The sequence below is a fragment of the Vitis vinifera genome, chromosome 10, assembly GCF_030704535.1.
Source record: "Vitis vinifera cultivar Pinot Noir 40024 chromosome 10, ASM3070453v1".
In the NCBI taxonomy this organism is placed as follows: Eukaryota; Viridiplantae; Streptophyta; class Magnoliopsida; order Vitales; family Vitaceae; genus Vitis; species Vitis vinifera.
This window is the reverse complement of record NC_081814.1, coordinates 170,440-242,528: the sequence shown is the minus strand read 5'-3', so window position 1 is coordinate 242,528 and position 72,089 is coordinate 170,440. Positions and strand designations below refer to the sequence as shown.

Sequence of the window (72,089 nt, the reverse complement as noted above, 5' to 3'; positions counted from 1 at the left end):
CACCTCCGGTGAAGCCCGTGCCGCCAAAGCCGCCGGCAAGACGATACCTTACCAGGTCAGGCGGTCGGCCATTGAAGAAGAAACCCAGGGTGGAGAGCTCAGAACCCATCGATTTGACTGAGCAATCCCTGAGCAATCCCCAAAGCCAGCACCGGTTCAATCTTCGGTAGCCTCGCCAATTCCCTCACCAGTTGTAACTCCAATTCCATCGCCGGTACCATCTCCGGCACCCCAAGAAAAATCTTAGGAGCCCCAAGCGCCACTTCCCGAGCCCCAAATTCAAGCGGAAACACCTCTGGAAGAAGTGATTAGGAGGCCAATGCTACCTCAGCCCCCAATCGAAGGAAACTTGGATTGTCGAACTCGGGCATTCCATTCTGAGCTTTGCTTCGACTTGGCAGCATTCAGAGTGAGGCCAGAGCTTGCCCAATCATTCCAGCTGCTGAGGAGATATCATATGGAGCAACTGCTAGCTCCAAGAGACTTTTTCTATCCTCGGATAGCCACGGATTTCTACCAGTCCATGACAACCAAAGAGGTCAGAAATCCAACCTTGATTCATTTCACAATTGATGGGAGATATGGTATTTTGGGAGCAAGACATATTGCTGAAGCCCTGCAAATTCCTTTTGAGCCAACCCAATTCGACAATTTTAAAGCTTGGGCAAATCCTACTGAGTTAGAGATGGTTCGCACCCTTTCCAGAGGAGCTGCAAATCGATCACATTTGCTGAGGGGGGAGCTTCCCCCAGTTATGTTTTTGATTGATGCCTTTTTGAGGCATAATATCTATCCCCTGCAGCATTGGACCCAAAGAAGGGGAGTTCTCCTGGAAGCTCTGTACAAGATGTCAGAAGGATTCTTCTTTGGGCCTCATCATCTTATCATGGCAGCCCTTCTCTACTTTGAGGAGAAGGTTCACAAGAAGAAGCTTCAAAGAGCAGATTGCATTCCCCTCCTCTTCCCACGGCTGCTATGCCAAATTTTGGAGCATCTAGGATACCCCTCTGAGCCTCAACTGGAGAAGAAGCGAATTTGCCGTGAGCCATTCACTCTTGATAAATGGAATAATATGACGACCTACAAAGTTGATCAGCCTGGGCAGCCTCAACCAGCTGCAAGGAGAGCCTCCCCAAGACGTATACCTGAAGGTATAACACTTGCTATTCCTGCCATTCCTAGAGCTCCACCTGCTCCATCACAGCCATCCACATCAGCTGAGCCGAGGATGGTCATTCCTATATCTGAATATCGAGAGCTGTGCCGTGCATTGGAGACTCTTACAGCTTCTCAGAGCAATCTTGCTCAGGAGTTGGCAGCCATCAAAGCATGCCAGGAGCAGATGTTAGCCTCTCAGGCTCAACAAGCTGTCATCCTAAGGCAGCTCCAAGTCCATTTCGATCTGCCACAAGCTGTAGAGCCCTCCACTGATACTCCAGCAGATCCACACTCTCAGCCTTCAGAGTCTCATCCTCCAGAGCCCGAAGCCCCAGCTGATCCACCTACTGAGGAGGCAGATCCTTCTGCCTAGCACCATCACCCCACTCATCAGACATTATATATATTTGTTGTTTATGTTTTTATGCATGTTTGTTTTTTTTAGTTGAAATGAAGTCCCAGTATTTTGGTACTATATATGGGATTCCTTGTGTTACTTGTCCTTAGCATTGTAATCAAATGAACTCAAAGTAATACAAGTTGAATATTTCTTGTTAAAAGTTAGCATTAAGTTATTTTTATTTCCTTTTCTCACATATTCTATTATTTTTGAAACATGTGGTTTTCCCCAATCAATATTCGAATTTGATATCAGCAAGGAGGTACCACTTCCTCCCTTTTATTACAGTCACTCAAATCACATTGAGGACAATGCTCAGTTCGGTTGGGGGGTATGAGGAAGGAAGTATTCTAAACCTTTTTGGTATTGCAATTATATTGGTTAATTAGTTGTAGTTTTTACTTTTTACTTTTGTTACTCTACTCTCCATGAATTTTGAGGAAAAATTTTCAAATTAAACCAAGAAAAATTGAACTGTTGTTTTTCACTTGACTTAGAGTATGGATTATGCTTACTAAAGTGGTTCAATTGTTGAAACTTCTATTGAAATTGAATTTAGTTCTTCCACTTTAAGCTATTCACACACTATGCACATTAGATTCCGATTATAAGATGAAAAGCTATTTCCCTCTTGACTTAGGACAATGTTGAGACTTGGTATATTTGACCTCATTTGATAAAAATTGAAACACCCTGCAAAAGGCCAATGAGCCTTTGAAATAAAGAAAGTTGTTTGCTTGCCTTGAAACCCGAGCAAGGTCTGAGGGCATATGGTGAAAGCCTTTAAAGCCTGGTGCACTAAGCCTTAATTGGTTGGGAGTCACCGACCTCAATGCTCGTTACAAGGGTGAATAGGTAAAGTTAGCATATGGTAGATGCTTGGGTATTAGAATCTCATTCTTAAAAGTCCGGGGAAAAATCCGAGGAGTTAGTGGTTGAAAGATCCTTAAAACTTGGTGCCCTAAACCTTAATTGGTTGGGAGTCATCGATGGACCCCCATTACATGGACAAGTCAGAAAAAGTACCCCATAAAGCTACCTTGAAAAAAAAAAAAAAAAAAAAAAAAGATGATGAAAATGTGTTCTTTTCTTATTGATTTTGGTTAGTTTGCTAAAGTATTGAAAAGAGATAGGTTGGGGGGTGAGATTAGTAGCATATTATTCTCGGAACCTAAGGAACCAATACACAGATTTTTGTGGAAGATTAAAGTTTGATTCTTAGAAAGTGGAAATGATTTTAAAACTTCAGTTTGCATAATGCACTCCCTTGATTGACAGTGTTTAGCATAGGTGTTATGACTCTTGTTGAAATTTGGGTTTGTATTTCTTTAATGCTTCATGTGAGAAATAGATCATCATGCCACTTGAGAATTATTTCCTTTCAGCATGATGTTGTAAATTTTAGATTAGTTTGTTATTTATTTTCATTTTTCTCTCCTATATTGCTAAGGGACTAGCAATATGTCGGTTGGGGGGAGTGATTACTACTCAAAAAGTGCTATTTGATAGCCTATAATTAATCCTTTTAAACACTTTTGAGTAGTAGTTTTGACCTTTTAACTCAATTGGCATGTTAAGGATCCTTTAAAGCAATTTTGATCACTTTGTGTAAGTTTTGGTGTTTTTGTTAGTATTTTGATCACCAAAGCAAGTCAAGAATGAGGAGAGCTATGAGGAATCTTGGGCAAAGTTGAGAAGTCATCTGCCAGGAGTGAATCCGGATTGCAAGGAGAAAAAGCAAAGAGAATCTGCCATAAAGCATATTCTTGATGACAGTCATAGCAGCCACTTTTGGAGCACTTTCTGAAGTCCAAATGATGCATTCTATATACCATTTCAAAGCTCAAGAAGTCAACAATCTAATTCTTCAAACGGTGTGCAATTCGGAGTTGAAACGAAGAAGTTGCAGCCATTACAAGCCAATCACTCCGAGCTGAAGGAAGCATTTCGCAAAGTGTTGCGAAATCACCCTTTTGTTGCGAAGTGATTTCGCAGCATTTTTGTACAGTAAGGTGTTTCTCCTTCTGACGATGCATGATTTATGCCGCGAGAAGGAAGCTTGGAACCTCAAGGTGGAAGCCAACTTCGCAGCCCTGTGAAGATAGCTTGGTGTTGCGAAAATATTTCGCAGCCCTCTTGAGTGTCTGCGAAATTTCGCAGACACCATTTTTCTCCTGCGAAATGGTTCCTGAAGCCTCCCGATATTTGCTACCGACATTGGGAGATATTTTCCATTAGATTTTTGTTGTCTAAATCCCAAAATACTCCTTGTAAACCACCAATTACATGATTCCTTAGTTTTTAAGTTAGTAAAAAGACTAAATATCTTTGTAACAATTAGTTTTATATTATGTTGATATATATACCTCTCGGGAGCCTGTTCTCAGGGAGGAGTTCCTTTTGTAAACGTTTGGTAAGCAAGTAAAAGTCTATTTTCTTTCTACTACCTTACCTTCTCACTTTGTATTTTCATTTTATTTCTAAGTTATGAATTCTCTGAGGAGTTTTCCCCAGAGAATGAGTAACTAAACCTCTAATTCCTTGGAGCTAAGGTTGCCGGGGAAGGTTCCAAGTGCAAGAATGCAAAGCTTTGTGGTTTTAGCTATTAATGAAGAGGAAGTGAAATCCTTTAGTGATTTCAATGTTTTTAGTTAACTTAAAACACCTTGGAGTCACCTGGGCCAACACTTGGTAAGGCAAGTGATTTCCAACCATGGAAATGCACTAGTTTACCCCTTGCGAGCCTCTGGTAGGTGACTTCAGGGTAGGATTTTCTAGAATAGCCAACACTTGATAAGCTTTTGGACTCTTAGGAGACATCCATTAGTTATCTCTTGCGAGCTTTTGACGGGTAATCCAAGGTTAAAGATCACCTTGAATGGCTAAGGCTTAGTGAGAGGCTTAAACCATTGCAAGTTGCATCAGTGAGAGATTTAAAGTGAAATCTAATTGAAGGAGTCTCTGTACATCACCGGTTAGAGAATTGACTATAAGTTGAATCTCTAATGCGAGGAAATGAACCATCTGACCAGAGCCGTGTCTTTTGCATGAGGAACCACCCCAGTGAACCTAAATCTCCAAGGAATGTTTTTCTTCCTAAATTATTCCAAACTTCTGTTTAGTTAGTTAGTTTAAGTCTCAACCTTTACCAATCAAAGTTTGTGTTTTACTTCTTAAGCTAACCATGAAATGAAACAAGACCAATTCACTTGGAATTGGTATCATTGATTGCTTGTTAGTCATTCCCAGTGAACGACCCTAGAGCCACTATACTATAGTAGCTTTTTATTTGCTACCCTAGTGTATGGTGTTATAGGTAATAAATTTTGTTGATCACTTCCTCAATCAAGGAGCACCAGCTGAACACAAATCAGCTGAGACACCAATTGGGCACGAATCAGAAGCCCAAGATGAAGGAAAGTGTTCATATCACTCCCAAAATTTACATAACGTCCTGGACAAAAAGAAAAAAAAAATGTGTATGGGCACCTGGAATTTATGTAAAGAGACCAAGGATCCTTGATGCTTTGCTTTATTACGAGTCCTCCAAATTTCATACAATATAGAAAGACTTGTTACAATCCAAAGATTGTAAAGCTGTGACTTGAAAGGCTTCGACATAATGGACTGGCAAAGGTCTTCAATAGAACCACTAGAAGGTAGCGTCATTTGAAACAATGAGGCATGCCATTTCCAAAGTAGCTGAGTAAAAGAGCATGTAAGAAAAATGTGTTGAATTGATTCAGAATGCTTGTTACATAAGTGACATAAAGATGCTATATATACTCCATGCCTCTGGATTTTATCATCAATAGGGAGAATTTGGTGAAGAAGCCTCCATGTAAGAGTTGAATATTTAGGGGGAATAAAGTTGGCCCCAATAAGCTTATGGGAAGTTCTTTATGAACTCTTCATAACAATTAGCCATTGATAAAAGCTTACCTTTCCACCCGCTTGGATTTAGCTCTATCTACTAATGATTGAAGATATTCCCTTCTTGGGATGCCTTTCAAAATTGGAACACCAAGGCAAGGTATTCAATTTTAAAACTACCTTATGAGAACCCCAACTTAAATTGAATTACATGTTTAGATAACAACTTTTCATTTTCCTATAAAGAATAAGCTTTTTTTCTTTATTGATAATCTAACCCGACTGTTGACCATACAACTTTAAAAAATTATTAAGGTTTGTCAAAGTTGTAGAATCTCCCCTTACAAAAGATAAAAGTGTCATTAGCATATAATGTATGCAAGATGACACCCTCTCAAAAGTGAAGTAGGTTTAAGACTTCCTGAGTTGTAAAGGTTAGTCAATCCTTGAGCACTTCTTCAGCAATACAGAATAAGAGAGGGTTCCAAACCTTGCCTTACACCCCGATTACAAGAAAAGAAACCCTATGGAGAGCCATTGACTAAGATGGGAGAGCTTGGTAGAATGAATATTGGCTTTTATCCAAGTTTGTCGTGAAAACAAAATTTGTGGAGCATCATGCATAGGAAAGACCAGAAAAGAGTATAAAATGCTTTGTAGATATCAATCTTTAGGCCTAGATTACCAAAAAAAATTCTTCTTATCCAACAAGTTGATATTTTCTAAAACAATGCCTATGCAATCATGGATTCTACGCCCTTTGATAAAAGCTACCTGATTCTGAGATACTATACGAGCAACAATGTTGGCTAACCTGTCCACTAAAATCTTGGGGATGATTTTAAAGACAAAGTTGGCCATATAAATGGGGCGAAATTGAGAAATTGAATCTGCACCAACAACTTTTGGAATAAGAGTGATTAAATTAGAGTTCAAATTAGGTGGCAACCAACCTTCTTTGAAGAAAGCCCGAATACAAAGAACAACATCCCTACCAACAATATCCCAACATTTTTGGTAGAATAAACCAGAATATCCATCCGAACCAGGAGCGCTATTAGGGTTCAAGGAAAAAACTGCCTGCTTGATTTCAAAAGCTTTAGGAATGGCAATGATAGTAGCATTTTCCTCAATAGAAACTAAGTTGGGAATCACGTCACATAAGGAAAAATCTATTTGTAGAGGAAGAAAACAATTGTTTATATAAATTTACAGTATGCTCGACCACTGGATCCTCCACCAAAGTACCATCAATCCTTAATTAATAGCAGATTTAGCTGTTTTAATTTTAGCATAGATATGGAAGAACTTCATACACTTGTCTCCTTCTGAGAGCCATTTAATTTAATTCTAGCTCTATCTCTCCAAAAGAAAAGATATTTTAAGCCTTCACTACATTTAAGAGGTATTTTTTGGCTTTCACTTCTTTGTCGAAAAAAGAGACATCCATGCTCAAAAATTTCTTTTTAGACTTATGATCAAAGTAGAACGGGTAGCATTGCCCTTATCATGGATGTTTCCAAACACATCAGTATTCCATTTGTTAAGGCATTGTTTTAAAGCCTTTAATTAGTAAGTAAGAACATAGAAAGCATTACTTGGAATAGTCCAGCAATCTTTAATAATATTCATGGAAGTTATCATCACTAAACCACATGGATTGAAATCTGAAAGGCTTGGGGCCTGATAAACTATTCATATTACCGGTAATAACAAGAAGACTATGATCTGAGGTTGCACGAGGAAGCACTGCACTTGATGAAATAGGTCAGCAATCTAACCATTTATTATTACAGAGAGCTCTATCCAATCTTATTTCAATGTGTCCCACCCATTTTTCCAAGTATATTGAGCCCCTGTGATAGGCAAATGCATGAGATCTGTGTCATCGATCATAGATTTAAATTCAACACATGATGTACTATAGGGCAAACAACCACCAGATTTTTCATGGGTACCAAGTATTGAAGTCTCCAACAACTAGCCAAACATCTTGAATTGTGGAATGCAAAGTTTTAAGCTCCTGCCATAAGTCTCTACGCTTTACATAATACGTAGAAGTGTAAATCATGCTCAGCACACAAGGATTACTATCCAATACCATAGTAATTGTGACTTGTTGTGAAGAAAAAGATAGAATATTAGGGGTCGGATAAGAAGAAGAATGCATAACCCATAATTTAGAAACAGTTTTCAACAGTTGCTTGACCAACAAAATTAAGGTTAAGAGAATTATACGATAAGACTTAGTAAGAATTGAAACAACAAATGGCATTTTCAAAACCTTATAAAGTGAGCTAGATGAGACTGATAATAATAATAACAGAAAATGGCTTCATTTATCTCTCAGCGCGTTGTTTTTCACGGCTTGGAATAGTAGAATAAAGAGTGTTGGGGCCATAAGTAGTTATGGTTTCACAGGGTGTGGATCAAGATAGCTGCCATCTAGAAGTTCCCCGATTTATGAGATATGAACTCACTTCATTTGGGTTGGTCGGCATTCTTAAGTGATAGTCTAAACTGTATAGCTTCGATCCTTCTTTTGCGTTGGAAGCGGAGGTCGTAGACCAAGAGATCCTATGGCATAAGAAAGGGATATAAGCCAACCCTCTTATAGGTCAAGGACAGAGGAACAGTTATTAAGCAACAAATGCTAGCGAAGAAGTATCGTCACGATGATCGACTTTTTTTGGTCTGATTTTGTAAAGAATTGAAAAATCCTTGATTTTGGACATAAATTTCAGGTATTGATGAATGTTTTTTTATTTATTTTATAGTAAGGTGTCTCAAAGTCCAGTAAGGCAAGCTTGTAGTTCATTTATAAGCTAAGCTTGTGAAAAAAGGCTTAATTACTTAATTAAAAGCAAGAGACTGAGAAGCGTTCTAATGGACAATATGCAATATGATACATATCAGTTATTGGTTTTGTGGATGACCCCCCCCCCCCCCCTGGTAAAAATGTTTGCCGCCTTCCAACTCCTCATTCGTAAAACAAGGAGACACCTCGCCAATCTGAACTGAGAAGAGCTTCGATCGCCTTTGCCTTTAGTCGATACTAACCATTATCCCATCGACGACGACTCATGTAGCTCTCTGTCTTACCTTCTTTATCAACAAGTTTATTATAAGCCTATGGATGGGGACAACCCACATTTTGAAACATAAGACGAGACTAACTACTTGGTAACCTACCATGACTTCTAGCTGGTGTAAAACCTAAGAAAGATGGATGACAACCACTAGGAACGTGAGCCAACTAGTTCTTAGAGTAAGAAAAGTAGTCGTTGGTATCTCATCTGCATTTCATAAGTGTCTTATTTTTTCAAGGCTAATATTTCTTATCAATTTGAATGGTGAGCTCCAACTGGGAAGGAAGGTGTTGACTTGTTGTCGGAAAACCCATTCTCCTTTTATATAATAATGGGAGCGAGAAAGCAAGAAACCAAACATATGGGTGTGAGAGCTAAATGAGAGATGCTGCCTAAAGGAGAGAGATATGACATGACAAGCCGAGAGCAAATAAATCAAATCTGGTGAGGTTCGAGTGGACGGTTGTGTAGAAGAGCTTGGGCGGTCCATAAACTATCGAGAGAGAATAGTTGGGTCTGTAGAAGGTGGTGAGCAAGAGTGGACATTGGAAAAGAGTCTCGTCTAAAACAAGATGCCTTAAGGTATAAACCCGGGCCGTGGAGGGATCCAAGCAAGGAATGTGAAGGTTTTTTTTTTAAATATAACTTATAGAAGTCAAATATCACTTCAATATTAAAGAGTAAGAATGGTGGCGTTATCACTTGTTCAAGAGCGATATAATTAGAGCATGCGGCTGATAATGGAGACAGAGATATCAAAAATGTGCAATGAGGGTGCTCGTAGATCTTAGTGGTCTACGATCAGTAGGTGGTCAGTTTTTACTTAACTCGGCCTAAACACCCAAGCAATGCCCAAAGACTCTCATGCATTTCTTGGTCGGACCAACCTAATCGGCTATTTTCGACAAGTCTTTTTAAATTTTGAGAGCTCAAAGCGGAACTACAAGAAAGCTTTTTTTTATCTTTATGGATAACCAATCCATTTTCAAATATAGTTGGGAGACTTTCCCCAAGAAATGGGTAAGAAAAATGGAAAGATCGGAACATGGGAATATATCTGATATCAATACGAACTACCCATTTTAATTGTTGTGCTTTCTTAAATTGCATACCTATACAAGGGTTCAAGTTTCGATCGATATTTGCGGAGTTGATCATCCCTCTCGAAAATGAAGATTTGAAGTGGTCTATAATTTACTGAGTACTGGGTATAACTCAGGCATTCGTGTACAAACCAGTGCAGACGAAGTAACACAAATATTATCTGTTTCGTTGGGGAAAGCAACCTATGGGATCCTTATAAGGGTAACCAAGTTGGTATGGAAGAACTTCTATGCCATAGGAAATCCTTATCTGTACAAGTTCTCGGACGAGGTTATTGTTCTTGAACAAAACTAAAACTTTCATAGGCGGTTTGCCTAAGCATAAGGGTATTCGCTTGAAATGTGAAGCGCCATTCGTATGAAGATTATAATATAGATATATAATCAGGCCTAGGAGAGGGGGAAAAGGCTTAACACCCTTGTTGACATAGGGAAAACGACTCAATTGATTGGGAAGCCGTCTGAGAGAATGGTCTGGCTAATGCCTTTCAAATGATCATAGGGACATAATCTTAATCTAGACCCCTCACTCTAGCCCTTCAAGATCACAACAAAACATGCTCGAAGTCCACTAACTTAGATGGCCCAGTTCCCATGGGACTGGAAGGAACCTACTCCTCGAGACGACATAAAGCTTCCTGGCAAACAAACCCTAACAATACAATCTAAGGGCTCCGGTAGGCCTTGCTACAACCTACGACAAGCTCAATCCAGTGGAACCTCCTTCGCGACTTGTCCCTTAACCTATCTCTCTATTCTAGATTATGTGCCTATAGTATCAAATCGAATAGCAATTGGTCCACCCTTGATGAAAAGCATTCTGGTATTGTCTCCTAATTCTTTTTCATTCTGCTGGTCTTTTTCACGCCTTTTTGGGATGTACTATTAAGAAAGTCTCGTTCATGTGCATAATATTGATTCTAGGCATCCCGACAGCCCCACATCAATTCCCGACAAAGGGGATTGAAGTTGTTGTGGATCGCCCTATAACCAACTTAACTTGTTAATTATGCATAGACGTGGCGATGTGCGACTTCCTTTCCTCCCTCCAAGTATGAAATCGCACAACACATCCTAAACAAATAATAAAAAAAGCTAAGTCAAAAGGGGAGTTCCTTGATCATATGTATTCTATGGGTGGGGGTTTTGAAGCACTTAGAAAAGACGTGATCAACTATAGGTGTAGTCTTCTTGGCATACCAATAGGATGAAGCCCCTAGCAATGGGGGGAAAAAAGAGTGGGCAACGAACTCCTTTCGTTTTTTTTGTTTAGGAGAGAGCTCATTCATGAGAATGAATGAGAAAGAGTGGCAAAGACTAACAAAGATAAAAGAGGAGTAGGAGTAGGGTGGTCGTAGATCAAGGAAAGGAAAAAAAAGAGGAGTATTCTCATGAAGACTAAGTGCTCTTTACAACAACTTGATTTTGAGGTGGAGAACGTATATAATGCATTTCATTGTCAATATCCATTTGGGGATAAAGAAGTCAATGAAAAAAAAGAGTCATTTTAACGATATCGTATGTTCTCTTGCCTTTGCGATTAGTAGTGCTGCCAATAGAGTTTCCTAAAAGCAAATTCCTACAAATTTTTACTATTCCCGTTATGCTGGTGACAGTAATTCTTTCAAGTAGCTACCAGCCACTGCCACTCCCAGGTAGGGAGGGGGACGTGGAATGTTGTGTCTTAGAAAAGTAATGCAGTCTTTAAGACGGGCATTTTGCTTTTCTTCTTGTGGAATGGTCCATGAACCAAAAATTGTTTGCAGAGGACATTATTAGATGGAAATGAAATTGCTATGAAGAAGCTTTCTAGAACTTCTAGTCGAGGATTTCAGGAGTTCAAGAATGAAGTTATTCTGATTGCTAAACTACAACATAGAAACCTTGTGAGACTCTTGGGTTGCTGCTCGGAGGGGAATGAATTGTTGCTCATTTATGAATCTATGCCCAACAAAAGCTTAGATTTCTTCCTTTTTGGTGTGGCCAATGAATTTTGAATGCATTGCTAGTCTAGATGCTTGGGAGAGGGACATTATCAGAAACATATGATAATTGACTTGAATTTTATTTGCTTTATGATTGTCAAATTCTATCAAAACACTAAAACTCCAGAAACCGAGAACTCTCTTTATTATCCTCTGCATCCATATCCTATACACGGAGTATAACTGATTCCTAAATTGTATATGGTAACATTAACATATACATGGTAAGCCAATTCTGTCAATCTTTTCGTATATGTACAACCAATTTGATTCCTAAATTGTATATGGTAACATTAACATCCCCCCTCAAATTGATGTTGGCAAGTCAACCAGCAACAATTTGCCAACAAGAAATTGATGCCGCTGTCGAGTTAAAGCTTTGGTGAAGATATTAGCCACTTGGAGATCAAAAGAGATGTGAGGAAGAGATATCACCTGACTTTCCAAGGTGTCTCGAATAGAATGACAATCAACTTCAATGTGCTTGGTACGTTCATGAAAAATACGATTGGTGGCAATTTGAATAACACTAGTGTTATCAGCATTGAAGAGGTGTAGAAGTTGTATGAGGAAACCCAAGTTCCTCAAGAAGACCGCGTAGCCATACAATTTTAGAACAAACATTAGACATGGCACGATACTTGACCTCAATAGAGGATTTAGAAACACGATCTTGTTTCTTACATCTCTAAGAAATTAAGGCATTACCTAAAAACATACACCAATCCGTAGTAGATCGATGTGTATTTGGACACCCAACCCAATCAACATCACTATAGGCAACAAGTTGAAGAAAGAAGCCGGTAGGAAAGAATAACCCACGAGTAGGTGAACCTCGAAGATAGCAAATGATGCGTTGAACTACAACAAAATGGAGATGCCAAGGAAAAGTCATAAACTGACTGACCTGATGAACAACATAGGAGATATCAGTTTGAGTAGTGGTTAAGTAGATAAGACTCCCAATCAAGTGCCGATAGAAAGTAGAATCATACAGAAGGTCCCCTTCATCTTTCCTGTATTTGACATTTACCTCCATAGGAGTATCAACAGAAGAAGTGTCCTCCAAACCAGCCAAAGTGATAAGATATTGAATATACTTATGCTGGTTCACGAAAATACCATTGGCTCGATGATAAACTTCCAATCCTAAGAAGTATGTGAGTTGTCCAAGATCTTTCATATGGAAAGTTGAATGTAATGGCCGCTGAAGCTTAGTAATCAAACCACAGTCAGTGCTAGTAATGATAATATCATCCACATAAACCAAGAGAAGGACTACACTCGACGCAAACGTGTGGAAGAAGAGGGAAGAATCATACTGGCTTTGGGTAAAACTGAAAGAAAGAATTGTACTACAAAACTTCTCAAACCAAGCCCGAGGTGCCTGCTTGAGCCCATACAAAGAACGTTTTAGCTTACAGGCATCATGAGGAGAGGAATTAGTCATACCAAAGGGAAGCTTCATGTAAATCTCTTTCTGGAGATCACCATGAAGAAAAACATTCTTCACATCCATCTGATGCAGTTGCCATGATTGTGAAGCGACAATAGCTAAGATGGTTCGAATCATGGTCATTTTGGCAACAAAAGCAAATGTCTCCTCATAATCAACCCCATATTCCTGTTTGTTACCCAAATCTACGAGGCAAGCTTTGTACCAGTCCAAAGAGCCATCAAAACGAAGTTTTACAGAGAAAACCCATTTATTCCCAATAGGTTTGATTGTAGGAGGACAAGGAACAATATCCCAAGTATGATTCTTCTCAAGTGCTTGAAGTTCTGCTTGCATTGCATTTTTCCAACACTCATGTTCCATGACCTGTTTGTAGCAAGAGGGAATAGAAATAGTGGATAAATTAGCAGCAAGAGAGATAGGAAAGACGAATCCATACCAATCAGGGGGTCGAGAAAGACGAGTAGACCAACGAATAGTGGTGGAAGCAAGAATATGATTAGGCGCCGGGTCAAGGTCTGAAGAGGGCATAGAGAAAGTGGAATCGGACTCATGTCGACTACGTATTTCACACACAAAACCAGGTTTGAATCTTTCCACAATTGTTAGGGATTAAAAAAAACTAGGCAGAAGAGATACAGATGTAGATGGCAGCTCAACATGAGATGAAAAGAAATATTGATTTTCAAAGAAAATTACATTCTGGGAGACTCGTATACAACGAGCATGGGGATCATAACAAACATAACCCTTGCGAAGGATAACATAACCAAGAAAAACACACTTAACATACTGAGTAGTAAGTTTATGTTGTTCATGAGTAGGTAGATGCACAAAACAAACACAACCAAATGTATGAAGATCAGAATATAAAGAAGAATGACCAAACAACTTAGAGAAAGGAGAAACATGATTTAACATAGGAGAGAGTAAGCGATTGATCAAATGAACTGCAGTAGAAAGTGCTTCACACCAAAAACGAGGAGGAACAGATGAGTCAAGTAAAAGAGTTCTTACCACATCAAGAAAGTGACGATTTTTCCTTTCAGCAACACCATTTTGTTGTGGTGTCGAATGACAAGAACGCTAAGAGATGATCCCTTTGCTTTGAAGAAAGTCCTGAAACTTATTAGACATGTATTCTTTACTAGAATCAGAGCGCAAGGCCTTGATGCTGGCAGAGAATTGAGTCTCAATAAGTGCAAGAAAGCGCTTAAAGACTGAAAAAACTTCAGCCTTAGCCCGGAGGAAGTAAACCCAAGTAAAGCAATTAAAGTCATTAATGAAAGTAACAAAGTACTTGTAATATGCATGAGAAACAATAGGTGCAATCCCCCAAACATCACTATGAATAATATCAAAACATTGTGAGACACGAGATGCGGGATGAGGAAAAGGTAGAACTTTACTTTTGCCAAGTTTGCATGACGTACAATCGAAAGAAAGATCAAGAGAAGAACATGCTTTATTTCCCAATAATCCAAAATTAAACAAAGTACAAAGTACATCAGAGTTTGGGTGACTAAGACGTTTATGCCACATCTTATATCCAGAACCAACAGAATTACATGCAAAGGAAAGTAAAGGAAAAATAGTGGAATGAGAAACATGAAGAGGAAAGAGTCGTTCCACTTTAGGCCCCTTCGCGATCATCTTCTCGGACACTCGATCCTGCACAACACAACCAGAACGGGAGAAATTGACATTACAATTATTATCAACCAATTGACCAACATAAATAAGATTTGTGGAGAGGTCATGAGACACAAAAACATCAGTTAAGGAAGATGAAAGATCATTAACAGCACTGATAGGTAGAGAATTGCCATCAATAGTGTTAATTTTCAGATTTCCATCATAATTTCAGACATTAGAAAGAGAAAGAACAATATTCATCATATGGTTAGAGGCTCTAGAGTCAAAATACCATGGCTTAGAAGAAACCGTATGATTACCTGAGAGCCTAAAAACATAAGAAACATAAATGATCATTTGTTGTACCATTTCAGGAGTGAGTGTGTTCGGGTTTGCTAAGGCTGTAGGAGCAGGAATAGGAACAATCGACAAGGTAGCAGGCAATGTAGTAGAACTAGAGACACCAGTGAAGGCATGATAAGTAGTACCCTGCTTCCTTTCAGGCCGAATGGGACAAGCAGAAATGATATGACCTTGTTTCTTGCAGTAGTTACAGAACTTCTTGGGACAATCCCAAGCAATATGACCAAAATCTTTACAACTAAAGCCTTGGACAGCATGCATGTCTCGACCCTTATTCCGCCCCTGTGCTGCAGAAGACACAGAAACAGGTGCACTAACATTAGCCCGATGTTCCATGGTAGCTTGAGTTACGATACGTTGCTCCTCACGTAGAAGTTCACTCAACCAGGCATCCAGAGATGGTACAGGATGACGATTCATAAGATTAGACCATGTAATTTCAAAGTCGGGTCGTAGCTTCATCAAGAATTGATCTCGCTTACTAGTTGCATGCACTGCTTGGACATCAGAAAGAGCTGCAGCGGGAACATTAGCATAAACAATGTCAGAATAATCAGTTAAGAGAGTTTGAAAGCCAGAAAAATATTCCTCAATTGAGAGACTTCCTTGTGTGAAATTAGCCATCTCATACTCCAATTGAAAACACCTAGCAGGGTTGTTTTGATTGTAAACCGAGTGGAAATAATTCCACATAGCAGCAACAGTTTTATAAGGCCTCAAATTGAGAACAAGGTGAGGTTCAACCGAGCTAAGGATCCAAGTCATAACCTGAGCATCCTTAATTTTCCACTTAGACAAAGCCTTAGCATCATGAGGTGCAGGATTACTCCCATCAATATGACCCCGTAATTCTTTTCCTTTAACAAATAATTTAAATTGAAACTCCCAAGCACAATAATTTTTGCCAGTAAATTTAATAGGAAATGATTCCAACTTATCTGATGATGCAATTGAGAGACAAAGGAAATAGCCCACCAGAAAATTGAAACAGAAACACTCTTAGCTCTCTGTCGTCTATCTATTTTTCTCTTACTTTCTCTCTCTAACATTAGCTTGTAGGTTTTGGTGTGGGTTTATGATGAGAGAAAAACTAGAGTTTCAGAGGACGTCTATGAATTTCTATGATGGTGTTGTAGTATCAGCTACACCAAATCCGAAGACCTCGTCCCGATGAACCCGACCAACATTGTTTTCGATGCCGAGCGTTTGATTGGTAGAAGATTCTCTAATGCCTCAGTTCAGAGTGAAGAACAGTGTTGTTACAGTGCCTGCCTACTTCAATGACTCTCAATGTCAAGCCACGAAGGATGTGGGAGTTATTGCCAGCCTCAACCTGATGCGTATCATCAATGAGCCAACAACTATCGAGATACACCCCTTAAATGCAGCTACTAAAGGGATTGAAACCCAGAAAAAAAAAAAAAAAAAAAAACACCCACAACAATCACAAAAAAAAAAAAAAAACCACAAATGCCCCACAGGAAGTGCCAAAATCTCCAAGAAGCACAAACTCCACTCAGAAGGCGCCTGATTCCATGTCAAAACACTAAGAAAAACCCCCAAAACCGTGAACTCTCTACCTTTATTATCCTCTGCATCCATCTATATACAGACATATATCCTATACACAAAGTTTAACTGATTCCTAAATTGTATATGGTAACATTAACACATACATGGTAAGCCAATTCAGTCAATCTTTTCATATATGTACATCCAATCTGATTCCTAAATTGTATATGGTAACATTAACAGATTCAACCAGAGGCATGCAACTAGATTGGAAAACACGATTTAACATTAATGAAATTGTTTAGGGCATTTCATATTTGCATGAGGATTCTCGCCTTAGGATCATCCATAGGGACTTAAAGCCTAACAATGTCTTATTGGACGGTGACATGAATCCAGAGATATCCGACTTTGGATTGGCAAGGATCTTTGCAGGAAGTGAGAATGGAACTAACACCGCTAATATAGTGGGATCATAGTAAGTACATTCTTTTAATTTTAAAAAAATTGTCCTGTATACTTTTATTGCTGCATGCTCATCTTGAGTTTGTCTTTCAACTTTATCCTTGACAGTGGATACATGGCTCCAGAGATGCTATGGAAGGGTTATATTCCATTAAGTCTGATGTTTTTCAGTTTTGGAGTTGTCTTGCTTGAGATCTTAACTGGGAGAAAGAATTCTGGTTTCCATCTCTCTGGAATGGGTCTAAGCCTCCTATCATATGTAAGTTTATTTAGGGTGATTGCAATATAATCTCCAAATGAAAAAATGTGATAACATCTTAGTATCATATGATCTGGAGTTCCTTAACAATTCACCTCCTTTCATTTGATTGCACTGGAAATGACTACAAACTGAGTTGAATAGTTAGACAAAATAAATAAATAAAAAGAAAGATGTTTCCTGCGTATCTACCCTTCTTTCTTCTATCCTCCCTCTATTTTGCTCCCAATTTTCAAAACTTCATCCATTATATTTTTCCATGATTTGTTTCTTCAACTTTTGCCTGCCATACAAAATTGGGTTCCAACTTATAAAATTTGATTCCTTTTTCACGTGAGATGAGCAAGATCTCTATTGTAAGTATTGCTTAGCCTAATCCCACTAAATGATGCTATGGAATGAAGGAAAAGGGTTGGAGCTGATGGATCCATTATTGGGTGGTTCACGTTGCCCAGATGAATTTTTGAGATGCTACCATATTGGGTTATTGTGCGTTCAGGAAGACGCATTTGACAGGCCAACCATGTCATATGTAATTATCATGTTAAAAAGTGAAAGTATAAACCTCTGACAGCCGGAAGGACCTACCTTCTCTGTGGGGATATTTGCCAATAACCAAGAAATAGCAAGTGGTAGTAGTTCCTCTGTCAATGATCTAACAGCTTCTACTACGATGCCTCGACGATGGGACTGTTCTGTGAGTTTGATGTCCTTTCCAGGTCATCTTTACTTACATCTTGTATCTGATAATGTTATTCTTTTACAAAAACATGTAACAGCATCCAGATTTGGACAAACCGTTTCAGGAATATCTCTGATTTCTTTTTCAGTTTCTGTCTTGAAAAATGAGGTTGGATTCTTCTCAGTAATTTCAAATTTCATCCACTTACATTTTCCTTATGTTAGTGAAATATGTTTGTAATCTATAGCAAAGATCAATTTTAAACTCTACTTGATTCTCATTTCTCTTCTTTGTTCTTCTAGATGATCTGACCAAAGGCTTCAAAGCAAAAAGCTTGAAGACAAAAAATCAAGTCACTTTATTTGAATAAGAAGATTGCACCATCAACCACAGATGTAGCTCTGGTCTTAACCAATCATTTCATCATAGTTGATTTTAAGTTCTTCAGATTTGGTCATACAGCCTGCCATGTGGTATGCCATTTCAAGTTGAGCATCATTACAAGGAGTACCGTGACTTCAAGTACCCGTAATAACATAAAATATTATATTTTTGGATTGAAGTCACTGAATTAACCAAAATAAAAAAAAGGGAGACTACTATTATTTTCTGACAAAGAAAAGTCCTGGTAAACCTTCACCAATTGTCCACGAATGAGTGAGTATATACTTGGTGCAGTGCTCTGAAAGTGACTATTGTTTGTTTAAATACTAGAACAGGTACATTTAATTAGAATAGTTTTTTTTGAGATAAACTTAGAAAACTAGATTAACAAACTAGAACAATTTGGACCGCTATCATGGGTCAAAATTCCAAAATATATTGATAATTTCTTCCCAGAAGCTACCACAATAGACATTCTTGGTAGCCCCACTTATTTTCCTGTCAGCTTCCAGCAAGAGGGAAGTTTCTTTGAAATATCTAATACTTAGCCAAAGTTGGCCTCACCTTTTCTCAAATCTTGGTATGTTTGCTTGCCATATTTACACCTCACAGTTCTTCTTGAGCTTATCCTATTTCTTCAATTTGTTCTTTATGCTTTCTGGGAAAAGTTATGACTATGTGTTCCCAGATTTTGAAGACCGACAAAGAACTTACTTTCAGCCATGTTTTTCTGCTTCTGCCTCTGCTCCTTCTCAGTACTCCTGCCATTGCACAACCTATGTATACATTTTGTGACAGTGGAACCGGTAATTACACATCTAACAGCTCATTTGAAAATAACCTCAAGCACCTTCTCCAATCTCTACCTTCCAATACATATCTTACATGTTTTAATATAACCTCCATGGGAATTGATGCCAACCGGGTTTCTGGGCGAGCACTATGTAGAGGGGATGTCACTGATAAGGTTTGCTGGATTTGCTTGGAGAATGCAAGCAGGGAAATCATGAAGGAATGCAAGAGTCAAGAGGCAATTATATGGTATGAATTATGCCAAGTCCACTATTCATACCGGATTCTGTCTGGTATGGATGCTTATACTGGAAAGTATCCACTGTGGAATAATCAGGAGAAAAACGTATCAGATCCACTATCTTTTTATGAAGTTTTGAATGATCTAATGCGGAACCTAACAATTAAGGCTGCACAGGGTCCTTCTAAGCTCATGTTTGGGACTGACCAAGTCAAATTTTCAAGGTCTGATACCATATATGGACTTGTACAGTGCACCAGGGATCTAACTGTGGATTCATGCAGAAAGTGTTTGAGTTCTGCGTTAGGAGATCTTAAGGCATGCTGCTATGGTCGGGGAGGTGGAACTATTTTTAGCAGGAGTTGTAACATGAGATATGGGTTGACTCGCTTTTATGATACTCCATCTGTCAAAGGTAAGTTCATCCAATCTGGGGTTATTTATTTTATGCCAGATTTAGGGAGGCAAAAACCAACTTGAAGTTGATTATTATCTGAATTGAAGTTTGTACTGCAATGATTTAATATTTCACAATGGTTGCAACAAGTATTACTATTAACACTGACTTGTTTCCTTACAATGAAGTTGTTGCTAAGATTTTTCCTGATTTCATAGGTATTTAAGGTGAACTGGAATTTAAAGCATGAATTTTTGCCATGAAAAACAGGGGAATGGAAGACATGGATGATAGTGTTGGTCATTTGTGTACCAACGTTTGCAGCGGCAGTTCTTGTTGGCTCCTGTGTTCTCTATTATAGGGGGAGGACGGGAACACAAAATGGTAGGCCTATCAAAATGAAAAACCACTCTTTAACCAATATAAAAAATACAAACAATGGAAATTCTTGTCTGTTGTAGATGAGGAGAAAAGCCAACGTGCTCTGCTGCATAATTTGGCGACCCCCACTGCTGCTGCAATTACACAAGAATTCAATTTACTCAGTTCTCAGGAATTGCCCTTCATGGAGTTGGCAACAATCAGGGCAGCTACCAATGACTTTTCAGAATCAAACAAGCTCGGACATGGCGGGTTTGGCACTGTTTATAAGGTAACACCTGTTCTGTTTTTTGTTATTCAAATTTAGCTTCAGAGACCCACATGATTTTCTGATGTGTTAAATTTCCAATGGAGTTGTTTCAGGGTGTTCTGCCAAATGGAAAAGAGATAGCAGTTAAAAGGCTATCAAAGAAGTCATGGCAAGGCATAGAGGAGTTCAAGAATGAGATCATACTAATCGCAAAACTTCAACACAGGAACCTTGTCAGACTCTTGGGCTGTGGCACAGAGGGACAAGAAAAGCTGCTCATATATGAGTTCATGCCCAACAAAAGCCTTGATATCTTTATATTTGGTTTGTTCTTTGCTCCATTTCATTAGAAACCTATCCATATTCCATATAGTTTGTAGATACCTAAGCATAAACATCCAAGATATGACTTTGCTGACTCAAATCTTATTTCCTATTTAATTTCAGATGCAGATAAAAGGCAACAACTCAATTGGGAGATATGCCATAACATTATTGATGGTATCGCCAGAGGACTTCTTTACCTTCATGAGGACTCCCGGCTTAAAATCATTCACAGGGATCTAAAGCCTAACAATGTTCTATTGAACCATGATATGGTTGCAAAGATATCAGATTTTGGCATGGCAAGGATTTTTGGTGAAAATCAAAATGCAGCTAATACTCGTAGAATTGTAGGAACATAGTAAGTCTTCTCCCCTGCCTTTTCACATAACTCTGATAACTTAATCTAGTAGAAAACAAAGTAATGGGCGTCACTTGAAACAGCGGATACATGGCTCCTGAGTATGCAATGGAGGGAATGTTCTCTATGAAATCTGATGTATTCAGCTTTGGTGTCATCTTGCTTGAGATCATCAGTGGGAAAAGAAATAGTGGCTTCCACCTCACAGGACATGCTCACACACTCCCAGCATATGTTAGTTTTTTTATTTTTTATTTTTTATTTTTTGTCTTTGGTCTGCTACAATTAGAATTTTCTATTGTAATGTACTTTTTATCTGAAATATAATTCAATGAGCTGCAAATGCACAGGCATGGAAACTATGGAATGAAGGAAAAGGATTGGAATTTGTACACCCTTTGCTGACAGAATCATGCCCCACAGAAGTTGTTCTGAGATGCATCCATATTGGGCTTTTGTGTGTTCAGGAAAATCCAGCAGACAGACTGACAATGTCGTCTGTGGTTGTTCTGTTGGAAAGTAAATCAATGGCTCTTCCTGAACCAAAACAACCACCATTCTCTGTTGGCATAGCTATTCAGTTTAATCAATCTCCCACAACACCTCTCTCTGTAAACGAGCTTGCTGTTTCTAGTTTTCTGCCACGGTGATAGCAACAAGCACTCCCAGTTCTTTCTACTGCTGGTCATTGTTCTATCAATTTCCAAGAAATTTTAAATATCAGTTTCCATTGATTGTGATTTACTTTTATATGGCATGTAACAATATCTAGTATTACCCCTCCAATAGATATCCTCAGTTCCAATTTCTATCTTAAATTTTGAAGGAGGATTCTTCCCCTTTGTAGCATTTCTTCATATTGTTATACAACTTCTAAACAATTCTTACATATAATTTCAAAATGAAAAGGCCATATAAATAGAGTACAATCATTCCCATATAGATAGAACAATCAATTTTCTTTTGTTGATAAGGGTAGGCCTCGAATATTCACACATATTGGTGGAAGCAAAAGATCACCAGCCAAATGGAAAAGAACGAATGTCTGAAAATGGATGATTGCGAGAGAAGGGGCTGTTTTAATGATCCATCCATTAATGTAGCTGGAAGATGTTAATTTGATATTGCTAAAATCACTATTGGACAGCTTGCAGACACTAACTCGAGGATGACGATTAGTAAAATGTGGACCAAATGTGACGTGGGACCACATACACTCCCATAAGCTTAGGCTAATGGGGGTAGAGGTAGCCCCACATACACCCCCACTTAATTGTTAACATCCATGTCAGTAAGCATAGGTGAGCTAGGGCAGAACTCGCTCTGATATGGAACCACACACACTCCCAACAGCTTAAGTTAATGGGGGTAAAAGTAGCTCCACATATAAGGCCCAACCAATGTTAGCAATCAACCGATGTGGCACATTGGACTTCTGGACGACAAAAAGGCCGGTGAGCAGCAAGGCTAACAGTAGCCATAGTTGAATATTTAAGAAATATTCTCTATTGACTGAGATTTTAGTTATGAAACTCTATCTACCAAACATTGGCTCGAGTCTTGACCACTCGTATGTTGGATTTAAGGGTATGAAAACAAAAGACTAGTCCAAAAGATACAAACAAATAATAGAATGAATAAAAAGAAAAATTTATTGGCTGAGGCGTGATAACTATTGTCCTTGAAATAAATCCACCCTCCTCGAAGATGAACTTGGTGTACTAGAGTACCAGTGGTTTACCTTTAGGATTCAACACAACTCGAGTTTAGAAAAAAATTCCTCCTGTATGAAAATACTCCCCGAAAAATTCTGGTATTCATCTATAGAGAGAGGGGTGACCTATTTTTATAAGTCACTAACACATTCCGAATGGGATCTACTTGTAATTAGAATATGACTCAAAGTGGAAGAGGATTCTACTTATAAAATGAATGAAACTCCACTAGTACAATCACAATAGGACTCTTCCAAAAAAATATAACAAATAAAATAAAAAATAATTATCAGTAGGACTCTTCCAAAAAATATAAAACTAATAGAATAAAATAAAATAAATTAAAAAAAAATTCCTTTAAATAAAAATAAAAATTATTTACACTCTTTCCACAACGTATTCCTCGTCTGCTTACTGTCATGTCATTTACAGAGGAAGGTGAGAAGAAAAAACCTGCATTTGAATGTAGGATATGACATAATTAGGGTTTACCATACGTCAAGTTTTATAATATTTGAGTTCATTCAAACTTCTATTAGAACATAATTACCACATCATTCATGAAAAGATTAAAACATCAATTTTATCTTTAGTTCATTATAATTTGTTGATTTCCTATATATTAATCCTAAATGAGTAACATTAGATTTTTTTTTTTAGAATGTTTAAAAAACTATGAAAATCTGCAGCAAAATCGGTTAATATTTTGTTAGAATTAATACTGCTCTGCTGTGTTCCATACAATATGAAACTGGAGTCCAGCTTATTCGGGTGGAGGTGTGGCCCCTTCCAGCTACATTTAATATTTGAAGCATAGACACCTTCCTGAAAAAAACCTATAGTCAATTGGCCACGCGTAGCCTACAGCCTTGATGGATATTTTACCAGACTCTGTCCTGAAACTAAAGTCAAATTTGCCTCTGATTTTTCTAAGCACACAAACTTTCCAAGAAACTCAAGTTGCTAAGGACCGAATACTGGTCCTAATATCGAGAAAAACCTTTTCTAGGAAAATCCAATTGATTATTGAGCAGTTTATAGTCTAAAGGGATAGAGGAAACTGGGCATCAGTGTTGTCCAGACAGTTCTCAAAAAGGGAAAATATGATGTCCTCCCAAGGTGTCTCAAAAGCCATTCAATTGCTTTTCATTTCTTCTGTTCTTTCTGGCTTTCCTGATCTTGTCTGTGCTGATCCTCCTTATAATGTTTGTTCAACCACCACTACTTATGGACTTAATAGTCTCTTCCAAAGTAATCTTGAAAATCTCCTTGATTCCTTACCTTCTAAAGCTTTTGTCTCCCACTTTGACAATACCTCCATTGGAAATGGCCTAGACAGAGTTAATGGTGCCTTTCTGTGCCTCAATTATGTTGCAAATGATCAATGCAGAAACTGCATATCTACAGCAGCATACCATGTCAAGAAACTTTGTCCAAACATGAATGAAGCCATCGTGTGGGAGGATGAATGCCAAATTCTCTATTCTAATGAAACATTCTTAGGTCATTTGAGTACTACAGGAAACATACCTCTAGATAATATGAAGAATGTTTCAGACTTAGAGTCAGAACAGCTGAGATTTAGATCTGTTGTGAACGATACCCTGCAGAACCTTATCAAACAGGCAGCTTTCAATTCTTCAACTGACATGTATGCCACCAAACCAGTAGTCTTTACAGATGTAGATATCTTATATGCTCTAGTGCAATGCACTCCAGACTTGTCACCAGATAACTGTAGTATATGCCTTCAGACTGCCACAACAGAAATCTTAGCAGTCTATTATTTTTCACGGGGCGCAAGGCTTCTCAGTCGTAGTTGCTATCTAAGGTATGAGTTCTACCCCTTTTATGAAGTTGCAACTGAGCCCCAAGCTCCTGTTTCTCCACAAAATCCGGGGACAAGGAAAGGCAAGTATTTGTAGACAGTCAAAAGTCTTTACCATCATAGTTTTCATTAAATGAAATGAGATCAATGATAACCAGCAAATGAAGTTTTTGATTTTTATTCATGTGCTTTTTCAAATGCAGATGGAAGAAGGAAAACAGGGATGATTCTAATCATTACAAGTGTATCAGTATCTTTGGTTGTGGCAACTTTGGCTTTCTATGTCTATTGTCTAGCAACGAGGAATGGAAAGAAAAAGGGTAATGATTGTACTAATGTATATTTTCATAAATAATTGTGGTTTCTCTCTGCCTCATGGATCCCCTTGTTATTGACACACCCCCTTCTCTTCCATTGGTTTCAGAGAGAAAACAATATCTAAATCGAGAAGTTCAATTACCTGATATTGATGACCCCAGTTACACAGGTCCATATCAATTTCACGGAAGGAAAAGTCTGAATTCTCAGGAATTTCTCTTTATTGATTTAGCAACTATACATGAAGCTACTGACAACTTCTCTGAATTGAATAAGCTCGGACAAGGTGGTTTTGGCCCTGTTTACAAGGTAAAAAATGACTTGTAATTCTAATTAGTTGAATGTTGAGAATTACCCTTGTGTTTTCTCTTCTTTAGGGTGTTTTGCGTGATGGCAAGGAAGTAGCAGTTAAGAGGCTTTCAAGTGATTCTGAGCAAGGTTCAGAGGAATTCACAAACGAAGTTCTGCTAATAATGAAACTTCAACATAAGAATCTGGTCAGGCTTTTGGGCTTTTGTGTGGACAGGGAGGAAAGGATGCTTGTCTATGAATATATGCCCAACAGTAGCTTAGATGTCTTCCTCTTTGGTTTGTATACATCATTTTGCTCTCTCTAAGTTCTTAAATTTTGGGTTTGAATTTGTTTTTGTTGAAGTTCAATACTAAAAGGCTTGCTTTAAAGTGAAACTGTCATTTTTACTTTGTATGCTTAGATCCAAGGAGACGTGCACAACTTGATTGGAGCAGACGGCTTAATATTATTGGTGGAATTGCTCGAGGGATTCTTTATCTTCACGAAGATTCTCGACTTAGAATCATTCATAGGGACCTAAAAGCAAGCAATGTGCTATTGGACTGTGATATGAAGCCAAAGATCTCTGACTTTGGAATGGCAAGGATCTTTGGAGGAAGTGAAGGTGAAGCTAACACCGCTACAATAGTTGGAACACAGTAAGTGCTTAGTGATTAATTTTCAGTTGATTTCCTTGCTGGTGATTGACTGTCTAAACAATAGCTTGTACTGATCTTTTTCAAGAAAATACCCATCACCATGCTATATGCTTAGCCCTGGCCATCCCCAACTTTGATTTCATCCCTTTTTCTTTGGATAGTGGATATATGGCTCCAGAGTATGCTATGGAAGGGCTATATTCCGTTAAGTCTGATGTTTTTAGCTTCGGAGTTCTCTTACTTGAGATCATAACTGGGAGGAGGAATTCTGGCTTCCATCTCTCCAAGCGCGCTCCTAGCCTCATATCATATGTGAGTTTATCTGGATTAACTTAAACTGTACTTCTCCAGATGATACTGCTGTTTTAAGTTTTGCTTTAGTCTGACCCCACTGCATGATGCTGCAGGCATGGCAGCTATGGAATGAAGGAAAGGGGTCGGAGTTGATGGATCCATTATTGACTGACTCATGCTGCCAGAATGAATTTTTGAGATGCTACCATATTGGATTACTATGTGTTCAAGAAGATGCATTTGACAGGCCAACCATGTCATCTGTTGTCATGTTGAAAAGTGAAACTGTAACCCTTCGCCAGCCTGAACGACCTGCCTTCTCCATTGGGAGATTCACTGACTGCGATGAAAAAAATGCCTGTGGTTGTTCCGTCAATGGTTTGACAGTTTCAAATATCGGGCCTCGCTGATGGAGCTGGTGAACAAGTACACAATTTCATCATATTTTGGACCAATATACACTAATATTGCTAGCTGGAGTTTAATCTTATTAGTATTGTATAATGCAGAAAAGAGCCCTTTCATGAATACAATTGATCTCAGTTCCAGTTTCTAACTTGATTTTTGAAGGATAATTCATTTCAATCAACTGAAATGTTCCAAAGATTTCAAACAAGATCACCCACAATATGTTCGATTATTCTTATGAGGGTCTATATTACAGTACAGCCAGTTGTGCTTTTCTGTTCAACTCTGTCAATAGGAATTGTATTTACCTTCTATCTTAACTACTAACTGTTCTTTTGTTTGGAAAAGAAAAACAGAATAGGATAAGAACCAAGCTCATATTTCTATGAAATGCACAATTATCAGGCAACAGGTTGTATTTGGCTTCAGGAAAAGTGACCTAAAGCTATTTTCATCTTCTCATGTATAATAAAACAGATTAAGGATGATGACAAACGAACACATTTCTTAAATGCAATGCAAAGTGGACTACAAAAGCCATTAAGCAGCCTCTTGCAGATATACATAACATCATAATCCACCATATGATCCAACTAGGCCAAGACAGGGATTTATTTTCATTGCAAACCACAGAAGCATAGACAGCAACAATCAATTTAAAATATCCAATGGTGCTTGACGTTGGCAGAATTAATTAAGAAATATTATTAGTTGATTGATCTTTCCATGAAGCTGACTTAGGCTGCTTTTGTGATTCTTTAGAACCTCGTTCTCAATTTATCCTAAATCTAGCACTTGGGTTTGGTCAATGGTATTTGTTCTTGCAGCATATGCCCAAGAGCTGAAGCTTTGTCCTTTGGTGGGCTGTCCTACCTTAACCCATCACATGGGCATTTTAAATGGATTTCAGTATGGTCCAAGGATGAGATTCAAAATTTTTTGGTTCATTACTTTCTGAAGAGACAAGAATCTCTGTCATTTGATATCGATATAAACTTCTATTATACTTGGATACATTTCTTATATATTTGAGAAATTAATGGTTATTTTTATAATAGCAGCAGTCTCTCTAGATACTCTGCTATGCATTAGTATCATGTGCTACCTAACCCAGTGTCTCATCCTATGGTGTTGAAAGTTTAGTACCATAAAGCTGCAGGGAGAGCTTGACTTCTCAATCCAAGTTGGTCATACAAGAAAACTTGTCTTATGTGTATTAGATTAATGTCACCCAATATAGCCACCCAACTACTATTATTTCTAGTAAATTACTCAGTTCCTGCAGGTAATGGACGATGAATTTCCCATGATTCAATAAGCCCCTTCTTGAAGTCTCCTGATGGTAAACAACTATTTTTTTCGCATACCAAGGGGAGAAGAACCGGTTTACTAAGATTTATTTATGATAAACTTTGGAAAATAATGTGATAATGAGTTCTTTATACAACAATGGTTGGTTAAGATTTTGAAATATATTGATAATCTCTGCCTAATTGCCATCATCATACGGCATACTTGGTCCTACCCTCAACTTTTTTTCCTGGCAGCTTCCTGCTTCAAGTATGGTTGTTTCTTCGAAATGTTGTTCAGCTATACTCCAGCATTAGCCACACCCTTTTGTTTAAAAGATGACAGGTTATTTAGCATGATTAGAGCTCAATTTGTTGAGATGTGCTAACGCTTTTCAAATCTTCATTTCCCTACTTCTTGGGGAAAGGTGTGATCCAATGTGCTCCAAAAATATGAAGACCGATAAAGATTTGCTTTCAGCTATGCTATTGTTGCTTCCCTCCCTGGTTTTACTCCTTACCCCTGTTACTGCAGATCCTCTCGGTAAAGTTCGTTCAAATAAGACCTACACACCCAATAGCCCATTTGAAAATAACCTGAAGGGCCTTCTCCAGTCTCTATCTTCCAATACACATCTCACAGGATTTAACAGTGCCTCTGTTGGAAGTAATACTAATCAGGTTCATGGAAGAGCACTATGTAGAGGGGATGTTGCTGCTCAGGATTGTAAGAACTGTGTGGAGAATGCAAGCCAAGAAATCATGAAGGTTTGCAAGAGTGAAGAGGCAATTATATGGTATGAATTTTGCCAAGTCCAATATTCCTACCAGATGTTCAGCGTGATGGTTTATACTGGAAAATATCCAGATTCAAATTCTCAGAAGAAAAATGTTTCTGATCCAGGCCATTTTTACAGTTTTCAGAAGGATTTAATGGGGAATCTCACAAATGATGCTGCATTTGATCATGCTAAGCTCATGTTTGCAGTTGGAGAAACCAAATTGTCGAGGAATCTTACTATATATGGACTTGTACAGTGTACCAGGGACCAACCTGGGGGTTTCTGTAGTAACTGTTTGATGTCTGCATTTGGAGATCTTTCAGGTTGCTGCAAAACTCATGAAGGTGGAACAATTCTTAGGAGTTGTAACATGAGGTTTGAGGTGCACCGCTTTTACACAGTCCCAACTGTCAATGGTAAGTTCCCTTAATCTTTAATTAACCACCTCATAGATGAATCGATTTCCCTAGATGACATTGATTTGCATGTATAGATGATTCATTGTTCATGTATGTAATTTTTCTGTATTTGCCAAGGATTATTTATATTGTATCAAATTTAGGATGGAAAATGCCAAGTTTCAACTGGGTTATTATGTAAAATGATGCTCCACATCTACCTTTTCTTGATTTACAGAGTTGTCTGAAAAAGGTTTGATCATCAGAACTTGATTCCCCGCTTGGTTTTAGCATATAGTTTATAGTCCTTCATATGATATATGGAACCTATATAAGATTCAAGCTTTGTCCAGCAGGGGAATGGAAGATGTGGATGCTTGTGTTGGTCATTTGTATACCAATATTTGCACCAGCAGTTCTTATCGGCTCCTGCATTCTCTATCGTCGGGGGAGGAAGGGAACACAAAATGGTATGCCTATCAAAATGGAAAGCCCCTCTTAGTTAATATTGGAAATACAATCTATTAAATTTCTTGTCTTGTAGATGAGGAGAAAAGCCAACATACACTATTACATGATTTGGTGACCCCCACTACAGTTGCAATGATACAAGAAGGCAGTTTACTCGGTCCTCAGGAATTGCCCTTCATGGACTTTGCAACTGTCAAGGCAGCTACAGACAACATTTCAGACTCAAACAAGCTCGGACAGGGTGGGTTTGGCACTGTTTTCAAGGTAACTCCTCTTCTAGTTAAGTGGCCCAGCCGGTTGAGCTTCATAGGCCTAGATGCCTTTTTCTGACGTGTGAAAATTGAAATGGAGCCTTTCAGGGTGTGCTACCAAATGGAAATGAAATAGCAGTTAAAAGGCTGTCAAGAAAATCATGGCAAGGGGCAGAGGAGGTTAAGAATGAGATCATACTAATTGCAAAACTTCAGCACAGAAACCTTGTGAGATTCTTGGGCTGTGGCATAGAGGGAGACGAAAAGCTGCTCAGATACGAGTTCATGCCCAACAAAAGCCTTGACATCTTCATATTTGGTTTGTTCCTTGCACCATATTCCTTTGCAGATATCTAGGCCTTGACTTATGCACTGAACTTGTATCTTTTCATTCAATTTTAGATGAAGATAAAGAGTTACAATTCAATTGGGAGACACGCCATAACATCATCAATGGAATCGCCAGAGGACTACTTTATCTTTACGAGGACTCCCGGCTTAAAATCATTCACAGGGATCTAAAGCCCAACAATGTCTTATTAGACCATGACATGGTTGCAAAGATCTCAGATTTTGGGATGGCAAGGATTTTTTGTGAAAAACAAAATGCAGCCAACACCAGAAGAATTGTAGGAACGTAGTCAGTCAGTTGCTATATTTTTCAGCTAAAAATTTAAAATAATTTACTTTAGCAGAAAACACAGTAATGCTCACTGCTCAGAACAGTGGTTACATCGCTCCAGAGTATGCAATGGAGGGAATATTCTCTGTGAAATCTGATGCTTTCAGCTTTGGGGTTATCTTGCTTGAGATCATCAGCGGGAAAAGAAACAGTGGCTTCTACCTCACGCAACTTGCTCCGACACTCCTAGCATATGTAAGTTCTCTTTATCCGCTCTAATTAGAATCTCCTATTCTATAAGCAAAACCTGCAAATGGATGTTTTCCCTCGAGTATTAGTTCAAATTAAGAATTGTTAATGGACAGGCATGGCGGCTTTGGAATGAAGGAAAAGAATTAGAATTTGTGGATTCTTTGCTGACAGAATCATGCCCCGCTGAGGAAATTCTTATGCAGTGGCTATATCGCTCTAGAGTACACATGTCATGGGCACTTCTCAATTAAGTTGGACATATCATAGCTATAAAAGGCGCACCTAGGCATGGGCTGATGCAACTCGAGCTAGTGTGCGCTTTACCTCAAGTCAAGCACCACTCATTCAGAAAGGCCAGGTTTAAGCGCAAAAGTTAGGCGCCTTAAGCCAAGTGCAAGGCTCTTTGAAGGCATGCCCGAGCTACTTTTTTTCCCCTCCTTTGACCAAAATATTGTTGTTCTAAACTATTTTAAAAAAAAAAAAAACTAAAGGGAAAAATGACATCATTTTTCCATCCAAATTTTTTTTTCTTTAAAATAGTCTAAAATGACACCTTCTTAAGGCTTTTAAGAAAAAACTAGGAGGGCCCAAAATTTGGGCTCGATACAAAGTGAGACTAAGAAGAAGAGGAGAGGAGAAAGAAGAAACATTTTCTGTGATAAACATCAGATTACACCACTCAAAGACAGCACCAAATCTGCAACTAAACTCAAGGCTATGCAACCAACTACAACATGCAAGGTTACTAATATGCATGATTAGTTACAATTAAAAAACAAGATTAGTCTAGGTTAGTAGGTTAGTTTCAAGTAAGCTCATGCAACTGACTCTACAACAGAAATATTGTTAGAAATAGATTCTCTCAAAAGACTAAATATAAAGAAAACACTCGAGCAAAGAAAAGAGACTATCATTTTCTTATTCTCTGAAACTATTTCATGGTATCAGAGATAGTTGTACCTCCACTGTGTGCTTGAATTCTCTTCAACAATAGATGGCCTCTTCGACACAAATCACTCTAGACATCACCCCTCCATTGACATCCAGCACAACTCAAAACAATGCAAATGTTGAATCATCCACTCTTCATCAATTTGGACAAGAATAAGTACATTCTTTGGCACAATCAAATGAAAAATGTGATATATGCAAATGGATTCGAAGAACACATAGAAGGACTGAAACCATGTCCTCCCAAGACAACAACAACAAGGGAGATTAACCCAAGTTTTATCAATTAGCGACGCTATGATTGCATGATCTTGAGTTGGATGTATTCTTCCCTCACCCCAGAAATCATGGGGCAAATCATTAGGCATCAAACGTTTCATGTAGCATGGACAACCCTAGAAACAATCTTTTCAACCCTTCCAAGGCACGGGTAATGCAACTCATATTGGAATTTCAAACTACCAGAAAAGGCTCTCTTTCTATGATGGAATACATTCTTAAACTCAAGTCTCTTATCGGTAGTTTTGCTGCCATTGGAGAACCTATAGCTGAGAAAGACCAAATCTTACAGCTTCTTGTTGGACTTGGTGCTGACTACAACTCTATTGTAGCTTCACTCATAGCTCGTGAAGATGACATAAGTCTTCATTCAGTAGACATCATTCTTCTTACATATGAACAAAGATTGAATCTTTAAATGCCCATAGCAGACGATGAAGTTCTTGCAACACATTAGTTCATCTAGGTGCATTTTAGGACAACATTTCATACCACCTTGCATGGGGCTTATTTGGGAAAACAAGGAAGGCTTTAAGACATTAAGATTTGATGTTGACTAGGACACTTATGGGAAGACAAGGATTTAGGGTTGGAGATTACGAAGGCTCTTTTTGGTTCACAGATTGAGGGTTTGGAGAGGAGAAGGAAGACATGGAAATTTTGGATTATTTGGCTACAAGGACTCTTTCATGATATGCATGGCGAAGGGAGTAAACAAAGAGGACTTACCATTTGAAGAGGATATTTACGTGATTAAGTAGGATTTTTTTGGTGAGTTCACATCATTGGAAAGTTTGAAAAGAGAAAAAATTTCTTTGATGTACCATTTTTGGATAAGGAATGTAGGATATTGATGCATTGGAGGATGCATATGTGATTTTATTTTGTTTTTTTTTTATTATTCTATTGGAAGACACATGGGAGAGAGTTGTTAAGTAGTCCACAACATATAGGTTCGTTTTTGGGGAAGTTGTGGATGCATTGGAGATTTTTTAGAAGTGAGTAGGACTCTCTTCGACATTATATATGGACAGCATGAGGAGTCTTTTGAGAGGGATTTTAGGAAAGGTATGCAACTACTCTATGGGGAGATTGGACTACCATATTATATTAGAGGATGCCATGTTGAGATTGGAAAGATTAGAAGACGCCTAAGGAGAGTGGGAGACTTTTTGGGAGGAGGATTCTCTTGGATTGGAAGACATGGGCTGCCATTGGGATGGAGGATACACGGATTGGAGAGATGGAGGGAGAGTAGGAGAGCTTTCCCATTGTATGTTAAACAAGTTTTAGTATTTTAAAGATAATTTTCACTATAGATATTGAAATAAGGTGATTCTTGAAGCTACGTAATAGAAAAGGCTACAAGTCATTTATTGAGAACTTTTCTTGAATTAATCGTTATAAAGGAGTAAATCTTGTGACAAGGTTTGGATGAACTTTCCCATCATATGTTGAATGGACTTTAGTATTTTAAAGATAACTTTCACTATAGATATCGAAACGAGATATTCGTCTATTGACAACTCCTAAATCAATCGTTATCAAGAAGAAAAATTGGTGACAAGATTCAAGTATAAGATTAGCTTAATTAGAGGATTCTTTTGTGTGGATGTTTTGGAGATTAAGAAGAGAAGAAGGTGGTAGCTGCACATAGAAGGGGGCTCACATGTCATTGGAAAGTGGAGTTGGAAGAAGAAGGGTGAGGTTGAGAAGAAAGGTGAGGTCTTGAAAAGAAAAGTGAAATCTTGAGAGGTAAAGGTAAAGTCTTAAGAGCTAGGAGAGGTATGTTCTTTTTCTCTTTTATTTTTTTGCACTTTTTGTTTCTGATAATCTCTTTACCTTCCTTCTTTTCTTCCATTTGGCTTAGATTTAGGTTTACCTTTAGTTAGTATGGATGCATAGGCCACATGCATTGTTGATTTCCATTTATTGATGATTGTTAAGGATGATTGCTTATTGATGCTAGAGATTTATGGATTTTCTTGGTTTTCTTTCTCTATTTGTAAGTCTCTTTGATTGTCATGTGATTTTCTTTCTCTATTTTTTTTTTTTTTTTGTAAAGATTCAATATTTTTATCTTCTAAGTTCATCATATATTTTTTTGTCACAAAAAAAAAAAAAAAAAATCATATTTTGAAAAAAACATGCAACCATGTTTCATTTGGTATGTAGATTTGAAAAAAAAAAGTTTTTAATTTTCGAGTTCCCACATGAATAAAAATTCATGGCTCCAAATAATGGAGTAATTCTTGATTCTCATAAGCTTCCTCATGATTATGAAGGATTGGGAATTATGGATTAAATTCATGTATATTAATTTGGACCTTGGTGAAGTTCAACATTCAAATCATTTTTTTTTAATAAAAGCTTACTGTTATTGTTTGTTCAACTCACTAACTTTCATAATAAAATACCTTAGGTTTTTTCTAAAATTATTTTGACATTTTTATGGTGTTCCTATCTTCTTAAACTTATCAAAAAAAATTTATTTGGGCCCAAAATCATTTTTTTAATTGGGAAATTTAAATTGGTATTTACATTGGTTTAGTTTTAACCCTATTTTGAACACCTGAATTGATTCTATAAATTTAAATTATTTATCGAGTTCTATAATTCTTGTTGATATTTTTTTCTTAATCCAAACTTCTTGAAATTAATGTTACGACTTTGTTTCATTAAAAATAGATTTCCCATGATAGAGAGAAAAAAATCATGTTTTATAGTTAGAGGATGTTTAGTTTAATTTAAAAATCCTCCTTGCCTGATTTAATATGCTACTATTTTTCCTGCAAATTAGACATCTTGAATGAATTGTATGAATTTTGATGAGATTTTTTCATGCCTGTAAATAGTTTAATTAAATTTTTTTTTGCATGTTATTGAAATCTTCTTTGTTTTTTATCAATATACTTATGATTTAATCTGGTATTAATTAGGATATAGTTTAATAATTTGGCCTTTTGAGTTGTAATCTAAACATATTAAAAAGTTGTCCAATTTTTTTTCATGATAAAATTCCAATTTTATGTTTTTTTTTAGGATTTATTTTGCAAGCTCCTCTATTTTAATTGTATGTTGATGGTTTTGTGTAGTGTCCCTGATATAATGAAATATGATATTGATTGACATGTGATTAAATAATTTGGTTTTTTGTATTGTAATCTAGACTTGTTAAAGATGTTGTCCATTTTTTTATGATAAAATTTCATTGTTAGATATTTTTTTTAATATTTATTTTGTAAGTGTCCCTTTTCTGATGAGTGTTAGATGTTTGTAGAGTGTTGATAAATTTGATTTAATATGGAATAATTGAGGGTTGATTAATTTATTTTGACACTTGGATTGAATTTTGGACACTTTGAGGATGATGCCTAATTTTTTATTTTGATAAAATATCATGTCTAAATATTTTATTCTTATTTATGTTAGGAATACCATATTTTTGTCCTATTGCTATTTGTTTTGTCTATTCTTGATAATTCACCTTTTTGTATACAATTGCGAGTTCTTTTAATCTTGATTTATGTTGAGGGCTTGCACATTTCAGGTATTGTGGACCCTCCCCTGATCCACCAACTGATGCGACTTGTGATTAAAAATATGTGGAGAAAAAGTGGTTTTCGAGTTTTGGAAAATCCATCCTCGATGAAGAACGGTTTTGTTTGGAGCTGCCACTTATTTTTTTATTTTTTTTTTAAATGGGGAAAATTAAGTAAGAACAAAAACCCCTCAATGACTCCAGTTAAGAAAAAACGGTCCACGAAACTCGATTTCTGGGTTCGAGAATTAGGTTACCTATTAGGAAGGTACCTTATGCGAGGTAATACCCCTTTAGGCCCGGGGTTCGGTTTCTACTAATGAATTGGGTACATTGGAGCATATGGGTCAAAGATCAGTCAATTCCCCCAGGCTACATGGATGACAAGACTCATACAATTCTAGATGGTATTCGACATGCATAGGAAATCGACAATCAGAACAATGATGTGTACCTGAGATCCCTAGCCATGTGCTGAGGAAAATAGTGAGTCAATAAGCACAAGCACGCAACATATGCAACCACCAAATCTACTAAAATTTAGTCGTATTTCTATTTGAATTAAGAGATTTTTCAGCCATGAACCAATCCTATAGATGTAAAATCAAATCTCCACCAAATGGCCACCAAAATGCAGCTATGAAACTTCATTACGTGGCTAAAATTTAGCTATGCCAATTCCATTGATTTTTAGCTAGAAATTAACATATTTTCCACTTGAATTTCATCCGCTAACAGCCACAAATTCCATAATTCTCCATAAAAAAAATTCAGCTGCCAAAGATCAATTATAGGCTACCAAATTTATGAAAGTCACATGCATTTTTTCATTAAAAAAAAAAATCATCAATTCAAATATTTAATAGCCACCACTTTCACTCATTCTTACCATTAAAATAATAATTCAAGCCTCCAAAGTCTCACCATGTTGCTGCCACTTTTCCATTAAAACTCACCAATGCGGCATGAACTTCTACTCCAAATCTCCATGTCCAACCTTGAATTTTAGCCAATTACATCATTTAAAAATTTAGCAAATCTATACTTGAAATTTTAGCCATGATTTTCATTATAAATTTCAGCAAATAATCACTCAAATTTTAGTCATGGTTTTCATTAAAATTTCAGCATTTCTCTACTTAAACTTCCATAAAATTCAGCCACTTTATTTAGCAAACACAGCCACTAAAATTCAGCTATGGATATCCATTAATGTGACCACTTTTCTCCATTTTTTTCTCTAAAAAAATTATCCATAGAAATTTACACACACAAGACCACTATTTCCATAATTTTCCACAAAAATTCAGTCATGATAATTCACGCATTTATGGCCACTAAAATCAGATTTTGAGTTGCTGGAAGTGCCCACTTTCCATTTCCATTATTAGAGCATGCAAGAAGCTTATCACCAAGGCACGCACACACAAAGGATTTGGCCACTGCTAGATCTTTTCCAAACAAATTTCGCCTTAGTCTAGGTGCAAACTATTGAAAATGAAAGGATTTAAATCCTATTCGAGTAGCCAACAATGGCCTTGATCTGAGACATTCTCAATATAATGCAATTGGCTAAAGCCTCATCAAATAAACACTAACAACCTCTCCACACTCAAAATAGACATGCAACCAAATTCCTATTTAAATGCACCACACGTATTCCTCATTTGTTATAGAAATAAACAAAGTCCAAACCTCAAAGGGCCAATTAAAAGAAAACAGAAACCTAGGCAGCCTTGGAGCCCTTAGCTGGTCTGAAAAAATGGCCAATGTAACTTTTTTTTTTTTTTAACAATAAAATCACGTGGCTGTTAAAGCCTTGATTTCCAATGAAGGAAATTATCAAAATCAGTCCATAGCCAATACATTTTTCTTCTCACAACAACTCTTAAAGCTCCCAAGCAATAAATAGAATAAAGCAACGACACACAATGGTGTGTAGCCCACCCCAACAGATCAAGGAAACCAACACTCAATAGGGAAAAGAAAGAGATTTTGAAATAATAGAGAAGAATGTTGAGTGTTACCTGTGCATGCGCCGATGATACCAATGCCTAAGGCAGTCGCTGGAGTGGTGGCCCTGCAAGAAACAATGCCTCCCTCACTCGTAAGGAGCTCACCAACAGAACCTTTCCCCCCACTCTATCTTCCCGGATCCACAAAACCTTCCCCAACAGAAATCAGGAAGCCTCACCTTCTACTCTCTGTTTTTTTTTTCTTCATTTTCTTTCTCTCTAGATGCAGAGCCCTCAGAAATGTCAAGAATTCCCCCACACTTTCAATCGTCACCCCAGCAAAATCTCCCACCCAAAATTCCCAAAAACCTCTTTTACACTATCTCTTAAATGCTTTTTAAACCAGCTTACCCCACTCAGCATCCGTACCACCTCATTTTTCTTCCCCTTCAGTTTTGGAATCTCCCACCATCAGCCTCAGAACTCCATCTTATTCAACTTCTCCCTCAGTCACAAGGTGGACAGCTGTTCCTCATAATTCCACCATTGCTTACCCATCAAGAATCCACATGGATTCAAGGTGGGTTGCAATGAACCCTCAAAATAGTCCAAATTAGACCTAAAACCATCCTATAAACCCATCTGGAGCACCAGAGCTTGAACCAACCAGAAAAAGGGCACCAAAAATGCCAAAAACAAAGTCTTTTGCAAGTAGTCCCGATGAACTGGCTATGCTGGTTTCAAACTGGTCTAGCCAGTTGAGAAAAATCCTCAAATTTTGAAAGAATATTCCTTGAAGAGCAAGGAATCCAAAAAAAAAAAAATGGTGCGCAATTCCAAGCTCAGACGAGGGAGAAATGACTAAAACAAGCCAGAGTGCTCTAGATTTAGAGCCGTTCGCAAGCAGCCCCGACGAACTGGCTGAGCCGGTTACATAATGGTCGAGCTTGTTGAGAAAAATTATCAAATTTTGAAAGAATACTCCTTGAAGAATAAGAATCCAACAAAAAAAAATTGTGTACAATTCTGATCTCGGATGAGGGAGAAATGACTAAAACAAGCTAAAGTGCTCCGGATTCAGAGTCGTTCCTAAGTAGCCTCGATGAACCACCTGAGCTGGTTCTAAACCGGTCGATCCCATTGAGAAAAATTCTCAAATTTTGAAAGAATATTCCTTGAAGAGTAAGGAATCCAAAAAAAAAATGGTGCGTAATTCTAAGCTCGGATGAAGGAGAAATGACTAAAACAAGCCAAAGTGCTCTAGATTTGGATGGGCTTCAACGAGCTCCAATTGAACTGAAGTTTTTGTGGAGGCCTTAACCTCTATCCTATAGCATGATATGAGCCAAGGAATTGGCCATGACAACATTTCATAATGGACCAAACGCTCGCACTAAATCGAACCATAGGTGAACTCATGTGAGGTCCAAAAACTAATTAAGCCTAACAAGGGCTCCATGGCCGTGACATACAAAAATTGGGTGTGGGCGACACCCCCAAGATACATGCAAGTGGCAAGGGACAAAATTGAGGGTTTACAAGTATGCCCCTCTTCAGTAAAATGAATGAACGAGTGGTTCGCAAACACAAAGCACAAGTGATGAATGAGTAGAAATGAACTCTAGTAAAGAAATCAAAGGCCAACAATTTTGTCCTCGCACAATAATACCGAAGGTCAAAGTAGCTAAGTCACAATGATTAAGGACTAAGGGATCCAGGCACGATTCCAGAGAGCCGTCGAAATGATAGGGGATCCGGACACGATTTCGAAGAGTCTCCGAAATGATAGGGGATCTAGACACGATGTCGGAGAGCCGTTGAAATGATAAGGAATTTGGACACGATGTCGGAGAGTCGTCGAAAAGACAGGGGATCCGGACATGATGTCGGAGAGCCACCGAAAAAAAGAGGATTCGAACAGGATGCCAAAGAGCAGCTGAAAATATAGGGCATTAAGACACGATGCCGAAGAGCCACTGAAAAAATAAAGGATCCAAACACGATATCGGAGAACCGTCGAAATGACAGAGGATTCGAACATGATGCCGAAGAGTCGCCGAAAAGAAAAGGAATCTGGACACAATGCCAAAGAGCCGCCAAAAAGATAGGAGATCTGAACACGATGCCGGAGAGTCGCCGAAAAGATAGGGGATCTAGACACAATGCTGAAGAGCCATCGAAACGATAGGGGATCCAGACACGATGCTGGAGAGCCGCCAAAATGATAGGGGATCTGGACACAATGTTAGAGAACCACCAAAAAGATAAAGGATCCGGACACAATGCTTGAGAGCCGTAAAAAAGATAGGGGATCCGGACATGATATCGGAGAGCCGTAAAAAAAATAGGGGATCCAAACACAATGTCGGAGAGCCACTGAAAAAAAATCCGGACACGATACCGGAGAGCCTCCAAAAAAATAGAGGATTCAAACACGATGCCAAAGAGTTGTTGAAAGATCGAGGATCTGAACACGATATCGGAGAGTTGCCGAAAAGATAGGGATCTAGACACGATACCAGAGAGCCGTAAAAAAGATAAGGGATCTGGACACAATGTCGGAGAGCCGCCGAAATGATAGGGGATCTAGACACGATGTCGGAGAGTCGCTGATGGACTTGGGGAGCAAACAACTCAAATGGAGAGGGGGTATGCCCTAGTGTGGCGTCTAGGAAATGCCAATAAATTACTCGAATAAGCAAGAAAATCAAACACCTAAATCAAGATGAAATGAAGGGGTATGCCCTTGTAGGACGATACGCAAATATCAAGGATCGGCGAGAGGAGGAAAAAAAAAAGGGATGCCCTAGTCTAGGATATCAATACCATGTCAGAAAGGGGTATGCCCTAGTCTAAGATATCAGTACCACGTGAAAACCTCGTAACTGCATATGCGATTAAAATCATAGAGCCGAAAACATCACACATAATCATCATCATCCATAACAAATCATGCACTATTTTTTACAACATCTAGTGTCCATAGAGCTGTTAAGGGGAATGCCCCTGGATGTACATCTGACATATGTATTCTCTGGCGAACCAACTACGAAAACGCATTCCCGAAAACCATCATCCGACTGAACACGCGAACATGACAATACATGGGATATGCCTTAGTGTACACTCCTACTAGGTCAATGAATATGGATGAATCTGATCTTGGGCAAGCCCATGAAGCACTTTATTGTATGAAGAATCCAAGCTGAATGTGGAGTATGTCCAAACATCGATGCCAAACATCTCCAAGTGAAATGGACCGCATGTGTACATGTAAGAACTGATGTCATCATGCAAGGACAGGGAGTATGCCCTAGTATGAACATGTCAAAGTAGCAAGCAAAGATGTCCTCGATAGTCCCAACTCTTTGCATCATCTGTCTCTGATCGTGGACCAAAGGCGAGGAGATTGAATGGAGAAAGCATTATGCGATTCCTCGATATCCTCAAGAAACGAAGGTCGGCCAACATCCCGTACTTCAACCAGTGGACGAAGCTTGTCCAAATGAAATATGTTGAAACGAACACGAGATCTCGTGGCCTCAGGGTGGTCTTACAACTTGGACCATAATGAAGGCCAATGGTAAAAGGTGAATGAAACGATGGGAAATGACGGAGACTGGCAATTAAAACTAGGCCATCAAAATTGAGTGCTAATATTTTAGTATGTATTTGACATAGTCAACATGCATTCATCTCTTCCTATGTTTTTTCAATGAAGGTGATGTTGTATTTGATTTGTAGTGTTTAATGATTAATTATATTTGTACTACGCATAGAAAAAACAAAATTTTATTTTTCAGAAGTTAATTTTGGAATACGTGATAAGATGTAATTCAACACAATATTTATAAATCGAAGACAAACAATATCATTTTAATTGATCAATGCTTAGCAATGTTGAGCAAAGGGATGTAACTTGGATAGGTAGATTTGATTCAATCCAACGTTTGAACGAATTTGAGTAATCATTTTTAAAACTTAAATTAGACTTTGATTAAGTCAAAATTTTCAAACCAAACTTAATTTGAATTCAACACAAGTCAAGATTCAAATAACCCAGGTTTAATATGAATTCAATTTAATATTTTTATAATATTTATAATATATATTATCATATAATGTATATTATCATATAATATAATATTTTTTTTTTTAAATTAAAAAATTATATGATAAATTATCATATACTTTTTCATTTTATTTAGAAAAATATATAAATTTATTTTTAGATTTTTTGTTATTGTTTTAAAGTTTTGGAACATCTGCAATTTAAATTTTAACTAAGAGTCCGTTAGTAATGATTCTAAAAATCACTTCTAATCTTTTTAACACTTGAAAAAAAAATTTATAAGAGTTATTTTCAAATTAATATCAAGAAAGTTAAAAACGTTTTCTAAAATCACCCTAAAACAAATTGTTCAAATTGCTGGAAAATAATTTATTCTTTATCTTAGGCATGTAACTGGCAGGACAGCTCGGAACAAATTAAACTCAACCTCTCATGGTTTAGGTTTGGGTCGGCCTCGGGCCACCCCTAGTTAGTGTGTGCTGGAAATTTAACTGTTTCCAAGCCCAGCTTTTAGTCCAAGATCTAACCATTGAACAAAAATAATTAGGTTTACTAATAAAAAATTTACAATATTCCTTGCTTCTCTCAAATGGTTGAAATCTATTCTATGTATATTTAAAAGTTTGTAAATCTTGATTATGAAAAAGGTAGAGGGCGTGAATAGGTATTTAGCCTTTTTCAACTTAAATTTTTTACGTGGAAAAACTAGGCATGTACAGAGTCTGTGAGAGACTGCAAATGTATAAATCATGGGATCTAGGGACTGTAAAACACAAATCTATTATTGATAGAAAAGTACACAGATTTATCCACAGATGTTATTTTTAAGTCTTACTCCCTCGATACTAATCTTCATGTCTGTCACGTCAAAAGCTTGAAAATAAACTTAAATATGTGGTAAGGGATAAATGAGAGAGATCTGGAGAAGCAATTCAAATTCAGTATCTGTCAGACGTACAGATTCAACTACTCAAACCACATATACTGACATTCAGTGGCGAACCCCATTTAGGTGCCATCGTATATTATCATCCAGGCAAAGCATATAACTCCAATCTAATGGATTCTCACTCAACTAATCCTACAATATTCATTTGACACGTTACGGAAGTCTTCTCAACTGCGGGGGTGTGAGTCAGTAGTCTGTTCTTTGTCCACAGAGCAAGTGCTGGGAATGTGGGTGGATTTAACTGAATTTGCATGATCCTCATTTTCTCCTATTAGCCACATACATTCAACCATAGATGTTACTATTCCGCGAGAGAAAATGGCAGGAGCTTGTGGAATTGGGAGAGTGACAGAGTTGCTGTTAAGCATGAGGACTACTGATCACACAACAATGCAATGTGGATGCATCTTATCACTTCAGTCGCTGGGAAATTTTCATAGTGTTAATCCACCAAGTCCAAGGTCGTCCATTCTTTCCAAAGCTTCCACGCCTGGAATTGTTGATTAAAACTTTTGAACCGAGTTAACTTTGAAGTAATAGAGATGAGAACGTAACATGCAGATTTATCCGACTTACATATGGTAGAAACTCCTTAATTTATCCTGAATGATGGAAGGAGATGTTCTTTTGACCACTCACAATCTCCAGAAGTATCATACCGAAACTGAAGACGTCTGACTTAACAGAGAAATGCCCTGCCATTGCATATTCCTGTGCCATATATCCACTGCAATCCATTATCAAATCTGTCAACCTTAGGTTACTACTCAACAGCAAATTTTAAGAATATAGCTGCCATTAGTCTTCCTGCTACTAATGGAATATGTCAAATGTTTATCCATTGTTCTAGCATGCGATTTATAGAACTCTGAGTGCTAGTGTTAGTGAACAGTTGAAAATTTTGAAACTTACAGCGTTCCTACTAGTCTGCTGGTACTGCAATGAGTTTGATCCATCCCAACAAGCTTTGCAATGCCAAAATCTGAAATCTTGGTGTCCATATTCTCATCTAACAGAATGTTGCTGTATTTTAAGTCTCTGTGTATAAAACCTTGAGGCGAGAATCCTCATGAAGATATTGAAGCCCTCGTGCAACTCCAACTATAATTTTGTTCCGTGTTTCCCAGTCCAAATGTGCACGTTTCTTTGGGTCTGTAAATTTATGCAACAAAATTTTCAAGTTATTATACAAATGAGACATTGAGCCATATCTTTCAAATAAACAATAAATTCAATTTCTGTTGGGAACTGTACCAAACAAAAATTGATCAAGACTTCCATTGGGCACAAACTCATAGACAAGCAATTTTTCTTCTCTTGCCAGGCAAAAGCCAAAGAGTTTAACAAGATTTCTATGCTGAAGCTTGGCTACTAAAAGAATCTGTCTTGAATTCGTTTGCACCTTGCCTGGAGTGTTGTGAGAGCCTTCTTACAGCTATTTCTTGTCCATATTCAAGCCTCCCCTGAGAACAAGTCACTAGCACCAATTTCAGAACTTGTATGTTTATGGTTTATTAAAGCAAAATATGTTAAAGAAACCAAAAAAAAAAGTGTGAATCTTTATTCTTTATCAGTGTGGCATTATGCATAAACATGTTACGTTATATACGACACCAAATTCACCTTCTCCCAGTTTGTTAGCAGGGGAGAAGTTCTCTGTTGTACCTTTGATTGTACTGAACTCCAGTTGCAAGGATTCCACACTTATTTCACCTTCCTGATCTGCTGTGACAATCACAGAAAAAATGGTTACAATTTCTTTTAGTGGATGTTTAAGCATTACTGAACATGTGAGATACTTTAAAAGTTCCTAATAGGCCATTAAATATAATGGAATGGAGCTTCACAGGGAGGATTTAAATCACACTAAACAAAAATTTTAATATATTTTTGCATTTTCTCCCTCTGCCATCTCTGTTTGTGTGTGGGCTTATAGATATGCACTTTGCAAGGGTCAAGGTTATGTTGGGTAAAAAGCATGTTGTGTCCATTCTAGAGCTAATTAAGCTAAAAGGAACATCACTCTTATTCTTATGTAAAGGATAAATTGTTTGGTGACTTTTGGCCAAAATACAGGTTTCACATTGAAAATCTGAGATAGAGAAATCAACAAATAAACTAGGAAGTAAATGCTTCAAATATCCAAATGACGGATGACCGAGTTGTCGATGCTAAATCTAGATTTATTATATTTGGGAATCACCCGACTGTCCCACATGATGTGTCTGTCCCATATTGAAGTCATCCATATAGTAGAACCCCCCTTCTTAGTACCACGCCCAATAATTTCCTATTACCATATACAATTTTATTAGTGTCATTTTTTCCAAAAGGCTCTCGGTTTCTTTTGAGTTTTATGAGTGTTTTGACATGGTATCAGAGTGGGTTCATAGATTATCTGTCTTTCATGAATTTTTTTGAGTGTTTCTCTTGGGTGTTTTTCTGGGTTTCGATCCCTTAAGTAGCTACGTTTGAGGGTACCAACACCGTCTGTGGTTTTTGTTTTTGGTCTTTTTGGTCTGGACTCTTGTTTTCGGCACCCTTGCAGTTGATTTCTGGTTGATTTCGGAACTTTCTGTTGCACGTTTCTAGATCTAGGGTGTATCTCGACAGTTTTTGTTCTAATTTTCTAGTGGGCTATTTCCTTTGTCTCTCGATTGCATCATGTCATCAGATAAGTTGGAATCATTTCCTATTAGATTTACTGGCAAAAATTATTGTGCTTGGGAATTTCAATTTAAATTATTTGTCAAAGGAAAATAATTATGGGGTCATATTGATGAGAGTAATCATGCACCTCGTGATGATGAGGCTTTGTCTAAGTGGGAAATTAAGGATGCTCGGGTTATGACCTGGATCCTTAGCTCAGTTGAACCTCACCTTGTTCTCAATCTGAGGCCTTATAAAACTGCTGCTGCTATGTGGAATTATCTCTACACGGTTTACAATCAAGACAACTTTGCTAGGCGTTTTCAATTGGAGTATGAGATGACTAATTTCACACAAGAAAGTCTCTCAATTGAGGAATATTTTTTTGGTTTTCAAACTCTTTGGACTTATTATTCCGACATTGTTTATGCTAATGTTCCCGTTGCAGCTCTCTTTGCTGTCCAAGTAGTGCATGCAATCAGCAAGCGAGATCAATTCTTGATGAAGCTACGACCCGACTTTGAAATTGCACGGTCTAATATGATGAATCATCATCCTGTACCATCTCTGGATGCCTGCTTGAGTGAACTTTTGCGTGAGGAGTAGTGTATCATAACTCAAGCTACCATGGAACATTGGGCTAATGTTAGTGCACCTGTTTCTGTAGCTTATGCCACATAGGGGCGGAATAAGGGTCGAGATATGCGTGTTGTCCAATGCTTTAGTTGTAAAGATTTTCGTCACATTGCTCGGGATTGTCCCAAGAAGTTCTGTAACTACTGCAAGAAACAAGATCATATCATCTCTGTTTGTCCCATTCGGCCTGAAAGGAAGCAGGGTACTGCTTATCATGCCTCCACTGGTGCCTCTAGTTCTACTGCATTGCTTGTTGCCTCTTCGGCTGTTCCTATTCTTGCTCCTACAACCTTAGCAAACCCAAACACACTCACTCCTGAAATGGTACAACAAATGATCATTTCTGTTTTTTCTGTTTTTGGGCTCTCAAGTAATCATACGATTTCTTCTAAGCCATGGTATTTTGACTTTGGAGCTTCTAACCATATGACGAATACTGTTATTTCTCTTTCCAATGTTAGAAATTATGATGGAAATTTGAAAATTAACACTACTGATGGCAGTTCTCTGCCTATCAGTGTTGTTCGTGATCTTTCCTCTTCCTTAACTGATGTTTTTGTATCTCCTGACCTCTCCACAAATCTTCTTTCTGTTGGTTAATTGGTTGATAATTGTAATGTCAATTTTTCCCGTTCTGGTTGTGTTGTGCAGGATCAAGTGTCCAGGAAGATGATCACAAAGGGGCCTAAAGTGGGACGACTCTTTCCTCTTCATGTTTCTCCTTCCACTATTATTCCTAGTTTTCCTTTACTTTCCTTTGCATGTAATGTTGTTGGTTTTGGACATAAGATGTGGCATAGACGTCTTGGCCACCCAAACTTTGATGTACTTCATACTTTGTTTAATTCTGGATTATTGGGAAATAAAACATGTTCTTCTCTTGATCTTTCTTTCGATTTAACATCATGCAAACTTGGCAAAAGTAAAGTTCTACCTTTTCCTCATGCCGCATCTCGTGCCTCACAATGTTTTGATATTATACATAGTGATGTTTGGGGGATTGCACCTATTGTTTCTCATGCACATTACAAGTACTTTGTTACTTTCATTGATGACTTTAGTCATTTTACTTGGGTTTACTTCCTCCGGGCTAAGGTTGAAGTTTTTTTAGTCTTTAAGCGCTTTCTTGCACTTACATATTGAGACTCAATTCTCTGCCAACATCAAGGTCTTATGCTCTGATTCTGGCGGAGAATACATGTCTAATGAGTTTCAGGACTTTCTTCAAAGCAAAGGGATCATCTCTCAGCGTTCTTGTCCTTCGACACCACAACAAAATAGTTTTGCTGAGAGGAAAAATCGCCACCTTCTTGATGTGGTAAGAACTCTTTTACTTGACTCATCGGTTCCTCCTCGTTTTTGGTGTGAAGCACTTTCTACTGCAGTTCATTTGATCAATCGCTTACCCTCTCCTATGTTAAATCATGTTTCTCTTTTCTCTAAGTTGTTTGGTAATTCTCCTTTATATTCTGATCGTCGTACATTTGGTTGTGTTTGTTTTGTGCATCTACCTACTCATGAACGACATAAACTTACTGTTCAATCTGTTAAGTGTGCTTTTCTTGGTTATGCTATCCCTCACAAGGGTTATGTTTGTTATGATCCCCATGCTCGTCGTATACAAGTTTCCCGGAATGTAATTTTCTTTGAAAATCAATATTTCTTTCCATCTCATGTTGAGCTGCCATTTGCATCTGTATCTCTTCTGCCTAGTTTTTCTGAATCCCCAACAATTGTGGAAAGGTTCAAACCAGGTTTTGTGCATGAAAAACGTAGTCAACATGAGTTCGGTTCCACTTCCTCTATGTCCCCTTCCGATCTTGACCCGACGCCTGATCCTGCTCCTGCTTCCAGCACTCTTCATCGGTCTACTCATCTTTCTCGACCCCCTGATTGGTATGGATTCTTCTCTCCTATCTCTCTTGTTGCTATTTTATCCATTATTTCTATTCCTTCTTGCTACAAATAGGCCATGGAACATGAGTGTTGGCAAAATGCAATGCAAGTAAAACTTCAAGCACTTGAGGAGAATCATACTTGGGATATTGTTCCTTGTCCTCTTACAGTCAAACGTATTGGGAGTAAATGGGTTTTCTCTGTAAGATTTCGTTCTAGTGGCTCTTTGGACCGGTATAAAGCTCGTCTTGTAGCTTTGGGTAACAAGCAGGAATATGGGGTTGATTATGAGGAGACATTTGCTCCTGTTGCCAAAATGACCACGATTCAAACCATCTTAGCTATTGCCGCTTCACAGTCATGGCAACTACATCAGATGGATGTGAAGAATGTTTTTCTTCATGGTGATCTTCAAGAAGAGATTTACATGAAGCTTCCCTTTGGTATGACCAATTCTTCTCCTCATGATGTTTGTAAGCTAAAACGTTCTTTGTATGGGCTCAAGCAGGCGCCTCGGGCTTGGTTTGAGAAGTTTCGTAGTACAATTCTTTCTTTTAGTTTTACCCAAAGTCAGTATGATTCTTCCTTCTTCTTCCACACGTCTGCGTCAGGTATAGTCCTTCTCTTGGTTTATATGGATGATATTATCATTACTGGTAGTAACTATGGTTTGATTACTAAGCTTCAGCAGTTGTTACATGCAACTTTCCATATGAAAGATCTTAGCCAGCTCACATACTTCTTAGGATTGGAAGTTCATCATCAGGCCAATGGTATTTTCGTGAACCAGCATAAGTATATTCAAGATCTTATCACTTTGGCCGGTTTGGAAGACACTTCCTCTGTTGATACTCCTCTGGAGGTAAATCTCAAATACAGGAAAGATGAAGGGGACCTTCTGGATGATCCTACTCTCTATCAGCGCCTAGTTGGGAGTCTTATCTACTTGACCACTACTCGACCTGATATCTCCTATGATGTTCATCAGGTCAGTCAGTTTATGTCTTCTTCTCGGCATTTCCATCTTGCTGCAGTTCGACGCATCATCCGTTATCTTCAAGGTTCACCTACTTGTGGGTTATTCTTTCCTACCGACTCCTCTCTTCAACTTGTTGCCTATAGTGATGCTGATTGGGCTGGGTGTCCATATACACGTCGATTTACTACGGGTTGGTGTATGTTTTTAGGTGATGCCTTAATTTCTTGGAAATGTAAGAAACAATATCGTGTTTCTAAATCTTCCACTGAGGCCGAGTATCGTGCCATGTCTACTGCTTGTTCTGAAATTGTATGGCTACGCGGTCTTCTTGAGGAGCTTGGGTTTCCTCAGACTACTTCTACCCCTTTTCATGCTGATAACACTAGTGCTATTCAGATTGCCACCAATCCCGTTTTCCATGAACGCACCAAGCACATTGAGGTTGATTGTCATTCTATTCGAGACACCTTAGAAAGTCTGGTGATATCTCTTTCTCACATCTTTTTTGATCTCCAAGTGGCTGATGTCTTCACCAAAACTTTGACTCGACAGCGGCATCAATTTCTTATTGGCAAATTGTTGCTGGTTGACTTACCAGCATCAATTTGAGGGGAGATGTTACCATATGCAATTTTGGGAATTTATATAATTTAGGACTACTAATATTAATTGTACAGATTGACTTACCATGTATAAATGTTGAATATTAGAAATCAGTTATACTCCATGTATAGCATATACTTCTATGTATAGATGGCACTTATAAAATAATGAAAAAAGAGAGAAGATGATTAGTGTCATTTTTTCCAAAAGGTTCTCGGTTTCTCTTGAGTTTTATGAGTGTTTTGACATTTCCTTCGTGAGAATATACTGGATAAGGTAAAAATAATGGTACATCAGTACTGTACAATTTAAGTCCTTAGTAAGTGGACTGACAGAAAGCAATTTATGAGATAGGGATGGCACAAATAATGTATTGGAGAGTAACAGGGCTGGTGATAGCACCATAGTTCCAGCCCCTTGTACCGATGAAACAGTGCCATTAGCATTCGCAATGCTAGTTCGCCTAGGAGCGGTATGCTGACAAAAGTCTTGTGCATCAAATGTCATATGATCCGTGGCTCTGAAATCCAGGATCCACAAGTTGCACTCATTGTTTCTAGTAGATCCAAGAGATGTTATACCTAGCGTGTTGTTGGTAGAGTCGGTAGGAATTGGAGACAGTTGGGGTTCTGTTGTTGCTACTGTCATTTTACTAGTATTGGGCTCAATATTGGTGTCATTACATTTCTTTTTAGCCTGGAGCTTCTGCCACCAGTCTGGGTATCCATGGAGCTTAAAGCAAGTGTCTCGTGTGTGTTTGGAATTTCCATAATGGGAGCACTTTAAGCATTTTATCCATTGCTTTAAATTTGGGCCAGTGGGATTAGATTTATTGAGTACTAGAACTCCTTCTTTGCCAGATGGATTGGGGCCCGTTTTCAGTCCCTTGAAAGTCAGCCCAGCTCCCATCCCTTCATTAGAACCATTTTCCATCACTATCTATCATACTATTTCCCGCCGGACTCATGTGTAGGCTTGCTTAATCGTCGAAAATGGTTGCATCTGTAGCATGATGCTCCTGACTTGGTCGAGTCAATTATCAAGGTCGTCGAGGAACACATAAAGCCTCTCCTAGAGAATTCCAGTGTACCATTACACATCCTAAGGGCACTCCATGGGGTTTGGTCACTGAAAATCTATTTCCCTCCATAAACCTTGCAACTTGTTATAAAATTTCTCCAAAGATCCACCATTTTGTCGTAGCCTACTCACCCATCGTAGGAGCTCATACACCTAAGTAGTGTCACTCCCGTTGAAGAAAGTGACAACGATGGCATCCTAAACCTCTTTCGCAGTGGGATATCGAATGAATGTGCTAACAAATGATGAATCCATGGTCCTGATGAGCCAACCTTTGACGATGGAATTTTTAGTTCTCCATTGTTGGAATAATGGATCAGTCGGAGTAGGTTGGGGTAAATCACTATTAATGTACCCTAATTTGTCTCTCCCGGAGATAAACATCTCCACAACTTGGGGTCATAGTGCATAATTCGATCCATCGAGTTTTATGCTGATCGGGACAGTATCTGCTATTGTAGTTGGGGTTGGGGCCTTGTTGAGCACATCAACCATCTTCATGGTGAGTTCTGATAAAATAGAGGTTGTCGTTGGTAGAGACCCTCCTGTCTAAGAGTCCGATTCAAACAATTTTCTGGGTCATTGTTAGGTTGTCGGGGTTGGGTAGAATCAAGGATTTGATACCAAAGAGCGAAAACAAACCCATTTTGATACCATGTTGACGAGAAAGGGAATAATTCGTATAATGGGATCTGTATATTCAATTGCTTTATTAAAATGGTTACAAAAGAGCTCAATATATATAGTCCATATATGATCTAAATTTGTCTACAAATGTCTAAGGAAAGTTGACCCTGTAGAGTGAAGGGATTGTAATAATTTGATCCATTTGCTTATGCCTGTTACGTAGGGATTATACAACTCATGTCCACATAGCCCACCTTGGCAGTAACATGTTCAACTAGTAAGCATGAAAGGAAAATCAGTGTAATGGTTTTTGATATATGAAGAAGACACTTCGTATCTTCTTCTCCTACACAAGAGTATGTGAAGCCTTTTAGAGAAGTGAGCAATGAAAATGCAGACTTGGTAAATTGCTTTAATAGGGGGCCCTAAACGGTGTAGCCTAAAATGTTTCATATAGCAACCCTTTGTCCAAACAATCCATTTGATATTTGTGATTAGGTTATCAACTCTTGGAACTCAATCTAAGTCAGAAAAGCACACAGCCAATTCAGGTACAGGTGACTTCCAAGGAACAAGAATAAGGTATAAAAAACCATCATGAAAGATATTTCAGACATTTGGAGATTTGATGAGTTGATATGTTCTCATTAGAAATTGAAATAAGAAGGGAAAAATATTTTCTGATGTCTAAATGTGAATGTATTTTTAAAAACTTGTCTAATGTTCTTCTTTTTTTTCTCTTTCTTTCTCTCTCTCTTTGTAACGACCCTCTCCTAACCATGTATATATTGTCTGATTTGGACTCAAAAAGGCCCTCACAACTTTAAAAAGCGTCTACAGGGTTACAAGGAGTCTATACTAATATAGCGTCAGGAACTTTCCCCCCTTATCCGATGTGGGATGTCACAAACACCCCCTCCTCAAGCAGACACAACGTCCTCGTTGTGTCCCACGAGATTGTGGGGTCAAATAGACAAACACCCTTACGGGGCCAAATAAACCACATACCGAGGTCAGGGATTGGCTTTGATACCATTTGTAACGACCCATCCTAATCGTGTAGATATTGTCCGCTTTTGACCCAAAGGGACCCTTACGACTTTAAAACGCGTCTACAAGGTTACAATGAGTCCATATTTATATAGCACCAGGAACTTTCCCCCCTATCCGATGTGAGATGTTACAAACACCCCCCATGCAGACATAACGTCTTCATTGTATCCCACGGGATTGTGGAACCAAACAGATAAACACCCTTACGGGGCTAAACAAACCCCACACTGAGGTCGGGGATTAGCTCTGATACCATTTGTAATGACCTGCTCCCAACCGTATAAATATTGTCCGTTTTGGACCCAAAAAGGCTCTCACGGCTTTAAAACGCATCTACAGGGTTACGAGCAGTCCATACTTATATAAAGCTAGAAACTTTCCCCTTTATCCGATGTAGGATGTCTGTAGAGTCCTTAAGAGAATCTCATCAACACAATCCATATTCTATTATAGTAATCTTATCTGGCATGAGCAAGATATGATAACATAATAATTTGTTTTTGAGAATTGATAACAAGTACATGAAAAATGGGTTCAAAAATTGTATAAACTAGACAAAGATTAAAAAAAAAAAAAAAGGCAAGTATAGTCATCAATTGGATCTATCAAAAATAGTAAATAAACAAAATATGAAAAACAATAAGCAAATGACAAATGGATCAATCAATTGTTATTGTTTTCATGAATACATATCTATTAATATAGAAAACAAAATATCAAAACAAATAGAAATATTATTCACTTAATTTAGAGAAATGGACTAAAACCTTCTTCCTAAAGCTAGAAGTTCCTGGTTTTTTGCCATTAAAGGGCATTGTTATTACTTGGGAAACCTTGAACATCACCATTACTTCCCTGTAGCAAACCTCAAACTCACCAAATCAAACAAAGCAAAACTCAGAAGAAATTCATAAAAACCCTTAAAAATGATGATCCAAAACCTAGAAACACACGCCTAAAGCAATCAAACCTCTAGTTTCTTAAGCTCCATAAAAACATAGATAAAAAATATAGAAAAAAAAAAAAAAGACAATGGTACGAGAGAATGGAGTGAGATGTTTAAGAAGAGACTAGGTTTTGTTAAACTCATGAGGATTTAGAGAGTGAAGAATCCTCTAGACATAAATATCTCACTAGGATGAAGGGGGGGTATGTAACTTTTTTCAAGGACTCGAAGGAATATTTTGGGCCATCTATGGTAGCAAACCTAAATAGAGTACGACGATATTGGGCTTATATCCGTAGAACAAGGTTATCACATCCATAGGCCAAGAGTTTATTATACTTAAATCTGTGGAAAGGACTGGCCTCGTCCATGACACAGACTATGGTAGCCACCAGAATTTAATTTTGCACCAAAAGCCACATTTGTTGTCACAATATTTACTTGGCTGCAACTATAAACTTTCCTGCAATTCTTTATCTCCACTCATAAATACTTTAGATCAATCTTAACCAATGATATATATCTAATTTAGTCAAGATATTCTTTTACCCCTACTAAAAACCCGTGCCTAGAACTCCATTTTCTTGTAGTGTTTGTTTGCTCTAAGCTTTAAGCCTAAATTTGGATTGTGAGGCCCTAGTTTTGAAATCAACAATTATTTCATTAATTTTGAAATTTAAATCACCTTAACCTAGTTTTGAAATTTTCCATAGATCAATCCTTAAGGACCACGCTTGGAGTTTTACAAAAGTCATGATAACCCTTTCTCTAATTTTTCTTAGTTAGAGTTGCACATAAAAATGGTTAATATTTTGGAAAATAGAGAATCACTGTCAATTTGTCCTTTTTTAGCTTGTCATTGATGTAACAACATTTGATGAACAATATGGGTTAAAAACTAAAATTCAGGCATGAGTAAGAAATGACCAAAACATGATCTTCTTAACATCTCCAACTTTGGGACAATCAATTTTTTTTCTCTCTTCATATTCTTAATGGCTACTAGGTAGGATAAACACACAATTTTTGTCGAGAAATCTTCTTTTTAAGCATTCTAATAACTGATTGCAAAGTAATAAAAACTTGAAAAAAAATCAATATACATTGTGATAATGTATTTAAAAAAGTAATCCAAGTATGCTTAGTCCATTATCTCATATTAGATCTTTGTTAGGATTATTTTATTAAAAGGGTCAATGAAAAACCAAAATTTGAAATTTAATCATCTATCATTTTTTTGTTTTATTTTAAAAAAAAATATACTTGTTTATTTTCTTTGTAAAAATAACATTTTATTTGAAAACTTACATATAAATACTTGAAATGGTAAAAGACGTTTGTATAAAAAATAGGTTACTTTTCAAGAAAAAACATAAGAATGGTTGGATTCACAATTTGGGAATTATTTAATCTCTTTTAATCAAATATTTATATTCGTTATTGTTGGTCCAATATTTTATATAACTAAGAAATAAATTATTTGTTAGTTATTTTGAATTTTTTAAGCACAAAAAGTTTAAACAAATAATTATAACTAATGTTAATTTTTATTAAAGTTAAAATTGTTATTATGGAATTATCACAATTGTATGGTCAAATAATTATGTATAATAAATAAACAAGAAGGTAAGTAAATATTGAATCTTACAAATGGTTGATCAAGGCTAGAGTTTGACTTTATGTCCTTAAGACGAATTTGCCTTACACTGGTGCTTACAGTTTATTGACAATCGTATCCCAGAATACAATGATTACTTTCTTGTGATAGTTGCACTCCAAATCACAAGAAACAATGAATCACTTGATGACTTGAACTCTCTTGAATACCAAGTACTTGGAAGAAAGAATAAGAAGTGGAGAGAATTGATGATGGAATGAATGAGAAATGCCATGGGGGGGGGGGGGGGGGGGGGGCTATTTATAGGTTTTTTGGTGACTCTTAGAAGAGATGTGTCTTAAATACTTGACATATCATTTGACACAAGTTGTGTCCATTAGGAAGAGTTGTGTCTAATTGAAACAGTATGTCTTAATTTCCATTCACCTATAAATATCCCAACAATCCCCCACATGAATGGAAATTGACTTAAAAAAAGGCAAATGGAAAACTAAACTATCAAGAGAGTACAAAATCGGAAAGTGATTGCATTAGGATAGGTAGTTTATGGCTTTGAACCTTCCTTAGTGAAATACTATCGGATTTACTAGCTAATCAGTGAATGTGATGTCTTGAACTGTTCAGCTATTGATGTAAATCAAGACAATAGTATTCACACAATTCCTTTCCGGATCACCATTGATTCTCACGGTTGTGTTCATTTTGGCCCTGAACAATTCCTGGTTTCATGAGTGCTTTAGAGAATTTCAACCTTAAAAAATTTTCATAGAAACGACCCCATTTCACACTCACATAGGTGATTCATATGGCGAGTATTCTACCATACTCCACTTGAACTCTTTCAAATTATTAGAATCATTAAAAGCATAGCCTTTCCTAAACACATCTTTTATATCACTAGTTCACCATAGGAATGGCTAGGAATTTATTTTTCCTTTGTGCTCTTCATAGAGTATTTCATAATTTAGTTGTCCTCATTGAACCTAGATCTTGGGATCTCCAGCCAGCTAGGTTGGGTTTCCATTATGAAACTCTTTAGTGATAGGCTTTAATCCCATTCCCCTCGATGAGCAGTTTACTTGATCTCTAGACAATCCTTTAGTTAGTGGATTCGCCAGGTTGTCCTTTGACTTAACATAATCAATGGAAATAATTCCATTTGCAAGTAACTGCCTTACAGTATTATGTCTACGACGGATGTGTCGAGACTTACCATTGTACATGCTACTTTGTGCCCTTCCAATCGCTGATTGGCTATCACAATGTATACATATTGCAAGCACTAGTTTTGGCTAGCATGGAATGTCTTCTAGAAAATTATGAAGCCATTCTGCTTCTTCCTCTGCTTTATCTAAAGCAATAAATTCAAATTCCATTGTTAATCTTGCAATACATGTTTGTTTAGATGACTTCCATGATATCGCAGTGCCATCAATTGTGAATACATATCCACTTGTGGATTTTGAGTCATTCGTATCAGATATCCAATTTGTATCACTATATCCTTCTAGTACGACTGGATACCTTAAATAATGAAGTTCATAGTTTAAGGTGTATCTTAGATATCTAAGAACCCTAACCAACGCCTTCCAATGGTCTTTTCCCGGATTATTAGTGAACCTACTTAGTTTATTAACTATGTAGGCTATGTCTGGACCCATGTAGTTCATGACGTACATTAAACTACCAATGATACAAGAATATTCCAACTAGTCAATTGATGGACCGTTGTTTTTAGCTAAATGTAGATTTAAATCTACTGGTGTCTTAATTGGACTATCATCATATTGGTTAAACCGTTTAAGAATTTTCTCAATGTAATGACATTGAGATAATATTAGTCCACTAGATGTCTTGGCTATTTTTATACCTAAGATCAAAATAACTGGTCAGCATTTTCTTGGTAGCTTTAATGACATCATTATTGCTACCAATAATTTACATTACATCCACGTACAGGCACACAATGACATACTCACTTTGTGTATTCTTTGTATATGCACATTTATCACATTCATTAATTTTAAAATCATTTGAGAACATTACTTTGTCAAATTTCTCATGTCATTGTTTTGGTGCTTGTTTTAGCCCATATAGGGACTTTATCAGCTTACACAAGTTTTTTTCTTGTCCAGGAGCAACAAACCCTCTAGGTTGTTCCATACATATTTCTTCTTCTAACTCGCCATTTAAAAAGGTTGTTTTAACATCCATTTGACGAATTTCCAAATTATGCAATGTTGCGATTGCAATTAACACTCTAATAGATGTTATTCTCGTAATTGGTGAATATGTATCAAAGAAATCAAGGCCTTCCTTTTGTTTAAATCCTTTGGCTACCAATCTAGCCTTGTATTTATCTATTGTTCCATCAGGCTTCATCTTTTTCTTGAAGATCCATTTGCAACCCAAAAGTTTATTTCCTGGTGGTAAATCCACCAATTTCCATGTGTGGTTATGCATGATGGATTCAATTTCACTATTGATAGCCTCTTTCCAAAATGGGGCTTCTGGTGTTGACATTGCTTCTTTGAATGTCTTGGGTTCGTTATCTAACATGTAAGTTAGATAATCTAGGCCAAAAGACTTTGTCTTCTTGGCTCTCTTACTACTTCTTGGTTCTTCCTCATTTTGATGATTACCATTTATAGTATCATAAGTTCTCTTATTTGAACTTACTTCTTGCTTTTCTTTACAAGGAAAAATATTCTCAAAAAATGACGCATTCCTAGACTCAATAATTGTATCTTCATGTATATCAGGAATGCCAAACTTATGTACAAGAAAACAATATGCACTACTATTGTTTGCATACCCAATAAATATACAATCAATAGTTTTAGGCCCAATCTTAACTTGTTTAGGTTTTGGCACTCCTACTTTAGCCAAACATCCCCACACTTTCAAATATTTGTAAGAGGGCTTGTGACCCTTCCATAACTCATATGAAGTTACATCCTTATTCTTGTGTGGTATCTTGTTAAGAATGCGGTTTGCATAAAGAATTGCTTCTTTCCATAAGTTTTGGGGTAGACCGGAACTTATCAACATAGCATTCATCATTTCCTTAAATGTACGGTTCTTGCGCTCAACAACACCCTTCGATTGAGGTGAATAAAGAGCAATAGTTTGATGGATTATTCCATGTTTTGAACAAAATTCTCCAAAATTAGCTTTATACTCTCCACCTCTATCACTTCTTATTGTCTTAATCTTTCTGCAAAGTTGATTTTCAACCTCATTTTTGTAGTGTTTAAACACATCTAAGGCCTCATCTTTGCTTCTTAGCAAATACACATAACAGTATCTTGTACAATCATCTATAAAGGTAATAAAATACCTTTTCCTTCCTATTGTTTGTACAAACTTTAAGTCACAGATGTCACTATGAATTAAATCCAAAGGTTCTGTGTTCCTTTCAATTGAATGAAACGGTGGCTTAGCCATCTTGGCTTCCACACATACTTCACATTTATGTTTAAAATCAATGCTAAAAGAAGGCAACAAATTCATGTTAATCAACCTTTTTAAAGTTTTATTGTTAACATGTCCTAACCTATCATGCCACGAAGTAAATGACTCAATCAAGTAAACAGAAGTATTTGCTTTATTATTATTGAAATCACGCTTAACAGTCATTACATTCATCTTAAACAGGCCATTGGTCATATACCTCTTGCCCACATACATCCCATTTTTCATGAATACAAATTTTTCAGACTCGAAAACTAACTTGAACCCATTTTTGCTAAGCATAGAAATAGAAACAAGATTCTTGAGAATATCAAGCACATGTAGCACATCTGCGAAAACAAGTTCTTTTCCAGAAGTCATCTTTAGCACCACTTTTCTAATTCCCACAACCCTAGATGTGGCAAAATTTCCCATGATCAAATTTCTACCATTAACTGGTACATATGTAGAGAACATGTTTCTTTCTCCACAAACATGACGGGTGGCACCTGTGTCAACCCACCATTCGTTTGGGTTATCTACCATGTTGGCTTCAAACAGTACCAATGTAGAAAGCATGGTTGCCAACTCCTCTTCCTCAGTCACATGTGTTTTATTTTCCTTACTTTGTCATTTCAAGTGACAATCCTTGGCCCTATGGCCTTGCTTATTGCAAATGTAACACTTCCCAACAAACTTCTTGTATTTGTTCTTCCCTTGACTTGGACCTTCACCAAAGTGCTTTCTCTTTTTATTAGTCTTTGGTTCCACCAAGTTTGCCTTGGAATCCATGGGATGTTTTCCCACTTTCTTCTTAGAGACATGATTATCTTCCTCAATTTTTCAGTCTCACAATCAAGTCCTCAAGCCCCATTTCCTTGCGCTTGTGTTTTAGATAATTCTTGAAGTCCTTCCAAGATGGTGGTAACTTTTCAACAATTGCTGCAACTTGAAAGGACCCACTTAATTCCATCTTCCCAGCATGTAATTCATGCAAAATTATTTGAAGCTCTTGGACTTGGCTTGTCATTGTCTTAGAGTCGACCATTTTGTAATCTAGAAATCTGCCAACTATGAATTTTTTCATGCCAGCATCTTTAGTCTTGTATTTCTTCTCCAAAGACTCCCACGGCTCCTTGGTTGTCTTCACTTGACTATACACATTATACATCGTGTTGTCAAGTCCATTGAGGATGTAATTTTTGCATATAAAATCTGAATGTTTCCATGCTTCAACTACTGCCATAATTTGCTTGTCAGTATCTCCCTCCTTTAAGGTAGGTGCATCTTTATGCAACAGTTTGGCCAAGTTAAGTGTTGTGAGATAAAACAACATTATTTGTTGCCATCACTTGAAGTCCAACCCAGTGAATTTCTTTGGTTTCTCACCATGGGTAGTAGTAGGTGTAACAACAGGGGTATCAATAATATTTGTAAAGGTCATGTTATTAACTGTATTAAAAACATAGATATAAGCAAAAGATTAAAAAGAATTCGTCTTAAGATTGTTATTCTGGAATTATCACAAATGTATGGTCAAATAATTATGTATAATAAATAAACGAGAAAGTAAGTAAATATTGAATCTTACAAACGGTTGATCGAGACTAGAGTTTGACTCTATGTCCTTAAGACGAATTTGCCCCACTGATGCTTATGGTTTGTTGACAATTGTCTCCTAGGATACAACGATTATTTTCTTGTGATAGTAGCACTCCAAATCACAAGAAACCTTGATGACTTGAACTCTCTTGAATACCAAGCACTTGGAAGAAATGAGAAGAAGTTGAGAGAATTGATGATGAAATGAATTGGGGGGGGGGGGGGGGGGCATTTATAGGTTTTCTGTTGACTCTTAGAAGAGATGTGTCTTAAATACTTGACATATCCTTTGACACAGGTTGTGTCCATTAGGAAGAGTTGTGTGTCTGATTGAAACGGTATGTCTTAATTTTCATTCATATATAAATATCCCAACAAAAATAATTAATATGAACTATTTAAAGTTTGGACTTGATGTTGCAAAAAGAAAAAAAAATATTTATACAAGTAATATAATCAACAATGGAAAGTTAGAATATCTTAAATTATTTTTATTGAATAATTTTAACTTCCATTTTAGTAATAATAAGTTATATATCAAACTCTTTAAATTCTTTTTTTTTTCTTTTTTCTTTTTTTAAAATAAGGAGATTAACATATTTGAATCAAAATTCCAAAATATGTCAAAACCTCGACTAAGGAATTATACCTGAGTAACATATAATTGCAATCACCCACCCACTACATTAAATTTTTCTTCAAATTCCTCACTTACAATAAACAATCGAATATTACATACCCAACATATATATAATTCACAATGATAAACATATTTTAATCCCCCAAAAATTTACATATTATAAAAAAAAAAAAAAAAATTCAAGGACTAGACCTAATTAACAACAATCAAGTATTACTATAAAACATTAATTCAAGTAAATTAACATTCAAAATTACTATTATATACAAATATCACTAGTATCATATACAAATGTATGAGTTTCTTAAATAGAGAAGGGGTGATTATAATATTTCACAAATATCTCTCTATATATATATAAACAATACCCGAGATAGCCGTTGGCGTTACAAAACCTGACCAGAAAACGATACTTTAAAAAGGCAGAGTCAATATGACCGTTACATTCCCCAAATTTAAATTTTGATAGTAATTCCCAAATCAAGAAAAGAGAAGAGGGAGTCTCCAGCAGCAGCAGCAGCAGCAGATGAAAGAAGATCTGGAGATGGGAGAAGAGCTGATGCAGCAGCTCAGATCCAGAGCTACAGAGCTCCTCCTCAGAGAAGAGTGGAACGAGTCCGTACAAGCCTACTCTCATTTCATCTCTCTCTGCCAACACCACATCTCACGTATCCATCAACACGCTGATCCCGATCATCTCTTCAAACTCCAAAAATCCCTCTGCTTAGCCCTTTCCAATCGGGCTGAAGCGCGGTCTCGGCTGCGTGATTTGGCCAATGCTCTCCAAGATTGTGATGGAGCACTTGAAATTGAGGGCACCCATTTCAAGACTCTGCTCTGCAAAGGTAAAATCTTGCTTGGTCTCAATAGATACTCCCTGGCATTGGACTGCTTCAAAGCAGCTCTTCTTGATCCTCAGGCCGGTTTGAAATGTGGAGCCCTTGAAGGGTACTTGGAGAGATGCAAGAAACTTGAGCATCAGTCAAGGACTGGAGCCTTTGACCTCTCTGATTGGGTCGTAAATGGGTTTCGTGGAAAGTTTCCGGAACTGGCAGAGTACATTGGTGCAGTGCAGATTATGAAGTCTGAGATTAGTGGGCGTGGCCTGTTTGCAACAAAGAACGTTGATGCTGGGACTTTAGTCTTGGTTACCAAGGCAATTGCTACAGAAAGGTGCATTTTACCGGAGCAGAATGATGATTCGGCGGATAATATACAGTTGGTCATGTGGAAGAATTTTATTGATAAAGTTGTTGAATCGGCTTCAAAATGCAAGAGACTCCATCATTTAATTTCGGTGCTATCCAATGGGGAAGATGAGGATGTGCTTGAGGTTCCTGATGTGAATCTCTTTAGGCCTGAGACAGAGGAGAGTGGCCTCTCAATGGGGAAGCTGGATATGGGCAAAATTTTAAGCATCTTGGATGTGAATTCTCTAGTTGAGGATGCGACCTCAGCTAAAGTTTTGGGGAAGAATAGTGATTACTATGGTGTGGGGTTATGGATACTGCCTGCATTCATCAACCATTCATGTAACCCCAATGCAAGGCGCTTGCATGTGGGGGATAATGTAATAGTTCATACTTCCAGAGATGTCAAGGCAGGGGAAGAGATCACATTCGCATACTTTGATGTGCTCTCACCATGGAGAAAGCGCAAGGATATGGCCAAGACATGGGGATTCCAGTGTAATTGCAAGAGGTGCAAGTTTGAAGAGCAGATATGCTCCAAAATGGAGATACAAGAGATCCAGATGGGACTTGAAAGAGGACTTGACATGGGTGATGCAATTTATAGGCTAGAAGAAGGTATGAGGAGATGGACGGTGAGGGGAAAGGAGAAAGGGTATTTGAGGGCATCCTTCTGGGCTGCCTACTCTGAAGCTTATGAGTCTGAGAAAACGGTAAGGAGGTGGGGTAGGCGGATTCCAGCAGTAGAGGCTGTGGTGGATAGCGTTTTGGAAGCTGTGGGAAGTGATGAGAGGGTTTTGAAGGCCTTTATGGCTGGACTGAAGAGAAGTGGTGGAGGTGGGGTAGTGGAAATAGAGAGAGCAATGAAGTTAGCAAGAGGCGTATATGGTAAGGTGGTGAAGAAACAGGCAATGAGGACTCTTATTTCGCTTGGCTATTAGCTGATAGCTATTACTAGTTTATTAATGTATCAACTTGAGAAGATCTTATGTTTAGTTAATGCTTTATTGACATTTAACACTGCACCAACCATGGCTCCAAGCATTTGAGAAGAATTTGTGAATCACAGTTACATGAAGATGTAGGATTACCAGATAAATTAAAAGACCTATTAGTAGGCGAGCAGTAAGACTAGAAATAATGTGTAACCTTCAGCCCCAGGTATTATGCAGACATGCAGGAGCCAAGCTCCTGGCTTTGGTCGTTTTAATAATTGCAACCATGCAAGGTTTCTGCATCTCAAAAGGAATTTAAGGACAATAAAATGCTGAAAAATGCTGGAGATATAGTTCAATGGCAAAAACCAAAAATATGACTTCATACAGGGAAAAAGTAATCTTCATATAAATTATATCTCCATTCTGTGGGTAAATCAGAGCCGAAGTACAAATATTTAAATTCATATTTCTTTCCATGATCACAAAGGGAAAAGGTAATCTTCATATAAATGATCCTTCTGGTCACCCTCAAATGTTGGACATTCTCACCAGCTTATTGTAAAGAATGCAATCCTCCCTTCCTGTGTTGCTCTCCAAGTGCACTATGCACAAGTTCCTGATGCAGTTTAAGTCACCATAACCATTGAGGGGAAGAGAACCAAGGAAGAAATCAAAGAGAAAAGAGAAGAAAATGAAACCAACTACAGTTCCAAGAAAAATTCAAAAAAATTAGATTGTTGTTTCTTTTTTCCTTTTGCATGTATTCAGATGCTACTTGTATACTTTGTTTGTACTTTGTGCGCCTTTTCCAAGAGCTTTTAATATATTTGCTTTGCTTACCTATTAAAAAAAAAAAAATCTTCCACTGAAAAGACAAGCAAATTGCTAAAAATCCCTTCACCAACTTTACCATGTGAGCACTAAAATAAACATTTCAAATGTTACCCTAATGTAGCCCACTTGGTTCTGATAAAAAAATCAGAAAGCCTGTATAAGTTAAGAAAACAGGCATCAATGAGTGATGAACAGTGTGTAATCTACTTGTCCAAATGGAACGTGTGAAAGCAAGGGAGAGCAGAAAGCTTCTAGGAATGTGCCTGCAGTAGTTCCTTGTCAACAGCCACCTTATTAACAAGGGAGGAGTTTCTTTCCTCTCTTTTCCAATATTTGCCCATTCATTTATTTCTGCAGTTTTATTGTCAGTTTCCTCCTCACCAGATTTCTCAGTGCCTTCCTTTTCCATCCCTGCCACTTTTTCAGGCTCAATATCTCCACTGGCCTTTCCTTCCCCTTCATTATTCTGCATATTTACCTTTTCAACGCTCTGCATAAAATATAAAATTACATGAAAATTGTAACTAAAGTTATGGTCTACAGGAGCACATTATTATGCATCAACAAAAAAATACATATTATCTTCCACCATTCATGGCATAATTAAAGCAACAAATTCAGGCTCCCTGGTCATGGCAGATTCAACAAGAGCAGGACACACAATTTGGAAGATAAAAGGTTGACCTAATGACTTGGCTGTCTCCAGCAGAAGTAGCAACACAATGGAATTCCTCTGGTGTACCACATTTTCCTCTGTTGATTTGATTTGAAAAACTAAAAAAACAAAAACTCTTGAAAAATTTTGTAGAATAAGAATCTTCAAGTCTCAATATTATAACATTATCATGGTTTTTAAGTATTAGTTGATACTCTGCACATTAGCAGCCACATAATCACATTGTGCTGTATAAGCAGCACATAGGCTGATAAGGATGGGGAAAAATATTGCAAGTGCTTTCGTTATTGTGTGAAAATAAAAAGTAAATTATCAAAAGATGAAAACAGTTTCAATCAAAAACAAGGAATCAAATAACAAGAAAAGGAAAGAAGTCTTGCCTTGTCTTGAGAGTTTGTCCTGCATTTCTTCTTCATCTTCCATCAGCAGATGTACTCTTGCCCTTGGTTGCAGGTGTTTCATCATCTGGATGAGCTGCATCCAGCACTTCAGATTCAGTAGATTTCATGATCATGGAGGGCTCATCAGTCTTTTGACGCTTTGTTGATGATCTTTTGTGGCTGCCCTTCTCCAAGGTTTCTTCCCATTGTCTTTTCTGTTGATTTCTTTTCATCAGAACTTTAACATGCAGTTTTTAACAACCAAAAAAAGAAAAAGAAAAAGAAAAAAAAACAAATGCATAGAGGAAAACCCCAAATCAATAACTGAGAATCAAGTGATACACTAGAACCCATATACAGAAATACAACTATCTGAAACTAACCTGGAGAAATGTTAAAAGATGACAACCAATTTAGTACTGAAGCATTTCATACAGTGTTTCAGCAAATAATCAAAGCTGTGAAAAAGGTAGAACAAAACAAGCTGCAGTGTCACTCAAGTACATAAACAATCGCACTAACAGAGTAGGACCAAAGAGTACTACTACGATGCCAACTGAAGGTGACAGCATTTAGATAAGAGATAATATAAGATAGGTAAAGAGAAATCAAACCTTGAAAGTTGGTACTTCAATATCCTTGTCAGTGTAACCCAACATTGAATCCAGCAAAAGGGACAATTGTGGAAGAATGAAATTAGGAAAGTCATAGCTATATAATTGTAATTGAGGAGAGATTTAGACAATTCCGTAATTAAGGGGATCTGATGTAATTAAGTTAGAAAGATTCCTATTTTGGTGCCAGGAATATTTGTATATATATATGGGTCTCTATACAATTTAAAAAGCAAGGAAGAAATTTACTCTTTTTACTTTCCAATTCTTTATTTTCTACATGGTATTAGAGCTAGGTTCAAAGACCTGAGAATCAAGAAGAGATCATCCTCGATCTTCATTGTTGAGTTTGAAGATCAAAAGTTGATCTTCATTGTCGACTTTAAGGGTGTCCCACTCATCTGAATCACACGATTGTTGCAACACCCAATTTGTCACTCTCGTCAGATTGCGAACTTATTGCAAAGGGAATAGGAGACCCCAGATCGCGAACTCATCATAGAGAACGTGTTGTTGTCACTGTATTCGCCTTAGTCTCTGCCCTGCACTAACATCCTTGTGCCTTCAACCTCCTTGCATTGGCAAAATTCCACCGTCGCCATCACCTTACAGATCGCAAGACAGGGATCTCGCCATCATGCTCTCTATTTCGCCACCACACCTCGTTGTCGGCCTTTGTCTCTACCTCGCATTGCCATCCCCTTGTCTTGTCATCGCCCTTGGATCTTCCTCGTGTCGTTGGCCTTACTTCTACCTCAAGTTGCCACCTTTGATTGCCAACTAAGGGAAAAAATTGCAGAAAACCAAACAATTATACAATATTTGCCTTATGTAACACGTTGGGATTATTTAGCTACTATGTTCACAGAAGCAATAACCGCAAATGCACCAGAGCAATTGGGAAATATTCAAGTACCTAAAAGAGCCAGCTATATTAGAGTGATTATGTTGGAGTTGAGTCGTATAGCTTCTCATTTATTATGGCTTGGCCCTTTTATGGCAGATATTGGTGTACAGACTCCTTTCTTCTATATTTTCAGAGAAAGAGAGTTAGTATATGATCTATTCGAAGCTACCACCGGTATGAGAATGATGCATAATTATTTTCGTATAGGAGGAGTAGTTGTTGATCTACCGCATGGATGGATAGATAAATGTTTGGATTTCTGCGATTATTTTTTAACAGGGGTTGCTGAATATCAAAAACTGATTATGCGTAATCCTATTTTTTTAGAACGAGTTGAGGGAGTAGGCATTATTGGTGTAGAAGAAGCAATAAATTGGGGTTTGTCAGGACCAATGCTACAAGCTTCCGGAATACAATGGGATCTTCTTAAAGTTGATCATTATGAGTGTTATGACGAATTTGATTGGGAAGTCCAATGGCAAAAAGAAGGAGATTCATTATCTCGTTATTTAGTACGAATTGGTGAAATGATGGCATTTATAAAAATTATTCAACAGGCTCTGAAAGGAATTCCGGGAGGGCCGTATGAGAATTTAGAAATCCGATGCTTTGATAGAGCGAGAGATCTCGAATTGAATGATTTTGAATATCGATTTATTAGTAAAAAGCCTTCTCCACTTTTGAATTTTTGAAACAAGAACTTTATGTGAGGGTTGAAGCCCCAAAGGGAGAGTTGGGAATTTTTCTGATAGGAGATCAGAATGTTTTTCCTTGGAGATGGAAAATTCGACCGCCAGGTTTTATCAATTTGCAAATTCTTCCTCAGTTAGTTAAAAGAATGAAATTGGCTGACATTATGACGATACTAGGTAGCATAGATATAATTATGGGAGAAGTTGATTGTTGAAATGATAATTGATACACCAAAAGTACAAGCTATCAATTCTTTTTCCCAATTGGAATACTTAAAAGAGGTTTATGGGATCATATGGATGCTTGTACCTATTTTTACTCCTGTATTGGGAATCATAATAGGTGTACTATCAATTGTGTGGTTAGAAAGAGAAATATCCGCAGGGATACAACAACGTATTGGACCTGAATATGCCGGTCCTTTGGGAATTCTTCAAGCTCTAGCAGATGGCACAAAACTACTTTTCAAAGAGAATCTTCTTCCATCTAGAGGAGATACTCATTTATTCAGTATCGGACCATCCATAGCAGTCATATCAATTCTACTAAGTTATTTAATAATTCCTTTTGGCTCTAACCTTGTTCTATCCGATCTCAATATCGGTGTTTTTTTATGGATCGCCATTTCATGTATTGCTCCCATTGGATTTCTTATGTTAGGATATGGATCAAATAATAAATATTCCTTTTTAGGTGGTCTACGAGTTGCTGCTCAATCAATTAGTTATGAAATACCATTAACTTTATACATGTTATCAATATCTCTACATGCGATTCATTGAGACATAAACCTTTCTCTATTCCCTTTCTTTTCTTTCTTTTTTTATAGGAAAGAAGTTGAATGAATTGAATAAATATTGTCATTTTTTATTCATCATTCGGATTGATAAACTAAATCAAATAGTTATATGAGTGAAATAAAACAGCTTATAAATTCGCAGTAAAAGGATTGAGTCTCATTTGAAAATAAAAAATGTCAGAAGTATTAGAAACTACCATTGCCACCACTCAATCTAAAGGAATGATAACAAATCACAACATAGGAGAATTACATAGTATTCAAACGGCATATAAACTTAATGAGAAGAATTATTTAAAATGGTCACAACTTATTAGTACCTTTTTGAAGGGAAAAGGAAAAATCAAGTCATCTCTTGGGAATTGGACCAAGGAGAGTAAACCCTTGGTTTGATGCCAGGGATGAACAATACTCAATGATTATGACACAGTTGTGAAACTCAATAATGCTTGAAATCAGTGACACATGTATGTTCCTGACAATTGCTAAAGACATCCAAACATACTTAAAGGCACTAGATGTAGCCTAAGTGTATGAAATAAAAGTTTACGACCGAAATGGCAAAATAGGGAAACAAGATAGTCACGAAATACGCCAATATGCTAAAAAATGTATGACAAGAACTCGATCACTATTACTGCATTAAGATAAGATGTCCTGAAGATGCAACAATCCTGAAGAATTATATAAAAAATGATAAGAGTTTGATTTTTTGGTTGGTCTCAATGTTGAGTTTGACCAAGTTAAAGTTCAAATACTTAACAAAGAGCTCCCAACTCTGAATGAGACTTTCTCTATTATCTAAGTAGAAGAAAGTAGGAGTATCATGCTCAAACCTCAAAATTTAGAAGGCTTGACTATGGTTGCCAACAAGAGAAGTGATCATAAAGTAAACACTATTGATCACAAAAGGGTTGATCGATTAAGGGTTCCAAACCAAGGATGACTTGTGATGCACTTACTATCAGAAGGCAAGACATACACGGGAGAAATGCTAGAAACTCCATGGCAAGCCATCTATATCTAGCAGAGAGTGGGGTTAGAATGGAGGGCAATAAAAGGATAATGGACAAGCACACTTGTCTTTTGTTCAAATAGTTGAAGAAAGATCTCTAGAACAAGGCAGATTCAATTAGGAGGAGATTGAAAAACTAAGGACTTTGTTTGGAATTGTTGAGAAACCTTCAAGTACCTACTCACTAGCACTTTTAGGTTAGTTTCCTATTTCCATTAGATTAAAAGTTTTAGATGAAACCTTTACCAATTCATAGGTTATGGATTCAGGTGTCATAGATCACATGACTCATTCATCACGTCAATTTTTTTTAGATAAATGCGCATATATAAAACGAGGCAAAAAGCCACAAAGCATACAGGAAGTATACATAGTAGCCTAACAAGAACCAACACTCACCACCCCTTAGGGAATGGCCAGCCATTCCAAAAAACCTAAAAGCGAAGAAGACTCCTCTCCCATATATACCCTAGCCCAACTCCACAAGTTACAAACAAACGAATTCTTTAGTTTCTGAATAGCTAGAGAGCCCCCCCCTGAAAGCTAATCTATTTCTCTCCTTCCATACCGTCCAAAAAATACACAACGGAATGGAGGTCCAAATCTTTTTCCTCTTTCTCCCCACAAAAGGGCCCCTCCAACTGACTAACATCTCTTTGACTTTCTCTGGGAACACCCAATTAGCCCCAAACAATGCCAATACAATCTCCCAAAGAGGCCTTACAACTGTACAGTGTAAAAGAATATGATTTACATTTTCCTCTTCACAACCACACAAAAAACACCGGTTTGGAAGCTGCCATCCCCGCCTTTGAAGCTTGTCCAAAGTTAGAACCTTCTCCCAAGAAGCCTCCCATGCAAAAAAAGCGACCTTGGTTGGGACCTTGTCCACCCAAATGCTCTTTTTCGGGAAGGTAATGACATTAGGCCCTGTCAACAGCTTGTAAGCATCTCTAATCCGAAAACGGCCGTGCCCCTCTCCTTTCCATATCACTGCGTCCTCTTCAAGAGAAATCCTCAAGTCCCTCAACATATGCAACAGCTCTCCTAAGGCGTCCAACTCCTAGTCATTAGAGTTTCTAGAGAGTCTTATGTTCCAACCTCCTTGACCGAGGCTAAATTCATCACGTCAATTTAACAACTATAAACCCTTGTCCAAACAATAGGAAAATAGTCATAGTTGATGGTTCATTAACTGCCATCGTAGGTGTAGGAGATATCCAAATTAGTCTTACACTCACACTTAGAAATGTGTTTCATGTTCTAAAGTTGTCTACTAATCTTATCTCTATATAAAAGCTTACACAAGATTTGGGTTGTGGTGTAATTTTTACCCTACCCCCTGTGTATTTCAAGACTAAGATTTGAGGAAGATGATTGGACTTGCTAAAGAACGGAACAGGCTATACTACCTTGAGACACCAAGCAAATCATTCACCTTTTTAATAAAGAAAAAATCTGGTTTCATTATCGTAGGCTTGGACATCCATCATTTAGAACTCTTAAGATCTTATTTCCTTCTCTATTAGAAAATTAGATGTTGAGAGCTTTCATGATGATGTATGTGAACTAGTCAAGCACAAGCGTACTACATTTTCAATTAGTAATAAAAGAAGCTCAAAGCCTTTTCATCTAATTCATAGAGATATCTGGGAGGGGGGGTCCTTCCCCTATCCCAAATACATCTGGGCCATAATGGTTTATGTTTTTCATCTATCGTTGTACTAGAGTCTCTTGGATCTTCTTACTTAAACACAAATCTAATGTGAGTTTTGTTCTCCCAGATGAAAGGAAAAATGGCCACCTCCTTGATACAACATGAGCTTTTTTGTTCCAAAAACATGTGCTTAAATCTTATTGGAGGGAAACCATCCTAACCGCCACACATCTCATAAACTAATTACCTTCTAAAATCTTAGATTTCAAAAGTCCCATGGAAATATTCTCATTGTTTTCTCCTACTATGAGAACCACAAACCATCTCATTCATAACATATTTGGGTTAATATCCTTTGTGCATGGCCACAGTCAAAACAAGGGAAAATTGGATCCAAGAGCAATCATTTGTATTTTTGTGGGATATTCTTCAATTTAAAAGGGATATAAGTACTACTATCCACCATCCAAATTTTTTGGTGCTAGGAATATTTGTATATTCCTATGTGGGCCTTTGTACAAATCAAAAAATCAAAGAAGAATTTATTCTTTTTACCTTCCAATTCTTGACTTTCTACAACAATGAATGTAGTTGTAGCAGAATATTTTCTAATCAGAAAGGGTGTACAACACAGGGTATAACAGAAACACATGGTGGATGCCTTTGATACAAACTATGGTACACTAACATACAATTTATCAAAACAAATGCTATGCTGTTTAGGTGAGATTCAACTTACTTTAGAATCCTTGCTCCAGTTTGTTTGTAGAAACAATCCAGGGTGCCTTGGAGGCTCTTCAAGATGTTTCTCCTCTTTCGCGTCTTTATTGGGTTTGTTCACCCGAGAATCATATTTCCCATCTTTCTCTTTTTCATCCTTTGACTCTTCCTGATCTTTTGATTTGTCTCTCTTGCCAGTCTGACTATCCTTTTGAGAAACTTTTTGCTTCTCAGCGTCGATTTTTGCTTTAGTCACAGAGCCAGCTTTCTCATCTTGCTTGCTGAAAGTTGCTGTTTTTGACTTTGTTTTAGGAGTCGTTTTCTTCTCTAATTTGTTAGGCTCACTAACCGGGTTGCCTACTTCTACTGCTTGCTCTGACACATTTTTGGTCTCATCAGTATCACCATCTTTTTTTCTGTCAGCAGGCACATTATTGGTTCCCACTCCATTGACCATTCGTATTGTTATCCTCTTAATTATTTTCTTCTTTATAGCTGTTTTCATGCCAGTACCTTGCACTAAAGCAACAATGCTTGGGTCTGACTTAACCTCACTTTTATCTTCAGAAAACTGACTCAATCTCAATTTTTACCTCAGTTTGCAGGCTTTCATCCTGAGCAGTTTTGCCCTCTGACCTTTTTCCCGACTTTTTTTCCTTACAAAAGTTCTGACACCAAAATCAGCAGAAGATTCCTGCTGGCACTAGAAAAGGTTGCCATTCTGATGAGCATATCATCTTTTCCATTCATGAAGCAGAAAGGAGGCATGGATGGCAGAGTAGAAGGGAAAAATGAGGGGTTGCCATTCTTTAGTGTTCAAGCTTCATTAAACATTTCAAGACAGGGAACTGGAGATGGTGACACCTTTCCAGCAAGCAGGAGAATGGGGTGTTTGGTGGCTGAATAGCATAAGATGGATTTTTTTTTTTTTCGATAAATAAACACCAATATATTAGCAAAGGCAAACGCCGCGAAGCATACAGGGAGTATACGAGGCGACAAAGGCCTCACAACAAAGGACCAAAAAAACAACAAAAAAACCCACCAGCCCTCAACTGGAGGTTATCCACTCCAGGAAACCTTAAGGGACCGGGACTCCGCACCATTATACAAATTTGCCCACCCCCACATATTACAGACAAAAGAATACTTAATTTTCTGTATAGCTAGCTCCCCCCCCCCCTAAATGCTAATCTATTCCTTTCCTTCCACACCGTCCAAAAAATAAACAACGGTATGGATCTCCATATTCTCTTCCTCTTTTTGCCCACAAAAGAACCCTTCCAGCTGATAATCACCTCCTTTACAGTTTCTGAAAAGACCCACTGGGCTCCAAACAGGCTAAGAACCATCCCCCACAACACACTAGCCACTGTACAATGTATAAGAAGATGATTAACATTTTCCTCTTCACTACCACATAAATAACACCGGTTAGGGATTTGCCA

The 72,089-nt window shown here is 37.5% G+C and overlaps 5 protein-coding genes across 6 annotated transcripts; all 5 read left to right on the top strand.

Annotated features, from left to right (window-relative positions):
- The first annotated feature begins 18,869 nt into the window (after positions 1 to 18,869).
- On the top strand, positions 18,870 to 22,004 carry LOC100257214 (cysteine-rich receptor-like protein kinase 15). The gene is made up of 7 exons (XM_002265589.5): positions 18,870 to 19,812; positions 20,065 to 20,178; positions 20,256 to 20,446; positions 20,539 to 20,749; positions 20,873 to 21,110; positions 21,194 to 21,344; positions 21,461 to 22,004. The coding sequence occupies exons 1-7, from the start codon at positions 19,035 to 19,037 to the stop codon at positions 21,758 to 21,760; spliced, it is 1,983 nt and encodes a 660-aa protein (XP_002265625.3). The 5' UTR covers positions 18,870 to 19,034; the 3' UTR covers positions 21,761 to 22,004.
- A 1,675-nt stretch (positions 22,005 to 23,679) lies between these two features.
- On the top strand, positions 23,680 to 26,774 carry LOC109121465 (cysteine-rich receptor-like protein kinase 10). Of its 2 annotated transcripts, XM_019222472.2 has the most exons (7): positions 23,683 to 24,736; positions 24,857 to 24,973; positions 25,078 to 25,280; positions 25,349 to 25,559; positions 25,685 to 25,922; positions 26,084 to 26,234; positions 26,330 to 26,774. In XM_019222472.2, the coding sequence occupies exons 1-7, from the start codon at positions 23,929 to 23,931 to the stop codon at positions 26,624 to 26,626; spliced, it is 2,025 nt and encodes a 674-aa protein (XP_019078017.1). In that variant the 5' UTR covers positions 23,683 to 23,928; the 3' UTR covers positions 26,627 to 26,774. The 2 variants fall into 2 exon arrangements, with proteins under 2 accessions (XP_019078018.1, XP_019078017.1); XM_019222473.2 differs by lacking the exon at positions 26,330 to 26,774 and having other exon boundaries at positions 23,680 to 24,736; positions 26,008 to 26,159.
- Positions 26,775 to 28,366: 1,592 nt separating this feature from the next.
- LOC100246953 (cysteine-rich receptor-like protein kinase 15) lies at positions 28,367 to 30,940 on the top strand. Its single transcript, XM_019222511.1, has 7 exons — positions 28,367 to 29,111; positions 29,447 to 29,563; positions 29,692 to 29,828; positions 29,924 to 30,134; positions 30,218 to 30,455; positions 30,542 to 30,692; positions 30,803 to 30,940. The coding sequence occupies exons 1-7, from the start codon at positions 28,367 to 28,369 to the stop codon at positions 30,938 to 30,940; spliced, it is 1,737 nt and encodes a 578-aa protein (XP_019078056.1).
- A 14,343-nt stretch (positions 30,941 to 45,283) lies between these two features.
- On the top strand, positions 45,284 to 45,691 carry LOC104880468 (uncharacterized). The gene has a single exon (XM_010657106.1). It carries the CDS (start codon positions 45,284 to 45,286, stop codon positions 45,689 to 45,691), a length of 408 nt encoding a protein of 135 aa, XP_010655408.1.
- Positions 45,692 to 60,040: 14,349 nt separating this feature from the next.
- Positions 60,041 to 62,429, top strand: LOC100253788 (methyltransferase FGSG_00040). The gene is made up of 2 exons (XM_010657042.3): positions 60,041 to 60,047; positions 60,704 to 62,429. The coding sequence occupies exons 1-2, from the start codon at positions 60,041 to 60,043 to the stop codon at positions 62,347 to 62,349; spliced, it is 1,653 nt and encodes a 550-aa protein (XP_010655344.3). The 3' UTR covers positions 62,350 to 62,429.
- The last annotated feature ends 9,660 nt before the right edge of the window (positions 62,430 to 72,089 follow it).

Excerpts from the sequence above, each read along its gene's own strand:
- LOC109121465 (XM_019222472.2), top strand. The coding sequence starts at position 23,929 with ATGATGTCCTCCCAAGGTGTCTCAAAAGCCATTCAATTGCTTTTCATT. Across the intron at positions 24,974-25,077 it reads GAGGAATGGAAAGAAAAAGG|AGAGAAAACAATATCTAAAT; the intron begins GTAATGATTGTA and ends CATTGGTTTCAG. Across the intron at positions 25,281-25,348 it reads GTTTTGGCCCTGTTTACAAG|GGTGTTTTGCGTGATGGCAA; the intron begins GTAAAAAATGAC and ends TCTCTTCTTTAG.
- LOC100246953 (XM_019222511.1), top strand. The coding sequence starts at position 28,367 with ATGAAGACCGATAAAGATTTGCTTTCAGCTATGCTATTGTTGCTTCCC. Across the intron at positions 29,829-29,923 it reads GGTTTGGCACTGTTTTCAAG|GGTGTGCTACCAAATGGAAA; the intron begins GTAACTCCTCTT and ends GGAGCCTTTCAG. Across the intron at positions 30,693-30,802 it reads CTCCGACACTCCTAGCATAT|GCATGGCGGCTTTGGAATGA; the intron begins GTAAGTTCTCTT and ends GTTAATGGACAG.
- LOC100257214 (XM_002265589.5), top strand. The coding sequence starts at position 19,035 with ATGACTATGTGTTCCCAGATTTTGAAGACCGACAAAGAACTTACTTTC. Across the intron at positions 20,447-20,538 it reads GGTTTGGCACTGTTTATAAG|GGTGTTCTGCCAAATGGAAA; the intron begins GTAACACCTGTT and ends GAGTTGTTTCAG. Across the intron at positions 21,345-21,460 it reads CTCACACACTCCCAGCATAT|GCATGGAAACTATGGAATGA; the intron begins GTTAGTTTTTTT and ends GCAAATGCACAG.
- LOC104880468 (XM_010657106.1), top strand. The coding sequence starts at position 45,284 with ATGACCTGGATCCTTAGCTCAGTTGAACCTCACCTTGTTCTCAATCTG.